The sequence below is a fragment of the Elaeis guineensis genome, chromosome 4 (assembly GCF_000442705.2).
Source record: "Elaeis guineensis isolate ETL-2024a chromosome 4, EG11, whole genome shotgun sequence".
NCBI classification, from domain to species: domain Eukaryota; kingdom Viridiplantae; phylum Streptophyta; class Magnoliopsida; order Arecales; family Arecaceae; genus Elaeis; species Elaeis guineensis.
Window position 1 is genome coordinate 25,366,388 of NC_025996.2, and position 72,089 is coordinate 25,438,476.

Consider the following 72,089-nt stretch of genomic DNA (forward strand, 5'->3'; position numbering starts at 1 on the left):
TTTTGTGCAAATAGAATCGGTTATCATATCCATCGAGGCATGCAAGTGCATCTCTCAAGTAATAATAAAGAAAGAATTGGAATAGACTAAAAAAAGAATTTACCAACGCGGTAGACTAAAATGCAGTTTAGGCAGCAATTCACGGCTTGGGGGTTCGGGACCTTCTAGTTTATTATTGCATTTGTCATATTGGAGTGGTTTCACCATAAAACTGTATAAAAAGTGCGTCCGGTAATTGTGGGTACGTGGCCCTTTTTTTCTAAGGAAGACAGAAGTTGAGTTGAGTAACCGAGCGTTTCTTCTGGGTGGTTGTATGCTGAGTAACCGAACCAACCAACCATATTTTTCTTCTGGTTGGTCACACGAGAAAGCTTGGTTAAGCCAAATTGGGAATATTACGGCAACTTCAACAATTAAATAGTGCAAGTTTGCTGATCAAGTCATCAACCTTGTCTCAGCACTTATTGGTGATCAACAATATATATATATATATATATATATATATATATATATATATATATATATATATATATATGGGATTAGTTACAATGAATACTATAAGTTGAGGATAATATTATCGGAATTTTGAGTTTAAGAAATTAATGTAACTCTTGTCATAGAAGAAGCAGAGGACGGGAAGGCTAGAGAGCCAGGGGCATAATAATCTTAAGATTTCCATTTTTCGACGAACTTCACATTCTCTTTTCAATAACTCCATCCGTTTAGGAAACACCACGAGAATGGGAGCTTCGGGCATCCAACTAGGGCCTAAATTTCATTTGATCATAATTGCACCATTACTAATTGAGTATTTTAATCTTCGGATATAACTGGCCAATTTGGATCATTACTTGAAAGTCCGATATTACAAACACTATTGTCGATTATAAAACCAGAACATGCAATGACTGGAAGAAATCTTTTAGACTTGTGGACAATTCAGAGAACCTTAGAGAAATCTTGCAAGTAGAGAAATTTAAGAAGTGGAAGAGAAATTATTCAATTATTTTTTCCTCCAGTCTGCTATATTTTTCTCTCTGAACCAGTCATCTAGCACTCTTTGTATGTGCTTGGGAAACACGAAATCATAAAAGAATATATGAGTAAAGACGTATATTTGAAGGATAGAAAGGTTTAAATCCTAAATAATATCCCAGCAAACTCCATGGGTGGCTAAGACCAAGAAAAATTAGATCTTGATTTATCTCTATTGACATGGAAGGCTGGGAAGATCTTAAAAGAATGGAGACAACTGCTTGAGATCTCAGTAGATATATTAGGAATCTAGATTTTGAAGCATGAACAGGTATACTTACCACACCATTATACTTTTAAAAATGTACCATTTTGCATCCAATATATGTTCAAAAACAAAAAAACTAAAAAATGCATAATATTTTACTTCTAACTAACTGAGATGTTAAAAACCATAATCAACTGTGGATTTTTATTTTGAGAGAGCTATCATTGATTTTTCTTAAGAAGCATTTAGGATCCGTACCTTGAAAAATATTATATATACCGCCACAATTTTTAGCATATAATTATACTCAACTTACTATGTCTTATACTTAAAATAGGAAGTAAAATAATAGAACTTTGATGCATCAATATCTTGACAAAAAAGAAAAAAACAGAGCTGTTATTTTGGTGAGAAAAAATAACAGAGTTGTTGAAGGAGAAACTCATTGAACATATGATTGGTCAGTGGAAAAGAAAGAAAGAAACAAATTAAAGAGATTAACAAGTAAAGTAATAAAAAATTGCTTAAAAAAAACGCATTAGGTAATAGTGTAATGTTATTTTAGTAAGTAAATCACTTTCTTTCAATAACTATATGGTCAACGTAAGTTGAAGAGCGTTGTTACTTCCATATGCACAAGTAGGATCGAATTCTTTGCCCGCCAAAAATGACCTTGCGCCAATAATTGTGTTGACCCTAAAAGCTATCAATGCTAGTGAAAACCTATAAATAGTTACAGTGGATCTGGTGCGGACTACATTTTTAAATTGGTAGGATATCAACTTGTCGGCTAACTAATGTCATGTTAATCTAAAAGTTAACGAACAGTTACTAAAAAATTAATAATACATCAATCATCTCCTAAATCTATCCTATTTTTAGATTTATCAAACATTTTTTTTTTTTTGAAGTTTTGATGTAAAAGTAATGTAATACTAGCTGTTGCATCATTCATCTGTCAATAATTTTTCTGTGAAAAGGTTTAAACTTTAAACTTTAGACCACAAGAAATTATAAAATTGGATAGTCAATGGCAGAGAAAAAAAATCTGGTTTGGTTGTAGGAATAGAAGAATTTGAATATCGTGGAGATCTCAGACTTACATCAGGCCATCCACATCCAGTGAATAATATTCAAAGGGAAATGCGGTTTCTCCCGTAAAGCTTCCAAAGAGGACTGCTTTACATACCGCTGGCGTTTTACACCAACCTTCATCTCCAAAGTTTCCAGGTTTGCACCCATTCCAGGAAGGTTCTTTGAAAATATAGCATTACTTACATGGACTCGCATTGGGATTCTTTGTTAGTTTGAAAAGTATGAACCTTATGCGGTGTGCCATTTGCACCGTAGAGTGCTGTGGAGCTCACAATGATCACTACCAGGAGATGGACGGCTATCAATTAATAGAGATGTGCGGTGTATATGGTTGATAAGTATCTATGTCTTGATAGTGGCTACCGTGTGTTGCACAGCATTCTAGGATACAATTAAACCGTGCAAAAAATCAAAGAGGATCTTGTTTGAAGAGGAGATGTAGTCATTAAAGCAATCATGTGAGGGACGCAAGCCAGCACGACCGTCTCGAAGGTAAATAGCCCAGCCTAATTCATGATTTGGGAAAAGGTTGGGTTAATAAATACTAATTTGGATATGACTTGGAATCAAAAAAGAAAAGGAAAAAGGAAAAAGAAAAGACTATCCAATGTGAACCTAGGAAGATGTTATCTGGTTGAGAGCTTAAATAATCGACCAAATAGGTTATTTAACTCGATCCCATCGGAGGATGACCTTTTAGAGCCCTCGATTCGAACAAATTTAAATCCCACCAGCAACTCAACCTGGCTTTTCAGGAGCACACGTATGCAAAAAGGAAAAGTACGTACTACCGAAATCCTCTGACTTTGTAAGACACGAGATATTTTTTTGGAGTTGTAAATCTACTCATATAGCAAAATCAGAGACAATGTTGTGGTTGCAATCTATAATCAAGACATTAGCTGATCAAAAAGCATTCGTCGAAATCATGTTTAATCTATTTAGTTAATGAAGATGGCTATTTCTTACTCGATCTACTGTCGTAGTTCACCTGTCAAATGACACTGTGAATTCAATCTCTTTATTGTAGTCCTTTCAGTATCATGCCTTGCTTTTTCGCACCCGGCTAGTGGACTAATGTAAGTGGGATCAAAGGTCTCAGTCAAACGAAGGGGAGTCGGGAGCCAAATTGGACTCCATTTTGGCCGCCCATGCAGCAACTGCAGGCATTTGACTGTCTTTCTGTGGTCTGTACTCAAGCATATCTCCAAACCAAATCAAAATGGTAAACAAAGACATTGAGGAAGAAAATTTTGTCGCTTAGATCAACTTATTGGAGGCTTTGTGACGTGGTGATTGCTCTGCTGCACCTAAACTTCTCTGCCAGCGTGTCCTGCAAACGAGAACCATATCATTCAGGTAGAAATAAAACACTGCTCGGTCTGTGTGATTCATATGTGCATGCTTTCCCGTTGTAATTGGTGACTCCTTCAACCACCGTCCCCTCCTCTTGATTCATGTGCGACCAAGCTTAGATGGTTATACTATGGGAAAGTTGGTATCTGTGATCTCATCTCCAACGTATTCACTTTAGAGTTGAATAAATTCCTATGTATGTTTATTGGAGGGGGGGGTGTTTAAAAAAGAACAAAAAAAGAAAAAAGAAAAAAAAACTTGGGCCATACATATTATCTGGGAGTTGGTGAAGGTTCAGAATAATTTATATTAGTAGAGATAACACACACACACGCACATAAAAGCATGCAGTCCCAAAGCATAATTCTACTAGAACACGCAACATGGCTTGAAACAACAGCCAGTTTGACTTTGCGACCCCAACCACCGACCTACAAGTTATATGATAACCATGTACAACCCACAGGCATTCTAGAACATGCCATGTGTTGACAATACCATGGACTAACCGTAATTTAGCTCTGAGGCAAGAGTAATAACCTTGGAGATTATGACAAAGATTTCATGGGTTGTTCTAATATGTATAAAAAGAACAAGCATTTGACAATGCCTTAATTTGCTTTTTCTTTTTATTTTTTAAGAAATAGAACAGTTCTAGCGGCGAATCAGTCTGCAGGTTGGTTGGCCTACCGAAAATGGGGGGATAGGATCTTCCAAGCTAAACTCAACGGACTGGCTTTTTATCGATGGACAGACGGATAACAAGTGTTCCTTGAGAGGAAACACTGGTGGCATCCCCCTGAGGCTTCCTGTTAGAAGGATGGATAACGAGAACACTTTTAAAACAACACCGCCACCCTTTTGGAAAAATGGCAAATAGATCGATACAGTCGGGGAAAACAAAGAAGTGATTTTAGAGTTCATTGGAGCCATTATCACAATCTCCACCATATCGAGTTCATTATAAATTACAAAAGCATACGACAGAGTGGGATTTGGTTCAAGAAGAAATTCCATGGATCCTTCTCCAGCTATCACGTTTCTTTTATTTATTTTTCAAGGGAAATTCAGCTATGATTTACCGACAAAAAAATGTTCGTTTACAACACATTACTCTGTATATACATAATTAGACTGGAATTAGACTGATATACCATCCAAAACATGTTTGCCAAAAGATTGTAGAAAAAGGGGAAGAAAAGGAGACAATTCCCCGGACTGTAAAGCATGTAACCAAACATGGATAACCTAAACATGGTCATTTTAGATGGGCCTCCATCGACATAAACATCAACCCATTTAAATGACAATAATATGCTCCTTACCATTACCAAAATATGTGGATATAAAATACTACATGAACAATAACGACAACGCATCATTTCAATTCTGTGAACGTGCAAAATAACCCTCAAGTTTCATGAATGAATGGCATATCAGGCATGCATGTAACGTTGCAAACAAATCTTTGAATGTTTATTTCGGTCGATTTAGCACTAGATATGCATCATCCAACAATTCAAAATTTTCATTAATAAAAATCAAAATTTAATTGATACCATATGCATGATTGTTAACAAGCATAATTTTGCAATGAATCCAGGATGAATGCTAGCAACATCAAATGCAACTGCAGCCAATAGTCATGGACTTGGCTACTACAATATGTCTAGATGGACTGCTATTAATCTTGAATCCTGATCTCATAATGTTTTAACATTGATCTCATTGTATCTCCAGAGTAATGTTTCATGAGTCAAATAAACGAGTGCTCCTTCGTCATGAATCAAGGAAAATACAATGAAACAGACATGCTTTGTTTTAGAGAATAACATCTATCCTAATGTTCTGCCTATTTTAGAATAACGTTACAACTTGGATTCTAAGAACAAGCTTTTAATCTAGGTCTTTGGCAAGCTGTGCACAATGGATGGTTTTGCCAATTCTGATCTAAAATCACATCGAAGAATTTATTATCAACATGAGCATGTCACTTTCCCAATCGTAGTCTTCTTCCAACTGCCTTGCAACCACCACAAAGCCTTGATGCCATTGGACTTGAAAATCTACAGGTTGTCACAACAGGCTTTCAGACATAAAAAGGGGCATTTTCATAGTCAAGAAGGAAATCATTGAGATTTCAGAAAATATAGCAAAGAGATCATAAATTTCATATAGATAGGGTATGATAAACAGATATCACTTATTTTAAAATTGAAATGGATTCTAGCAAACATCAGTCCTACAATAGACAATGTTGTTACCACTAACGCCCAAGCAATAGACCAGCTTGGCTATAAACAGGCCTCAAGATACCTAAGCAACATCATCTGGGTCATTATATACATAAATGTCTACAATCCACATGATGTGTAACCACTTGTTCCCTTGCTTGCACATGAACGTAACTGTATATATCGATATATGCACATGCGTATGTCACACAAACAAACACACAAATGATATATTTAAACAAATAATATATTTGAAATGCAGTTTTGACATGTATGTATGTGTATAAAGACAAGCATGCATATATTGGTATTATGGGTACATAAGAATATGCCGTTAGAAACCAAAAGGCAGAACTTCAATAGGTTCAGAGTGACAGAATTTGGAATGAAATAAGATCAGCTAGAGAAATCAGTGAGGTAAAGAAATTGACTGTTATTTCTCTAACATTTGCACTAAAATGCTATTGAAATATATTTTTTTTAAATAAGTATTTGAGGATCAGCTAGCGAAATCAGTGAGGTAAAGAAATTGACTGTTATTTCTCTAACATTTGCAGTAAAATGCTATTGAAATATATTTTTTTAAATAAATATTTTTCTTGAAATTGTAATGGTTATTTTAGTAGAAAAGTTGAAGGACTCACGGGCTCAATTTACCCCATTTGATGCAGACATGTAGTATAAACTATCTATATATTCCACATTCTTCTATTTCTTTTTTATAAATGGCACATGGATGTTGAAAAGATGTGAGATATATCAGAACGAATCTCAAAAAATCAAACATTGTCAGAAAGTAACTTCAAAAAAAAAAAAAATCATCACTAAAAAAATGGCCACAAAAACATGATTTTGTATCAAAATCTGTTGCTGGGTGATCGCCTGGACATTTAGGCAACTGCTTGAGCTACATGCTAGGTTTATCACTTGGAGTTGCCTGGGCTATTTAAAAAACTACGACTATAGATGACAAGCAGTCAAGTGAAACTGCATATAAAACAATACAGAAACAAATAATTATTCTGTTAATGTGCATCTAAAAAGTAAGCCCAATAACTCCTTATGCATAAATGATTGGGTCATCTAACAATTTTCTGGTACTTGCTTCAGCCTATCTATGATAAGGATGTGATGCAAGACCTGATATATAATGTAAGCCATCTCCATAAGTCCAAAAGAACTCAGATATGTCACATAATTTGTTCCCCTTTTCTTTAACTCTAAAAGACAACTAGAACCACATTGTATTTATCTTCAGAAGGATATGCCATCAGCCAGTCTTATGGCACAAATGCTGGGATGAAAAAGGAATAGCAAGCTGGTCCTGCAACAACCATTCCCACCAATTTCTTAAATGGACCCTGTTTTTCTCAAGGAACATAGCATTGAGGAGACCCTTGTAGATTAAGACATCAAACCTCTTTCTTTTTTTCGCAATTTGAGACTGTCTTACAAATCTGAGATGACAGCAATATATCCAATTTTAAAAGGTCTAAATTAAGCAAGATAAAACAAATTATGCAATGCCAGAAGAATTTTGGTTAAGAGGAGCCGTTGGAATATGTTGAAGCATGAACTAATTGAAGTATGAAAAGAAGTCCTCATTCTTTGTTGGTGAATAAGCCCACATTAGAAGAAACAGCTGCAAGGAAATCCACCTTTCATCACTTAGTTTCAGAAGTATCAGAGTTTTGATCAGTTTTGACCAATCCCAGCAAAACTGATTCCCAGCCTCTTTCAAAAACCTGCTGCATAGGTTCTGGTACTACTTTTTGGTATTTGTCCTCTCATTTTTCTCATCCTCCAGTGGTTTTTCATTTTGCAGGATGGATAATGCAATTAGCTGCTGAAATCTCAATTGATTTAATTCATTGAGCGTTTTGAGCTTGATGTTACGAAATCGAACTATTGGGTTCACCCAAGCAACACAGCAAGTAAATATTTTCACTAGGAACAATTCTTTAATGCGAGATCTAGATGAAATAAGCAACATCCTGCAAGGTTTGCATCAAATACAGAGTAACTGGGTCAATTTCATGCATCAAAAAAATTTAGAATTTTTTTTTAATATATCTAGATAAAACCTTAATGTGATCTTGTATGATGGGACTACAATCTAACAAATTCAATTTCCAAAATTAACTAGTAGTATTTCTAAAACTTTAGTGCTCCATAAAATTCAAAGAACTGAAATAAGTTCTTCTTTAGAAAAGAAATCAAAATTGTGGTATGCTCATATTATCATTCCCATCCTAACAAAAAGGACTACATGAAATTTTCAAGGTTTTATGGCTTCCCAATTTTTAAACTTAATTTAGAAAAATGAAAAAGGGAAACCACATATTCAATAAAGTTTATCTACAACAACAAAAACCCAAAATTTGGAGCATATGCCAATTAGGAAGTTTTTTTTAAAATGTTTTTATTTCTCCAAATCAAAATCTTCATTTGAACATGTGTTGACTAGTTATCAGCTAATATACTCTTACAGAAAAACATTCAACATATACTACAGCCAGATTATATTAAAAAACTATAAAATGATACATACAAGAGATGATCAAGTAACATGTATGGACTGAGACATGTTAGGGCTTATGAGGTTAATTCATGATATTATAAATACAAGGACATAAAACTCCAAATAAAGTTTTTGTTCAACAATATGGGACTACTTTCTTTCAGCAATTGTGGAGACATACAGTCAGGATGGAAATCCTGCTAAAAAGAGGCATACCAGAGTCAAAACTTTGGTTCATGTTATTACCTACTAGATACATCTCGATTCACCTAACTTATGCATGTTTGACCATGGAATCTGAATAAGACTACAGTAATTATGGTCACACATAGCCTAGTTGTTTCTTTCACCACTGATGTAACTTATTAAACTGATTCATTCCATGCTTCATTTGCCTCCATATGCTGTATACTTAATTAGGAAGAAGTAGATATTAACCAGTTAAAAAGGGAAAGGGTGTGTAAGTGGGTCGAATAGACCTGGATCTAGCAAGACAAAATATTTTATATGTCTAGTTTTTTCCATGTCTAGAAAGAACTGGACATATGATAAAACTATATCAAAACAAAACCCACTTATAATAGCAAAATAAGTTAGGTTTAGTGATGCAACACCAATTGAACAATGACCTATGATACAAAAGGGCAATCAAAATGGAAGAAAGGAGCAGCACAATGTTCTCATGCCAACTCAACTGCTTATAGGAGCACAAGGAGCAGGCAACAAAGTATTTTTGTTCAATGTGTTAGCCTATGAACACTCCCAATTAAAAAGCTAACCAAGCAGGAATTTCATTGTCATTTCTATGATATAGAGGCTAGATTACGCACAACTTGAAGGCTCAGTTGCAATACTTTTGCCCAAATTAGTTGCCGTCTGGAAATTTCCAGCAGACCAAGTCATCAGAGCATGTCTTAGTGAAGTTCTCAGAAAGCACTAGAGAGATTTCAAGGTCTGCTTAAGACTAGGTTTTTCCAATAGCGTGTTTTTTTTTTAATAACTTTTTCCTTTTTCGGTTGTCTTGTTAAGTTGCCTATGGTGGGCAAGCAGGATTGGGGGGGATGGCTTGTTAGTCTACCTAAGGAGGGTTACAGCCAGCTGGTTTAGGTCACCTTTGTGACCCTCATTATGGCACAAAGGAGATCAAATTAAGCCAGATCTGGACACTCTTTCAATCTTTGGATTTCTCTCTTTCTTTAATTTCTCCATTTGTTGTTGTTTAAGATTTTCTGATATCATCTTCTTCTGCTGTCTTACTTCTATTGTTCTGGACTTTGCTTAGACCAAACTGACTTGGTCTTGGCTGATCACATGTACTTGGAGGCCTTAAGACACTTGAAGTCATTAAGATCAATTTGGATCTCAGAAAACCCTAATGTGGATTATTCCCACATTATCACCCAAATCTGAATAAGTATATATGTAGGTGCAGAAAGATCATAACCCCTTGGAGAACCTGTCAAGGAATTCTTCTATGGCATCCTAATTCTAGATCGTACTTTCAATTAACACTTCCAAGATCTACTCCTAAAAATCCTGGAAAAGTTATCCACCATGTCCCTTTTCCCTCAAGTGAGAAATCTATGCAGACTGTCCTATTTTCCCTTTTCCCTCAATTGTTCATTAGATCAATTGAACAATGATACTTTTTGTCCCTTTCAGCCAGTGCTAACCATCACTAGGACATCAACAGCACCTTAGGATCCTGTTCGTCTGGTCCATAAATTTTCGATCTAACTATAAACTATTCTGAAAGTACTTGCCCCACAACTCAAAGGATGCATTAGGATTTCGTACAAATACTGGATACTGGTCAGCACATAACTTCTCCATTTCATCCAAATATTCATTTGTTTATTGAAACCAAACTTGGTGTCACTCCATCCCTAATGCTCCACGTCATACATCACTGCAACTTCACTAATAACTACAACCATCTCAAATAAATATATAATGCTAGTAGTTCATTTCTCACTTTGAGGGAGAGAGAAGAAAAGAGATCCTGGTGTTTTCCAGATTAGCCATATATTTATCAAATTACATGAACAAGAAAAAATATTCAGCTTGGGAATCACAAATTATCTGTTCCATTTATATAACCAAAACTCTGGATGGCTCCATTCATGAGGTTCTTAGAGGTCTCCATTCCTCTTCCAACCCCATAACACTATAACCACTTCCCTCTTGAAATTGATATCTCCTATTTCTAATCTCTTACCTTGAGGGAAGATAAATTAGGAGTACATCTATCTAATAACAAAGATAAGAAAAAAAAATAATTGGATTGGGGGAACACAACAATCTGAGAGAATATCACATGCGAAGGACATCATCTAATCAAACTCATAGAATGTCCCTGGATCTAGTGTTATATACTAATTCCAGTTGCCCAAGATGTAGCATATAGCAACCTCAAGCACATGACCAACCAAGCTGATTATCAGAATCTAAAAACCGTATCTATTCAGCAACTTCATGCGGTTACATTTACACATTTTTGTCACAAAGTTATACCTATGGTGTTCTGTTGCCCTTAATATCATCATTCACAAGTTGATAAAGGCATACGGTCCACTGGGAGCAAGCAGGTTTATTTTTTATAATATGTAATTAAGTCATCCACTCACCATTATTATCTTGATCATGTTAATATTAAAAAAAAAATTCTGAGGAACATTTTTCTTTATTAATGCAACCAAGATAATCATGCATTCATGGCAAAGAGTGGGGTTTGTTTAAAAGAAAGCCTTTAGGTTCAGTGTCTACTTGCAGTCTTCTGGCAGTAGATCAGGCATTTCATTCTTCCTTCAATTTTGGTACTTAATTTTCTGTATTTTGATGGGAAAAACAGTACCTATTTTAAATCATGCTTGTGGTGCGAAAGATTTAAGTCATCAAGAGTAAGTTTTAGAATGATGTTACAGTTTTTCTATTTTAAGTTTCAGAGAATGACCACATGCTGTTTTCAGAAAGCATTTGAGGTTCCCTTTTTTGTCTAGGGAAGTGCAGCGAAGAGTTTTTCTCCTCTTATGGTTCCTATCTTGAAAACATTAGTGCTTCTATGATCACAAAACAGAAAGAAATCTGTGGTAAATTAATTTCAGATTTGCAAGGAACTTTATAAATTTCTCCTCCCATCCTCATTTCTTTTTCGTCTGGATCTTTGACAACTCGGGGTTGATCTATTGCCTCCTAATAATGATTTTGTTCATTACTTTTGGTTCAGCAAAACATCCAGAAAATTATATCTAACTTTTTTTGTTTTTAGGATCCATATCGTCTATAGAACATCTGAACTTGAACATTACTGCACTATCATACCTCAAGTTAAGGTTCTTCAAGAATTCTTAAGAACACATCTCATAAAGATGACCACATATGGTGCATCCCTTGCTCCTTTCGCTTTGCTAGTTACAACTAGCAATCAACACAAGCATTCATTTTCCAACATTATCCTGATTAACGGGATGAATTGCATCAGAATTTTGCATGTCGGTGTGATATATGGATAGAAATACCAAACGCACTTACAGTCAAGAATTAAAGTACTGTATTGCTAGTTGTGTGCTGACCAGGCACTGGAACTATGCATACTATTGCTGCTCAAATCGATCGAGGTCAGAAGACGGATATTTGAGGTCAGAAATCATATGCCTGATCCTAATGCAGGGATGCTAGCGTTGGAGAGACCTACAAAACAAGTCCCAAATCGGAGGTTGTAGTTCCGACGAGATCCTTCGACGCTTAAGTCAGAAAAACAGAGAACAAGAAAGCAGCAACGAGTTCTCTGAGAAGGATTTGATTGAACTTATCTGGGTCCTTAGGGCTCTAGTTGTTTATATAGAAGGACATCGGATAGCTGGTTGCATAGCTGTGTGATCGTGCGATCTTGAGATTGTCGGATCGTTGAAATTGCCATAATGGGTGAGATAATTTAGCCCTTGATGGCTCTCGCGAGATCAGGAGAGACTGTTACGTCATATTTTTATCTGTTCAGGACGGACAGCTGTCACACACAATGAAGGGATAAGTCGGCTGAGGCAGCTCATACACAGATCAGACTTCGCAGACGCCTCAGCTCAACAAGAAGACTGACTCCTTAGCTCATACGACAATCAGCGATTGTGTTGACGATCTGAGAGACTGAAATGCTTTATGATGCAATGCCAATCCGAGGTGCTCACAGTATCCCCCGTAACACTACCCCCTATTTTCGTGTCTGAGAATCAAACGAAGAGAGTACTCCAAAAGTGCCTCGGATCCGGTGCCGGGCATTTCTGCATGAAATAGAGAGATATAGCTACCACGGAGTCTAACTTTGCGCCGCTGGGCTTCCAGTCAAAAATTACAGAGCAAGACATAATTATGCTGCATGAGCAGTACCAAATACCCCCCGTGTTTCAGCTTAAAGTCTAGGGACCGGATGATCGAGTTTACTGTCTGCCTCCGGGACGTATGGGCTTCTATAAGGAATGCTTTCGAGCTGGGCTGAGGCTTCCTCTCCATCCTTTTTTCGTGACGCTCCTCCAATACTTCGAAATATCGCCGTGCACGATGGTCCTGAATGCATAGCGGCATATCTGCGGATTCACCGCGATATATGTGCTAGCTGGAGTCATGCCAAACGACACATTCTTTCGCTTTCTCTTCAGCCTCAAGCGGCATCCTAACTCGCGTGGATGGTGATATGTGACTCCATGGAGAAAAAAGGACAACTTTCGCTTGATGTTTTCGGGTATGCCATCCGCTGTGCACGATTGAAAACCAAGATCCCTCTTCGTCTCGCAAACGTCAGACAAAGATTGAAACTTTACTGCCTGGGGCGAACCCCAAGAGGCTTCGTTAAAGGAGCCTTCAATGAACAAGACTCTGGAGCAGGAGATGGCAGCTCTGCGGGGTTTCAAGATTTTAGAGTTGAAGGTGCTGTTGTCGGCTCAGACGTTGTTTAATACCGGTATCAACCAAGTTGCTCCTCAAGTAATACGAGTAAGCTGTTCTAGTCTTAATTCTTCTGATTTTGTTCGTCTTACAATTGGATCTCCATGATGGTTGCAGAACTGGAAGCCGAGAAGAGCTCGAACCCATCAAAGAGAGAGAAAAATTCTGTGGAAAAGAGATGCCAAGCCTACTGCTGGACGGAACCTCCAAGTTAAAGTTAGAGATCCTGCACAACTGACCTTGGAGATCAGGGAGTCTGAACCCTCCCCTCCAAAGGGTCATGAGATTGCGCAAGTGAGAGAGGATTTAACCACCATCTCTGACACTGCAGGTTACTGGGTGGGTCACGCAAAGCAAGACCTAGAGGAGGTGATTCTGAGCTTATCCGCTCCTTCCAGTTCTCCGACCTGACAAGCTTCACCAGCAGTCAAGCCTTCCTCAGACAGGGCTCCTGTCGAGGTTGCCAGTGTGTCCAAAACTACACCACCTGGGTTGAAGCTTGAGGCTTCGATGCTGAGAGATCCCACGCTGGCGAGCAAGCTACTCTCCGAACTGCTCTCTGCCGATTGCCAACGAGCTACTGGGCATCCCTCGAAAGGAGATGAGGAGAGGAGCTATAGATTACTTTATCCGGATATGTTGAGATTTTCTCACTTAGCACCAACAGTATGCTCATTTTTTATTTATGAATTTTTTCTCTACTTATATTGAGAGTTCCCATGAATTGGCCAAAGAGGCAAAGAATTTTAGGCTTGAAGCCGAGATGCTGAAAAGAGCGAGAGAGGAGATCGAGAAGAAGATCGGTGAAGTCTCCATGAAAGCCGACACACCGAAAGGAGAGCCGAAGATGCCAAGGTGGTGTTGAGGAAGGCTGTCGTGGAGAATTCTCGGCTGCTTGAAAAAATAAAAGAGCTGAAAGCCCGTCTGGAGGCTGAAGAGAAGCGAATAGCCGAGGCTGCTTCTCAGGCTGTGGACTTCCGGACCTCTGAAAAATATGAGAAAGAAAGGACTGAATACTCCATCGATGCTTAGGACGCTAGTAAAAAGTCTATTCGAGCCCGAGTTGCCGCCAAATATCTGAATTTGGACTTGAATTTTCTTGACGAAATTTGGGATCCTATCGCTGCAGATGTCTCAGCGACCGGCACCTCAGATCCAAGCACCGCCTCGTAATTTCTGTATTTTTTTTATCCCTTTGGAATTATTTGTAAGAAAACTTGAAATGAATAAAATACCTCGGCTAGTGGATTTACTTATGCTAATTTGAGGCAATTCAACTCGAGATTATTCAATTTTGAATGATAACTTCATTTTGCTCCCTTAAATGTGGATGATTATGGAAAATGACGGTTGATAACTTCGTCCGAAAAGATTATGCCTGGAAAACGGCACAGGGCCTGAGAAAACATGCCACGTGGGTCCATTTTGTTTTGCAAAACATCGCAAGAATTTATTCTCATTCTGGAGGGAGTGCATCATTAACAGCTTGGGCATTAACTTCTGAAAAGCGTCAATTGACGATTGATGCGGTTGCTAGCGCCTATAAATAAGAAACCAAAGAGCAAAGGGATCTCCACTTCTCCTTCTGTAACAAGGAGTCATTTTCTTCGACTGCTGTCATATCTTTGCCTTCGAATCTGCCATCCTTGGAGCAAATCAAACGATTGAGACAGCGGAATATCTTTGCAAGGAATGCCCGTCGGAGGTATCTAGCTCACGAAAGGAAAAAAGCTAAACAGGCTAGCGCATCCTTCTCCTGCGGGGCTCCCCCTCCTTTGCCTCCTACGGTTATGCTTCCCCCTCCACCCGAGCACCTCCCGTCTGCAATCTAAGAGCACTGCATTGCAGAGTTCGAAATTCTGCGGCATTCAGAAGGAAGATGCTCGACGTCACCGCTGCCATCTTTATCCAGAGCTTCGATGATTGCAGGGCCCGTCTGCAGAAAATAATGTTGTATCTAGAACTTCATAGCATAGAAGCTGACGGCACCGATGAAAAGGTGGAGGCCTCGATGGATGAAGATTGAATCAGCTCACTTGGACGGTGTGGAGACGAGGTCTCTGATGGACAAAGATCGAACCAACTCACCTGGCCGGTTTGATGTTCCGTCGATTGCAATGGGACATCCCTCCTCATCCTCCTTTTTTTTATCTTCCTCTCCATCTTCTCCCGTCCCCCTTTTCTTCTTCTTACCTTCCTCATTGTCTTCTCTTGTTCGTAAGATTTGCCTGGAGCAATTATCCTCTCTTTGTAAAGTATGTATCAGCTTTTTCTTTATAAAGACTTTGATAAAATGAATTGCTTTGCTTTTGTCTTTAAATTTGAATTTATGAATTCTGTATGAATCTTGCTCGGCTCGTAGAGAACAGTGCAGCGCGCGCTTTGCTCGGCTCGTAGAAATTAGCACAGTCAAATGCTTTGATCAGCATTGTTCAGCTTAACATAAGTGAAGTTCTAGGTAGCTCAGCTTTAACATAACTGAGGCATTACAATAGTCATCTCAACACTACCCCTTATTCCTGAGTCTGAGACAATGTTTCAGGCGGAAGAAATGCTGTTGAGATGATTACTCTGGCCATATGTTGTCTTTTTTTTTATTCTTCCTCTAGCGCCCGATTAGTTATTTCTTACGAGTGATATTGTGTGCCTGCAGCGATCTTGTGCCTACGACATTTAGCTCTTCTCATCTTCGTGTGAGAGGCAATGTGTGCCATCGGCGAGCTTGTGCCTGCGACATCTTGCTCTTCTCGTTTTTACATGAGAGGCAATGTATGTCAGTGGCGAGCTTGTGCCTGCAGCATCTTGCTCTTCTCATCTTCGCATGAGAGGCAATGTGTGCCAGCGACGAGCTTGTGCCTGCGGTATCTTGCACTCTTAACGATCTTCTGAGAGTCTGATTAGTTATTCCTCCGGAGGTTTCCTAAGGATCTCCCTCTGCTTCTCGAATGACTCAGGCTCTGCAGGGGTCTTGTAAGTTAGCCCCACCTTGGAGTCATCAAGATCTTCTCGACGGTCTGATAAGAGCCTTGACGAGTGGCTTTATGTGCCTGTGGTGATCTTGTACCTGCGGCATCTAGCACTTCTCATCTTCGTGCGAGAGACATTATGTACCGATGGCGAGCTTGTGCCAGTGGTATACACTCTCAGCGGCCTTCTGAGAGTCTGATTAGTTATCCCTCCGAAGATTTTCTAAGGATCTCCCTTCGCTTCTCGAATGACTCGAGCTCTGCAGGGGTCTTGTAAATTAGCCCCACCTCGAAGTCGCGAGGTCTTCTCGAGGATCTGATAAGAGCCTTCATGAGTGACTTTATGTGCTTGCAGCGATCTTGTACCTGCGGCATCTAGCACTTCTCGTCTTCGTGTGAGAGGCATTATGTGCCGGCAGCGAGCTTGTGCTAATGGCATGCACTCTCGACGATCTTCTAAGGGTCTGATTAGTTATCTTTCACGAGTAGCTTTGTATGTCTGCGGCATCTAGCACTTCTCGTCTTCACGCGAGAGGCATTATATGCCATTGGCGAGCTTGTGCCTGTGGCTGCACTCTCGACGGTCTTTTGAGGATCTGATTAGTTATCTCTCACGAGTGGCTCTGTGTGCCTGTGACGATATTGTGCCTATGGCATCTAGCACTTCTCGTCTTCACGCGAGAGGTATTATATGCCGGCGGCGAGCTTGTGCCTATGGTATACACTCTCGACGGCCTTCTAAGGATCTAATTAGTTATCCCTCATGAGCGACTCTGTGTGCCTGCGGCATTTAGCACTCTCGATGGCCTTCTGAGGATCTGATTAGTTATTCTTTCGGAGGTTCCCTAAGGGTCCTCTTCCGCTTCCGCTTCTCGAATGACTCGGGCTCTGCAGGGGTCTTGTAAGTTAGCCCCACCTCGAAGTCGTCGAGATCTTCTCGAGAGTCTGATAAGAGCCTTCACGAGTGATTTTATGTGCCTGTAGCGATCTTGTGCCTGCGGCATCTAGCACTTCTCGTCTTCACACGAGAGGCAATATGTGCCAACGACGAGCTTGTGCTAATGGCATGCACTCTTGGCAGCCTTCTGAAGGTCTGATTAGTTATCCTTCATGAGTGCCTTTGTGTACCTGCGGCGATCTTGTGCCTGCGGCATCTAACACTTCTCGTCTTCGCACGAAAGGCATTATGTGCCGACAGCGAGCTTGTGCCTGTGGCATGCACTCTCGGCGGTCTCTGAGAGTTTAATTAGTTATCCCTCACGTTAGTTAACTGTCATTATGGTTTAGGATCTCAAGTAGGAGGAGGAAGCAACTCTTGGAGAACTCAGACGCCCATCATAAACTAGTGGCCCTACAAGTTTTATTTCCATAGAAAGCGTTATTATATCATTAGTAATACATGCAGAGGTTTGCGGAATTTAAATTGAAGTTCCGCCAAGCTGCTTTAGCTTGCTCAGTTATAGCCTCTTGACGTTCCGGGGCGAGACTTCGCCTCTTCTGCTTTTTTGGTCATAAGTTGGGTCTGCCTTTAGGTGATGAGATATCGCTTCAGTGTTGATGCCGGGCATGTTTGCAGCAGTCCAAGCGAAAAGATCCGCATTCTCCTGCAAAAGATAAATTAGTCGGCATTTAGTTACCTCACATAGACGTGAGCCAAGTTTCACCATCCGGCTCAGATTCTCCTCAGTTGGTTGGGGGCTCCCGTCAACTAGGCCTTCTCTAAAATCTAGGCCCATCAGGGGCCCCAGACGACCCTCCAGTAATTATGTGGATTTCTTCTTGGACGGGTCGCTCTTCTTCTACCACCTGCTCTCCGATCTGGTGCCGCTCCTACAGAGCTGGCACTTGCTGTGGCTGAGGCAGAGAGAAAGACTGTTGAGGCATAAGAGGTACATATGGAGCTCTCGAAGCTCGTCGTTGAGGAGCCCCTCTTCGGACAAAATGATTCAGCCATCCCTGCCTAATGAGGCTCTCGATCTTGTTGTGAAGCTGATGGCAATCTTCAATATCGTGGCCATGGTCACGATGATAAAAGCAATATTTAGTTGGGTCCCGACGACGTTCCGACCTCGTTCTCATCAGTTGAGGCGTAGGTAACTCAGGCCCCACTTGTAAAAATACCTCACTCTGAGGACAGTAAGGGGCGTGTAGCTATCATACTGTCCAGACGGTGATAGATGCCGAACCCTTCTCAGGAAACTCAGAGATCGACGACCTCGACTCCCATTATTTCGCCTCGGAGGCAGAGATCGGGAGCGCAGGCGGCTTTTCTCTATTCACGTCGGATGGTGCTCCTTAGTGGGTCCTGCTGCGGCTGAATTGACAGGAGTATCATCAGCAAAGGCCTCTTTCATGCGAGCATACTTCTTCGCACGGACAAGCATATCCGTGAGATCTCCGAAAAAATTTTTATTAACGATTTTTTCAAGTCGTTCTTCAGCAGACCACTCATCATTGCGGCCATCACGGTCGACTGAACCAAGCTTTGGACCTCTAAAGTCGCTAAGTTGAATCTATTCATGAAGGAGCTGATCGACTCGTCCTCCTTTTGCTTGATGGTGTGGAGATAGTCGGACCGCTTCTACCATCGTCGGTTGCTGATAAAATGGCCGATGAAAGATCGACACAGATTTTCAAAGGAATGAATTGATACCGACCTCAGACTCGAGTACCACTGTCGAGCGACTCCTTTGAGGGTTGAAGGAAACACTCGATAGAGTATTGCGTCTGATGCCCCTTGAAAGAGCATTGCTGCCTTAAAGATCTCCACATGATCGACGGGATCGGTGGTCCCATCGTAGACCTCTAGTTGAGGCAACTTAAAGTGTAGGAGGAGCGGTTCTTGCACAATCCACAGAATGAAGGATGGCTGGCTATTATGCCCTTCGTAGGGCAGCACCGAGGAACCATTATTGTTGAGGATTTTTTTTTATTTTTGGTCTAATTGCTGGTCGAACTCCTGGAATCGTCTTTCCAAGTCGGCCTTATGGATGGTACCAACCTCGAAAAGCAAAGGAGATCGACGTCCGGGAGTTGAGTCATGGCCCAATTATGGACTTGGATATCGCCGTCGGACCGACTGCTGGGCTCTAGGATGACTCTGATGAGTCAGCCTCCTCTCCAGACTTCGAGAAGGCGCTTGCGGCTCTAATTGAGGTGGTGGTTGCGGAGCCATAATTGAAGCAGGATTTTGCGGAGGCACCGCTGTGGAAGGCACAGGCGGCACCACCGAGGAAACCGTGTGACGCACCGCCGTGGGGGGTGCAGGGACAGTCTGGGGAGGCTATGGCACCGCTTAGAAGGGTGCGAGAAAGGTCTGGACTGTCTGAATTGCAATCGTCAGATGTTGAATTTGCTGAGAGAGCTGACCAAATTGGTCAGTCGTGACTGGTGCTGAGAGGATCGGTTAAGTCGGTGGAGGGACTTCCGATGCCAGTGGTTGAACTTGATTATCAGCTTGGCTGACCGTTTGTCGGAAAGCGATGGCATTGGAAAGCCAAAAAGATGTCCGTCTTAGAGCCATGAATGCAAATGTAGACCCTACCTCTATTTGTTACTGCTCAAATCGGTCGAGGCCGGAAGATGGACGTCTGAGGTCGGAAATCAAATGTCTGGTCCTAAGGCAAGGATGCTGGTGCTAAAGAGACCTGCAAAATAAGTCTCAAACTGAAAGTTGTGACTCCGACGAAGATCCTTCAACATTCAAATCAAAAAAATAGAGAACAAAAAAACAGCAACGAGTTCTCTGAGAGAGATTTGATTGAACTTACTTGGATCCTCGAGGCTCTGGTTGTTTATATAGAAGAATATCAAACAGCTGGTTGCATAGCTGTGTGATCGTGCGATTCCGAGATTGTCGGATCGTTGAAATTGCCATAGCGGGTGAGATAATTCAATCTTTAGTGGCTCTTGCGAGATCAGGGGAGACTGTTACGCCGTATTTTTATCTGTTCAGGATGGACGACTGTCGTAAACAATGAAAGAATAAATCGGCTGAGGTAGCTCATACACAAGTCGGACTTCGCGGATGCCTCAGCCCAGCAGAGAGACTGACTTCTCAGCTCATACGACAATCAACGATTGTATTGACAACCCGAGAGACTGAAATATCTTCTGATGCAATGCCGATCCGAAGTGCTCACGGTATCCCCCGTAACACATACCAAGTCCTTTTGTTACAAAGTGCCTACTTAAAATACATCCTACATGTATTTGATTAGGTAAACATTTCTGATAATTTTGAAACAGGGTGCTGCAGATAATTCAAATAAAAATACTTCTAACCAGAGACAGGTTTCAACCGTTCCAAAGTTCTCTCATAACAACCTTAATATAATAAGTTCCCTGATGTGCTCTGGAGATCACATTGAGTTCCCTGGTCACTACGCTTGCTTATTCTCTCCCAACTAGTAAAATCCATCATATATTATATAAAAAGGAAAGAGAAACAAAGGGCGAATGGATGTTTCCTACCTCGTTCATAAAAACTCCTCAGACCCTCAGCAGCTGCACCTTGTTGGCGAACGCTATCCCGATCCAGTCCGGGTGCACTGCCGACCACTGCAGCTGGTTGATCTCCGCCCCCGCGGTGTAACACAGTGCCGGATCAATCCCGTCCGGCGCCACCGTAGCCCCGGCGGCCGGCACTTCCCATATGAGCGCCTGCCCGTCGTCCCCCGCGGAGCAGATGTGCCTGGCTGCCTGCGGCGCCCAAGCGACCGCATTGACGCTGGCGCGGTGGCGCTGCAGCTCGGCGACGGGCGCCGCGGGGGATCGGATGTCGATGATGACGACGCGGTTGCTGTCCATAAGGATGGTAGCCATGTAGCGGAAGTCAGCCTTGTTCCAGGCGAGGCGGAGGAGCGGGGTGTCCGGGCGGGGGCTCTCGTAGACGATGGTGGAGTGCTCCTTGTCGCGGAGGTCGAAGATTCGGACGGAGCCGTCGGCGGAGACGGAGGCGAAGACGCCGGCCTCGCCCCAGGCGATGTCATAGACCTCCTTGTCATGGGCGATGAGCTGGGTCTCGATGACGCCGCGCTCGATGTCCCAGACAGTGCAGGTGGTGTCAATCGAGGAGGTGACGATGCGGCGGGGCTCCGCGTCGTTCCAGTCGAAGGAGGTGAGCGGGGCGCAGAAGTCGCTCGACTTGCTGTTGCTGAGGATGCTGCGGACGACGACCGACGACGAGTTGACCTGCCAGAGGCGGAGGAATTCGGCGGAAGAGGCGAGGAGGGAGGTGGAGGAGTTGGGGAGGGGCCTGGGATGGAACATGAGCTTGGTGGGGGGGTAGGGGTGGTCGAAGGAGAGGGAGGGTTCGGGGCGCAAGGAGCGGGCGTCCTCGTCGAGGGTGACGACATCGACGCGGTTGGCGTAGCCCTCGATGAAGGAGCCGAGGGCGAGGAGCGGGGGGGTGGGGGCCGGGAGGGAGGAGAAGGCCATGGCGTATACCGGGTGGGGGGAATCGAAGGTGTACGTGTTCGCCGTCGCCGTCGCCGTCGCCGTCGCAGGGGATTCTTGGGTCGAGTCCTCCATTCCGATCCGATTTGATTCGATTCGCAGTGTCTCAAAAGAAGATAGATGTCTTCAGGAGTCGACCCTGTTTTCAGTTACCAGGGGTTTGTTGATGGTTTAATTTTACCTAATAAAAAGGAGGGAGAGAATAGGAGATTAGGCGGGCCGCGGTGCTGAAGACCGGAGCAGGTCGGTGGGGTGGGAGACTGGTCTAACGGACGGCCAGCGCTGGTGGGGAGATGAGAAAGGGAACCAGTTCAACTCCTCGGGGACTCATTTTTAGTTGGACCGGACCACCTCATCGATAGACCGGACCGATCAGAAAGCACAATTTATTATATTTTAAGGAAAAGATACATCAGCAGCCAATCTCCCCATTCCTTTGTCAGCGTTCCTTCGTGTGTCGCCCTCCTCTCCACCCGATCCCGAGCGGATCTATCGGCATCCTCCGCCCCCCCTCTCCTCTCTTTCTCATAGTCCGAAAAGGCATCCTCCTTTGTCATCCTCTCCGCCGCCGCCCACCACCAGCTCGCCACCGCCACCACGCCTCCTCTGCCCTCCTCTCCCTCCTTCCCTCACTTCCCTATGCCCAGATAGCTCCCTCCTCTCCTTCCTTCCTTCCGCCTCTGCCTCTGGGACCAACACCCTCTCCTCTACCAAGGACAACCTCACCCTGTTCACCACCTTTCAGACTCAGATCCTCGAGGCCGTCGCCAAGCTTTAGGAGACCTAGACGCCCGCCTCATGCTTGCCGGAGGATCCACACCAAGAGAGCGGCCGGTCGTCGAGGAGACCTAGACGGGCTGATGAGCTAACGGAGGCACCGCTTACCGCCTAGAGAGGAGCGGCCGATCATCGAGAGAGGTGGTGGCGGCAGTGGCTGCGTGGTGGCGGGCAGCGGCGGAGGAGGAAGAGATAGAAGGGCGGGTTTAGGGTTAAGGTTCGGGCTAGTGTTGGGGCTGAGTTTTCGGGAAAGGGAGGGAGAATGGACATTGACCGGAGAAATCATTGCGTGGACCACGCCCAGGTGGATGATATGGCAGTCAATTATTGGTCCGATCTACCACTAAGGTGGTAGACTCGGTCCAATCAATAATTTGTCACTAAAAAGAGGTCGGCTAAGCTGAACTGACAGGTATTCGAAGCCATTCACTTTGGCAAGCTACTAATTTATATGTTTATGACCACAACTCTCGTGGCAGTGGCAATGTGATATTAAAATAGCATTAAGGGCATGTTTGATTCGGAATCAAAATGAAACAGTTGCATCCTTCATTGACTGAATTGTGTGTTAAAACTTTAAAAGATGTTGTGTGAAAATGATATATGTCTGCCAATAGGCAACTTCTGCACAAAAAATTTGCCTGACCACAAAGAGAGCCCTCTCAAGCTTGATTGCTCCTCAGCGGTTCTTTTTCTTGACTTGCCAGGGTTTTGTGAGATTTAATGACCAAGCACCCTCATTCTATACTTCAGCAACTGTCTCCTGAATATGCCTCTTCAAACTTCCACAAATTTTTTACAGAGACTTGACACAGCATGATAATGTAGTCAACTGAGGAGCAGAATTCTTGTAAGCAATTCTTTGCTAGAGGTGCCTTTTTCAAATTTGTATCATCAAACTTACAGCTAAATGTGAAAAGCCAAAGGAAACTCTGAAATTTTTCATCAAACATTTCATGCTGGATGTAGCAAGATTGTCAAGCAGTAATGCCACATTAAGGTTTTAAGCTTGGCCGCAATAAAGTTTTCAAGCTTTAATCGGACCAAAATTGGGGAAGCAAAACAAAATAGAAAATCAATATAAGAACAGAACGAACCTGTTGATTTGTGATCCATCATCTGCACCATGTCTTGGTAACCAATGAATGCACCCTGTGCGAGATAGAATTAATGATCCAGAAATGTGATAGTTACATCCAAACTGTGTGAAAGATTTTACAATTATTTTATGATTACAATACACTCTATGTAATCCTCAAAATGAACTAACCATCTTTGTCAATTATCTTTTATTGTAATGGTACTGCCCGGTGGTGGAGCCGATTTCAGGAAGGGCCAAACAATATTTTTATTAAATAAATAAAAAAAAAACTATTATGATTGTATAAAAAAGAACCAGTACCAACAATTAAATCCTTGCTCATCTAATTATGAAACAGTCCCAAAGAACTAACGAATATGAAAAGTAAGAAAAAGTCCAAAATTTTATTTCAAAATGAGCTAACCATAAGACTGACTGTAGATAATATAAGTTTCAAGCTGATTATCAAGAGTCGCTAGTAATGCTTGTGAAAACTCTTGGGGATAAAACTGGATAAAACTGAGAAAGCCTGAGGAACTTCTTCTTAGCATAGAGGAGAATGAATTACCAGGATTTAAACATGCCATGCAAAGCAATAACTCAGTATTGACCTCTATAAAACAGTTGTTTAACTGCATATCCATGACAGAATAAAATAGCTTCAGTTGATATGATGCAGATTTGTAAATGCTGGAACCTTTCTTAGCGATCAATCTTGAGGCATAAATATATCATCCATATTCAGGACATTGATCACTATCATAGATGATCAAAAATAAATCTAACTCAAACTATATAGATAGGATGAGTCGAAATCGTATCCACGGGGATAATGTTAGTTATGTTTGAGAGATTTGGATTTAAGTTAGAGTTTTAGTTAAATTGCAAAACTAAAAATATGAGAGAACGAGAATATGAGTTAAATTAAAAATAAGAATTCAAATTAAATTAAAACTAGTAAGCAAGAGGTTAAGATGTCTCAAGGTTTCGATTCTGTTTTTAATATAATATAAAATATTTTTTCAATGCAACTATTTAAATTATGATTGATCTCTGCAACGGCATCAAAATTTGATCACTGTCGTAGACGGTCAAAAATAAATCTAATTTAAATTATATATATAGGATAAGTTGGGATTGTATCTACAGAAATCGTGTTAGTTATGCTTGAAAGATGTGAATTTAAGTTAGAATTTTAGTTAAATTGTAAAACTAAAAATATGAGAGAACGAGAATATGAGCGAAACTGGAAATAAGAATTCAAACTAAAATAAAACTAGTAAGCAAGAAATTAAGATGTCTCAAGATTTCGATTCAATTTTTAGTATAATATAAAATGTTTTTTCAATCTACAATTATTAAAATTATGATTGATCTTGAGCACAATCTATCTTGCTAGATATAGATCGTAGTACCTTGATCCGTCCCTACATAATCATAGGCTGTTCAAAACTCAATTCATAAAAATAAACTAATCTATAATTAGATTCCGAGCATAACCTATCTCACTGAGCATGAATCGTATTCTTAGATCACGACTCGTTTTTACATAGTCATAAATTATTCAAAAATCTAAATTATAGTCTAAACAAAAAAGACAATAGTTAAAGCAATGGAAAAAAATTTAATTTATGAAAAAAATCATTACAATCAAACTTTAATTATATAAAAAAATATAAAATATAAATATTAAAAATCTTATTTACTCTCCGAAGACGATCCTGAGCCATGCATGATCCCTCCCTCCTCCTTGCAAAGGTTTTTGAAGATTTTTTTGACTTTGAGGATTTATCCGATGGATTTTAGATAAAGATATGGAGGTTTTTATAGGTATTAATAGACAGAAAATTTTTATGATTTACTAATAAAAAAAACAGATATTTATTTTATTTTAAAATTTTAAAAATATCTCTTCTATTCCATCGCGCACGTCTCAGGCTCCAATCACACGTCCACAGCCATGCGTACGTTCCACGTGATTTTCTTTCGCGTGTCCACTGCTTTCCGCGTGAAACTCCCGCACGCGCTCTCAGCTCCCGCACTCGCCCAGGCGCCTACTCGCGCCCTCCTTTCCGCGTAAACCAGCCAGCGCGTGGAACGCGCACAGCGCCCCATGGGTCCCAGCATGCCGTGTCACCACATAGCCCCTCCACGTGCACTGCGTTCACCTTCCGCGTTCACGCCTGCTCTCAGCCCAGCGCCTTGCCAAGCTCCCACGCAAAGCCACTTCCTCCGCGTGCGTGCAAGGCCGACACCCGCTTGCACCAGCTCCCGCGTCAAAGCCAATCAGCCACGCCAGCCTCCACCTCACATGCATGGATCCCATTTCCTTGCATTTGGGTCTTTACTTTGAGCTTGGATGTGCACCTAATCGTCTTGATTTCGAGCTCAACCTTGACCTTGCAATTAGTTTGTAATTAAACCTTTATACGTGACAATTCCTTAAAAAAGATATAAGAAATTTCAAATATAAAATAATAAAAATTAAATAGCACAGATTATAATATTTTTTATATCATATTTAATATATTCATCAGACATCAATCTCATGTTTTTCACAAAAAAGTGGGAATCCTACCCATTATCCCTCATCTCCTGTTAATGCTGTTTTGACACCTTAACAGGATTCATGGCAATGAAAATTCATTTGAAATCTCCAATATAGTTTTTACCAAGGGCAAGATGAATGCAAAATCGAAAATAGTCAATGAATCCAATAGAATACTCGCTTCAGCACCTTGTTCCGAGTTCAAGCTATCCTCCATGGCTGTATTAATAACACTGATCATGGAAGGAAACATGAGTATTAGATTTACCAGTTAACAATAGTGAGAGCCCCAACGCATGTCACGAGGCCGTTTCAGACTAGTTTACTTGAAACCTCACCGTTATTAAGAACTTCCATAACTTCAGCTGCTTGGTGTTCACGAAGCTTATCACAGTGCTTACAGGATGCCCTGGCAACAATAAATACACTGGCAATCAAGCTTAAAAACACGAATTTTGAGATGTTTGCAACAGCAACAACTGTCAGCTGAAGTTTATTTGCAAAACAACTCACATAGTTGGCAGATTCATTTTCCATTAAAATGGGAATTTTGAGACCATCTAATTCGCCACACATATTACTTGATCCATCGTAGCCATGTGCCATGCCCCGACCCACAATATAAATTAAAAAAAAAATTTAGAAGACGTGAGCAGCCGCCGCATACCTATAGAAAACTCTGACAAAATTTTAATATAATATAAAACATAACATACATATTACATAGGCAGCGATATAACAGAACAACTACTATCTATTTCACAGATCAATTTAAAACTTTAAGTTCACAGAATTTACATCAGATCAATACAACCATCAATATACACTTACTACCCCAGGAACCAACCACCTTTTGCAGGCTTGCCTCACCTTTTATATATAAACCCCAAAACGCTAATGTTTGATCTCCAAAAATGATTCCTGAATCTGAAAACCACAGGTGAAAATTTATGAGCTTCACAGCTCAGTAAATAACCAAAACATAATCAAAAAATCAAACTACTGAGACAAATAGGTCTTTGATTTAAGAATTAGAATATCAACACACTATACATATAGTTAGAGTCAAACTTATAGCTCCACAATATAGATATAACCATACAAACCAGAACTCATGTATAAAGTAAAAGTATTCTAGAATTCACGTAAAAAATCAAAAAATTATCTTCAAACTCGAAATACTGGTAATTCTACAAATCACAGAGATCTCATAAATAAACTAAGGTATTTCACAATCCACATAAAATCAGATAATTACTTCCAAATTCTAATGATATTATAAGATCATTCTTTTCAAAAGCATTATAATAACTCATTAATCTAAACAACTACGGCCATATATAATCCCTATGACAGAGCCCAAAGTACCGCATTGAACCCCTGCAAAGTAGGTCCAGAGTACCGCATTTAACCCTTGCGGAGTAGGTCCAAAGTTTCAAGTTTCAGAACAATCCATATCAATTACTAACATACAACCCCCGTGTGGCAGGGTCCAGAACGTAGGTAGACTGAGAGTTCAGTACATATATACAAACTTAATTCAACAATGATTACCATAACATAGGTAAGTTGCAATATATAAAAATTCTGAATCCATACATGAAATTCATAAAGATGACTAATCATCAAACTTTCAATAATCTAAATGCAATATGGTTTTCCAAATTAATATATTCATATTTGCTAACATAAATTCCATAAATTCATGCCAAGTGTTTTCAAATTTTATTAATTAGAAATCGATCTAATAAATCTGTACATATTGGTTTGCAAATCATCATGAGCATTCGAAACTTGAAATACTGATAATTTTATAATTCATGCTTGGATCAATATAATTAATATAGCCAGCAAGTGTCATAATTTTCCAAGATTGTGGTGGCAATTAAATCAATGAACATTGTCAAGTAATAGTCATTTATCACTTTATGCAATTATCTTGATTAAGTAAAGGTTACTTACCTGACAGAAATCCTCAATCAAATTATTTAAAACTTCACTGATACTCCTCGAAACCTAATAATCCAAACACATATATAATCTGAAATCAGTATCATATTATTCCTTTGAAACAAACTATAAACTCCATAAAAGTTCTAAAACCTGAATTTCTGGTTTACTATTTTTTCCTGCACAACAGTCCTAATCCGAGATTTATTTATCCTATCATTTAATATTCAAAAATTTTCAAACTTTGCAAATTGATTGAATAATCAGTTGACAAGTCTCGGTTAAATTTCAGATTCAAATACTTAACCATTAATTAATTAAAAATCTCAAATTATTATAGGCAGATTCAATGCATCCCAAAAATCAGCAATAATCTTTTCTTAATATTCATCCATTATCCCCCAATCCATATAGCAATTACATCCAGATTTAAATCAGATTAAAGACTAAGAGAGGTTAGGGTTTACTTACAATGATGGGAGAGACAGAACCTCAGGTGAGCACTTTTTTTTTTCTTCTTCTTCTTTTTCTTCTTTTCCTCTTCTCCTTTTCTTTCTCTGTTTTCCTTCACTGTTTCCGACTCCAAACACACAGAATAGAGAGAGGGAAAGAGAGGGAACGCGGAAGATTCACATACACAAACACGCACACACAGACACTCACACATAGGGGAGACGGGAAGAGGGAAGAGACCAAGAAAGAGGAAGAAGGAGAGAGAAAGAGATATGGGAGAGGGAAAAAAAGAGAGGGGCTGGGAAGGGAAAACCTGGAAGAAAGAGGGAGAAATGGAGAGAGTGAGCGCGGGAGAGAGTGCAGAAGAAAGAGAGGAGGAGGTGGGTTTCTGGTCCCACCGAACAAGGGAGGGATTTTTTTTTTTTTTTCTTCTTCTTCTCTTCCGCCGTGGCGAACGCGCGGCTTCCTTCGCGGAGGGCCACGGGCCTGCGACACGCGGACCCGCATGTGGCACTGACCCCGGACCGGGTCGAACCGGACTTCACAATTTTTGCCCTCTTAAATAAATTTCATTCTCAAATTTTATATATTAAAATTAAAAAAAAAATAATTCAAATATACCGTATCTTTTTTTAGTTTTATAGCTTTTAAGAACGGTCACATTATAAAACTTACATTTAGCTAATATATTTCATTATTGATGTATGATTGTAGTTGCTAACCATTTTCCCTTCTTATTATCCATCTAAATATTATTTTAACTTAGAAATTACCTCAAATATGCAATATCCACTAAAGATATCTGCCCATCCGTTAAACTTTTAAATTACCATTATAGCTTTAAACATTCTTCAAACATAAATCATCATCTAGCATATAATTTTTATTGCTAAATTCATATTACTAATTGCAAGCTCTATCAATAATTTTCATCATCATTGCTATCGATAATTGCAAGCATTCTTCAAACATAATTCTTACTAACGAAAATACTTCTAAAATCTATAATCTTCAAATTTATTATAATCCTTAGGAATTTTCAAATACCTTTACAAATAGTTGGTTTCCAATTGTTTCTGACTACATACATGTTTCACATATTTTATTCATCAAGGAATTATCACCCACATAAATAATAGACTCTGATCATAAGAAACTTTCCAATATTGCAATTCTTACTATTATACTATCAATATTCATAAAATCATTGATATCATCTTCAATTTATTGCTAAAATATTATCAAAAATTTATTTCAGAATTCCAATAGATCGAAAGATATGGCCAATAACTATGTCTAAAATAATAAGGATATATTTTTATATCTCATCACCCTATAGCTACCCCACTTACACTAAACGCATGCCTTGACTCTAACATTTTCCTATATCCTAAACCTAGGCTCCGATACCACTTTAACTGTCATGCCCAGACATAATATAAATTAAAATAAAATTCGAGGGATGTGAGCAGCCACCACAAATCTACAGAGTACCCTCCTATAGCATGCAAGGCATTCAACCTGGCAAAACATTAATATAATATGAAAGATAACATATACATTGCATAGGTAGCGGTATAACAAAACAACTACTATCCATTTCACAGATCAATTTAAAACTTTAAGTTTACAGAATTTACATCAGATCAGTACCACCATCAAATACGTTACTACCCCATGAACCAACCACTTTTGCAAATCGGCCTCACCTTCTATATACAAACCCAAAACATCAAGATCTGATCCCAAAAATGATTTCTGAATCTGAAAATCACATGTAAAAGTTTATGAGTTCATGGCTCAGTAAATAACTAAAACATAATCAAAAATCAAACTACTGAAGATAAATAGGCCTTGATTTAAGAATTAGAATATCAGCATACTATATATATAGTTAGGTCAAACTTATAGCTCCACAGTATAGATATAACCATACAAACCAGAACTCATGTATAAAGTAAAAGTATTCCAAATTCACATAAAAAATCTGATAATTACCTTCAAACTGAAATACCGATAATTCTACAAATCATAAAGATCTCATATATAAACTCAGATATTTCACAATCCACATAAAACCAGATAATTACTTCCAAGTTCCGATGATATCATAAGATCATACTTTTCAAAGGCATTATAATAACTCATTAGTCTAAACAACACTGCCACATATAATCCTGTGATAGGATCCAAAGTACCATATTTAACCCTACAGAATAGGTCAAAGTGCCGCATTTAACCTCTGCAGAGTAGGTCTAAAGTGCCAAGTTTCAGAACAATCTATATCAATTGCCAATATACAACTCCCATGTGGCAGGGTCTAGAACGTAGATAGACTGAGAGTTAGTACATATGCACAAACTTAATTCAACAATCATTACCATAATATAGGTAAATTGCAATATATAAAAATTTGAATCCATACATAAAATACATAAAGATGACTAATCATCAAACTTTCAATGATCTAAATGCAACATGATTTTTCAAATTAATATTTCATATTTCTAACATAAATTCTATAAATTCATGCCAAGTGTGTTCAAATTCTATCAATTAGAAATCGATCTAATAAATCTGTACATATTGGTTTGCAAATCATCACGAGCATTCGAAATTTGAAATACTGATAATTTTACAATTCATGCTTGGATCAGTATAATTAATATAGCCAGCAAGTGTCATAATTTTTAAAGTATGTGGTAGCAAGTAAATCAATGAGCATTGTCAAGTAAGAGTCATTTATCACTTTATGCAATTACCTTGAGTAAGTAAATGTTGCTTACCTGGCAGAAATCCTCAACAAGTTATCTAAAACTTCACCGATACTCCTTAGAATCTAATAATCCAAACACATATATAATTTGAAATTAGTATCGTATTATTCTCTTGAAACAATCTGTTAGAATTTGATGCCTCGAGATTCAGCCCACAGCGAGGTTCGCGGCGAAAAACGGAGTCCAACGAGATCAAGATCACCCCAAACGGAGCTCGGATAGACGAGATACGAGCTTTTGAAGTCGGCACGAGATCTTCCACCGGCGGCCGGCGGCGGGCCGGCGGAGCGGTGGTGGTGCGGCCGCAGGCGGTGGTGCGCGGCCCAAGCAGGGGCCAACGTGCGGCCCAGCCCATGTGCGGGCCTGCACATGGGCGCGGCCCAGGCCCGCATGCACGGGCCGGCCCAGGCCCAGGCGCCTTGCCTGGGCCTGTACCCCGGTCCACCATGGATCGGACGGTCCACAGCTGGGCCTGTGGACCGCATGGGCATTTTCCATGCATTTCTCGCGGTTCACGATATTATTCCATGGACCGATCATGATCGGACGGCCCAGGAAGTTTTTGATGATGATCCAACGATTTGGGGCCTTAATTGGGTTTGATTAGGACTCTTAAACCTAATCTAATTAAGTTTTAGCCCTATAAAAGAGTCTGAACAGTGAAGAAGGATGTCCGTGGTCTGATTTTGCCGGAGGACGCACTGTATGGAGCTGTACGGAACCCGAAAGAAGAAAGAGAGGCTGAAGCGCTGAGAAGGAAGGAGCAGGAGGCTCCTGGACAGCGGACGCCGGTCACTTCAGGGTTCAAGGGGTCTTCCAAGAGAAGAGAGCTTTTGTGAGGGAAACTTCTAGTGAGAGAGAATTGGGTGTACAAGGGTTGAGGGTGAGATCTCCTCTTGTAAAATTTCTTTTTCATAGTGAAGTTTGCATGCCCCGTGGAGATGAGCCTTTTTGTAGTTGATCCACGTATTTTGATTGTTTTGTTTTGTTTCTTCTTTCTTCCTGCTGCATTGCGTGGTACTGAAAAGATCCTGGAGGTGGTGTTTTGGCCACACATCCACCCAACAAGTGGTATCAGAGCAAGGCAGTACAAAGATGCAGATTGCAGCGATGGTGAGCAAGACTGAAGATGGAGAAGACAGGATCAATCAAGATAGAGATTAACAAGTTTGATGGTAAGAGCAATTTCTTCTTGTGCAGGCAAAGGTGAAGACGTGCTCATCCAACAGGGGTTGATCGATGCTCTCTTGTGCGATGAGAAGCCAACCATCATGGAGGTGTGGGATTGGAAACGGCTACAGATACAGGCGGTGAGTACCATCCGTATGTACCTGACGGATGAGGTGGTGATCCATGTGCTGAGCGAGACTTCTCCGACGGTGCTGTGGTCGAAGCTTGAGGAGTTGTACATGGCGAAGTCTCTACCAACACTCTTTTTCTCTGGAGACAGTTTTACTAACTGCGGATGGTCGAGGGACAGAGCGTGTAGAAGCGTCTAAGTCACTTCCAGAAGATCTCACGACCTCCTCAGTGTTGGCGAAATGTTGAGGAGAAGATCGGGGTACTGGTTTTGCTGGCGTCACTTCCCCCTTCGTACGAGTCTTTGGTGACTGCTCTTCTAGTGGGGAAGAGCACTATCAAGATGGACGAGGTCACCGCGGTAATACTCCAGAATGAGGTTCTCAGGAGGGAGAATCCAGCTTCAAGCTCAGGTGGCGGTAGCTCAGCTTTGATGGCTTCTGGAGGAGCAGGAGGCGGTAGACGGAAGCGATAGGAATCGCAACGAGGGCGGTCTAAGTCCAAAGGGACTTGAGTAAAATCAAGTATTACCGATATGAGGAGTTGGGGCATCTAGCTAAAGATTGCCCTCAACTCAAAAATCGGATGGTGGTGCTGTAGCAATGGCCGGCAGCGATTCAGATGGAGATGTCCTGAAGATATCTGACGAGGTATCTACTTCTTCCCTGCAGTGGATATTAGATTCTATATGCTCCTATCATGTATGTGCAGAAGGAGCAGTTTGACTCCTGGAGAACAGTGAGGGCACTGTATATCTGTCGGATGGATCGAGCTGTGCGATCAGAGCATTGGGATGATCAACTGAAGGACACATGATGGTGCATGAGGAGATTGGGGAGATCCAATACATACCCGATTTCAGGTGAAATCTTATCTCACTTAGCAGACTGGATTCGAGAGGTTACAGGACGGTAGCTGGTGGAGGAATCCTGAGGTGCTAGCGGCGATAGGATTGTGCTGGAGGGGAAGAAGGGAGCAGAGGACATTATTATCTGACGGAGAGCCCATGCGAGGTGGAGCTTCGGGAGCCAGCGGAGTTCAGAGCGAGGTGGAGCTCCAGGTGGAGGCGGATCGGGCACGAGACAAGAGACTCGGAGGAGAGAGGCGAGTCGCAAGGTGAGATTCCTATTGCCGGGACGATACCCCGAGAGTCTCAGGTCAGGAGGAGCACAGCATACGACGGAGATGGATCGAGCAGCCTAGCTCGATTCCCATATTTGCCCTCTATGATCAGCAGGCGATTGCCTAGGCATGGGGGCGAAAATCAGAAGCTCTCAGAGTTTGGAGGAGGCCGAATATCGAATCGAGATGGAGATTGTTAGAATTTGACATCTCGAGATTCAGCCCACATTGAGCCCACAGCGAGGTTTCGACGAAAAAAAAGTCCAACGAGATCAAGATCACCCCAAACGAAGCTCGGATGGAGGAGATACAAGCTTTTGAAATCGGCACGAGATCCGAGTGGGGAGGACCGCCGGCGGGTTGGCGGCGACGGCGGCGGCGGCCAGCGGGCCAACGGCGGCGGTGCGCCGGCCTAGCCGGGGCGGCGGCCCAGCCGGGTGCGGGCCATGCCCGGGCACCAGGCCAGGCACCTTGCCTGGCCTGTACCCCGATCCACCGTGGATCGGCGGTCCACGCTGGGCCTATGGACCGCGTGGGCATTTCATGCATTTCTTACAGTCCACGTACTATTTGTGGACCGATTGCGATCGGACGGCCTAGGAGTTTCCATGATGATCCAACTGTTTGGGGCTTAATTGGATTTGATTAGAACTCTTAACCTAATTAATTGAGTTTTACCCTATAAAAGAGCTTGAACAGTGAAGAGGATGTCCGTGGTCTGGTTTTGCCGGAGGATGCCCGTACGGAGCCGTACGGAACCGAGAGAAGAAAGAGAGGCTGAAGCGCTGAGAGAGAAGGAGCAGAGGCTCTGGACAGCGGATGCGGTCACTTCAGGGGTTCAGGGGTCTTTCAAGAGAGAGAGTTTTGTGAGGGAAACTTTAGTGAGAGAGAATTGGGTGTAAAAGGGTGAAGGTGAGATCTCCTCTTGTAAAATTTCTTTTTCATAGTGAAGTTTGCATGTTCCGTGAAGACCTTTTTGTGGCTAATCCAATATTTTGATTGTTTTGTTTTTTTCTTCTTTTTCTGCTGTATCGCGTGGTATGAAAAGATCTGGAGATGGTATTTTGACCAACATCCACCCAACACAACCTATAAACTTGATAAAAATTTTAAAACTAAATTTTTGATTTACTGTTTTTTCTGCACAACAGCCCAACTTGAGATTTATTTATCCATCATTTAATATTCAAAAATTTTCAAAATTATAAATTGGTTGAGCAATCAGTTGATCAATCTCAGTTAAGTTTTTATATCCAAATACTTAACTATTAATTAATTAAAAATTTTGAATTATTATAGGTAGATTCAATGCACCTCAAAAATCAGCAATAATCTTCTCTTAATATTCATCCATCATTCCCGAAACCATATAGCAATTACATCCAGATTTGAATTAGATCAAAGACTAAGAGGAATTAGGGTTTACTTACAATGATGGGAGAAACAGAACCTCTGGTCAGCACCCTTTTTTTTTTTCTTCTTCTTCTTCTTTTTCTTCTTTTCCTCTTTTCCTTTTCTTTATCTGTTTTCCCTTCACTGTTTCCCACCCACACACACAGAAGAGAGAGAGGTGAGAGATTCACACACACAAACACTCACACACACAGACACACACACAGGGGCGACGGGAAGAGGGAAGAGAGCAAGAGAGAGGAAGAAAGAGAGAGAAAGAGAGACGGGAGAGGGAAAAAGAGAGAGGGGCTGGGGAGGGAAAACCTGGAAGAAAGAGGGAGAAATGGAAAGAGTGAGCGCGGGAGAGAGAGCAGAAGAGAGAGAGAGGAGGAGGGGGGTTTCTGGTTCCACCGAACAGGGGAGGGATTTTTTTTTTTTTTTGCCTTCCTTCCGCGGTGGCGAATGCGCGGCCTCCTTCGCGGACGGCCACGGGTCCGCGACATGCGGACCCCCCACACACCGGCACTTCCGGGCCGGGCCGGGCTTCACACCATGTCCCTGCACCCTTGCCAAGCTTAGCCAATGCTTCAACCGTAGTGATCACACTGCTGTCTTAAATGTTACTGCAGCAGTGTCAGAGACACAATACCTAGAAACATTCAACCACACATCCTTGTTGATCCACATAATGCAGTGTGATAATCATTTTCTCTTGCGTGGATATATCACGAGAATCATCCACTATATACTGAATAGTGCACCTCCAAGCTCCTTTGATGATGGCATTACTTGTTTCATCTGAAACTGCATTAGCTATATCCTTCTGAACCTCAGGTACAGTAAATCTTAAAATTTTCAGAGCATTTTGTAACACAACACAATTGATATCTGAATTGTGATACTTGATTGGTTGAGTCTTCAGATTCATCACGCCCATGAAATGCTAATCCTTGCACTCATAGACAATGAACTCAATCAACAGAGCCATTCAAAAGGGTGCAATAGTCACTCTGTTCATGCTCTATGTGCCTGCTTATAAATGTCCCAATGTGTTGGTTCTGCTTTAATAAATCTCCATATTTTTGCTGGGTTTGGTTATGTGAACTGTTATGGCCCACATCATGAGCATCTTATTCTACTTTTTCCATTTCTTGAAGCCTTCAAGTACAGATGAATCTCCTCCAGCTTAGTCTTGATTATCAGGATTAAAGAGGTAACAGTATAAATTGAATGCAACATCTTTTGTTATGCTTGTATTCCAACAAAACAGCACACTCTTTGAACCTAGAGGGGTTGAATCACCTTGACAATTTGCCAAATTATGTTTGTAGAAATTATGGTTCATTGGCTGACAAGGACCTTTCTCTAAGCTATTGGACTTGATCTTGTTGGTTTGGATAGTAAACTGCTATCCAAATTCTAAGTCGAGGATCCACTTGAAGATTCTTAATATCCGCATCTGCATGAGCTCATTTGATGCAGATTATGCCTCTGCACAATCCTCTCCTTGTTTTTCTCCACCATGTTGGAACTTCTATCCTAAGGTCAAAATAAAAATAACATGAAAATATCAATTTCGTAGAGGTTATGCCAGGTTGCCAGGTAAACTCTACTTACAAATAGGATTAAAATTTTTCATACACATGCTTGACCTAAGTTGCATGATCTCAGTAGCCTAAAAGAACCTAAAGTATAGGCTGGTTAAGTCCAAACAACAATTATTTTCTTATATTCAATATATTATCTAATAAAAGAATGCAATATGATCATAGCATCTATTTTGATTTAAATAACAGCAATTAAAAATCAATAGATTCACAAACAAGCAAAAAAAAAAAAAAAAACAAAAATTATATGGGGAAAGGAAACATAGTTCAGCAGTTGGAAAAGTTAATTTACTTCTTCCTTCTAATTAATGTTGGATTCTTCTTCGTCTTAAATTCTTTCTATCATGCAACAGAATTTAGATTAAATTCTATCGTAGTTTTTTTTTTTTTTTTTTTTTTTAAATCATGCTAATCTGGTTCTTATCTTTAGTGTGATGATACGAAAGTGAGTTGTTGATGGCCTGCTTAGTTGCTTCTACACGTTTTCCCCCTCCTTAACTGAAACTTCAGGGAAAAAGAGCCGTCATCAATTAAGAAAACAACGAAGAAAAATTTAAAAAAAAAGGAAAAAAAAATTCTGCATACCTGTTTTGGTGTTTGGTACCAAAAGAAAGCTTGTTTTTTTCTCTTATGTAGCTATGCTATGAATTAAAAACTAGAATTCCACTTCTTTCACCTCTTTTTCCTTAACTCTACTTAGGAAAAGGTTTTTGTGAGGCGCTCTTTTCTAATACCCGCCACTATTTTCCAACGGAGCTTCAAGATGTTGTGAATGGGATGGAAGGTTTTGGCTTTGAGAAAAGTTCAATTTGTCGCTGTTGTTATCTTGGCCATCCATCTGCTGGATGGACGGCAAAAATTATTAAATAATATAACATCATATGAAACCATCCATCAAGCGATCAGAATTCTCCAAACATAGTACTTAATTTTAGGAGAATATTAGCCACGTAATTAAGGAGATGGGGCTCGGGAATCTTAATGGACAAGTCCGAGCAGGAAGGGGATCTTCATTGGTGCACACTCGAACCCATGGTCACCAGTTATGTCGGTTTGTGTCAGCCACACTGTTTCGTAACAGTCTACTCTGGTTGGCACAAAATGGATACAACCAAGGTTTGTTGTACCAGGGTGGTATGATACAACTCCATACTAACACATAGTACACTGGTGAAGGTAAGACAGCAGCTGTGTCGTGCACTGGTACGCTGCCATCGTGACCCCCTACACCCTGTACCTTACCCGTATGTTATGGTAAACCTCGGAGCCCATTAAAATCTCATTTAGATCTTTTGGTCGACAAAAATGTTCTCTAATTAAACAGATGATCATGTACTGTTGTTGTAATGCCGTGAAATTTTAGCTTCAGGCATGCTGTTATCGTCTATGAATAATTGAATCAAGCTAGTTTGTATGGTAACTTGAGAGTATTACATGTTAGATAGCAATCATAGATATATAGATTCATACATCATGCTAGATAATTATGTATTAGGTTAAACCATACATATATGTTTATGCACCAGTTAAAGTGATTAAAATTAGTAATTATATAGCACACTAGACACAATTTTATCATTTGGACACCATGCAAGTGTCACCTGAATGAACCACTTCTCTTGTGATCTACTATTTATATGGTAGTAAATCCTTCATACATGTGCAGAATCTTGCCTTGAAATATTTTAGCATTCCTTTGTATTGCGTAAATATATCTATTTTATGTGTTTACAGGGATAAGTTGCTTGGAGTAAGCATTGAACATGAGATATAGCAATCAGAAAATAAATGTTAGGATTATGATTGAGAACTATAGTTATTTGTTCAGATATGTTTAAACATATCAAGAAAGAATCAAGAAATATTTGCTAACACAAATCTCAAACAAAAAAGTTACACAGCTGACATGTAACTCTACAAGAAGCGAGCTTCACAGGTTGTCGAAACCATCAAATAGCTAGAACTTAACCAAAATTATGTAGAAATGTAAGACAAGGTTCATGAACCTTAGTCTGTAGAAGCTTTATGAAAGATGGCATCTATCATGAAGAAATATTAATGGCCTTTTTTCCTGTAAAATTTGACCATCTCTCCTTGCTTACTATTTAGTCATTGAAGATTCAAAACAGACTCACAGAAATGGGTCATTTAATTTCCATTCCTCCATTAAAGTGCAGTATTAATTATGTTACAAAGAAAAGGAAGGAAAAACCTAGTTCGTCTTTAGAAAAAATTGTAAAACTTTAAAAAGGAAAAAAGAAAAGAGAGGAAAAAACATATGCAAAACTTAATGACTTACTCCAACCTTTAAATCATTAGCAAACTGAATTGGTCAACCACAATAGAAAAGAGAAACAATATTTCTTCATGTTATGATGGATTTAACACAAAGCTTCCGTGCGCTAATGAGCTGTATATTTAATGTCATAATGCCAGAGAGAGGATCAGAGGGCGGGGGGGGGGGGGGGTGTGTGGCGCGTGCTGGAAGGTGGGGTGGAGAGACCTACCGGTGCTATAATTACTTGGATCCAGATTTTTGCCATGCACCACCCAACAACTGAACCCAGAAACTCTGGTTGCTAACCAGAGTGGCATGACCACCCCAGTCTAAGTGACCTTAGTTCATTAGACAGCAAAGAAATTAGCTACCAAAGATGCTTTCCGAATCAAATGCGGAAAGAAAAAATGAATCCCAGTCTAATCACTTCATTCAATACCCAAAAGTCTCTAAACATCACAAATAGCAGTCCAGAATCCAATGAAAATCCTCACAGGCAACACCGCAAACATTCTAGGACTTATTAGTTTTCTAGCACAGGTTGGTTTGAAGCTCAATTTGAGTCTGGAGTGATTTAAATCAATTTCTAAAGTTCAAATCAAAACCAAACCGATCCTATATTAAGACCGCTTGAAATCGAATCGAAAATTTTGATTTAGTTCATTGCAGTTCATCATATTGATATTTTATTTTATATATAACAAATATAAAAAAAAAATTAAAATAATATATATATATATATATATATATATATATATATATATAGAGAGAGAGAGAGAGAGAGAGAGAGAGAGATTGGACCGGTTTGAATATATATATTTGTAAATATACAAATGGTTCGAGTTAGGTTAAATCGGAACTGTTTGAATCAGTTTTTTAAAAATTCAAATCAAATGCAAACCAATTTTTTTTTAATTTTATGCTTCTCAAACTGAAATCAAACTGAATTTTAAAAAACCGACATAAACTGAATCAAATAGACTGGTTTGGATCGGATTTGTGGTTTGGCTAATTTTTTTGCACACCCCTGTGGCTTTTCTTATATACAATACCAATCCTTCTCCTTCCTCATCATGAAAAAGAAAAAGAACTAACCATCAACAGCCATGACAAACCAAAACATATCAGAAAACAAGAAAGATCTCATGGTACAAAAGAAAGAAACAGAAATATTGAGAGAAGGATGAGTATTGACGTGAAGAGCAGAAAGTTGAATTGACGAAGGATGGCCTTGCAGACCTTGCGAGACTTGGATCCAACTTGGAGATCATTAATCCCTCCACCGAATCTTGGTGGACAAAGCCCACTGGTAGCTAGGATTTCACAAGTTGTTTGCGATGCAAAACTCTAGATAAACCCTCCGAATTGTAATGATACTCTTCAGGTTTGAATCCCATTGAACTACATAGCTTCCGCATTTTTAGAGATTCCTACCTGGTCTTAGATTTTTTTATACATGAGCCCCCCGTTGTCACATATTGGCATTTGCTAGGGTGCTCCAAATAGTAGAAATGTTATTTAACGAAGAAAAAATATTGGTTATCCAATTCAACATGGATGCTCAAAATCTATTTATCAACAACCATCTGTAGCTAGCCATGTGTGTGGCCAATGTGGGTAATTTTGTAAAACTTCAGGGCTATTTCATACTGACATGAATCATTGGTGAGGCGATTTTTTTTTTGAAGCTTAGGTACTCTTTGGGAAGTTTGTTCTTGCCTTTCTTCCTTCCCCTTCTTCTCCCCTTCTCTATCCATCCTTCTCTTTCTCTAATGCTTTATTTGGATTGAGGGATTTAGAGGGAAAAGAAAGAGAGGGATTCTCTTTTCTTTGTTGGGATATTAATTTTTGAGGAAGGGGAAGAGAAAGGGAGGATATACCTCTCCCTCTCTTTTCTTCCGTTGAACTAGTTTTCCAATTCTCCCAATTTGGAGAAATTCGGAGGGAAAGAAATATGTGACAGCTTAAAAGACAAAAATGCCCACATATCTTAAAATAAAATTAGGATATAATGATTTTTTTGATTCATTTCCTTTTTTTATGAAGGCTATCCAAACAAAGATGTTGTTCCCCTTCTCCTTCCCTCCCTTCTTTTCATTTTCCTTATGAAAGGCCATCCAAACAAAGCGATGCCTCCCCATCGCCTTTGCCCTTCATCCTCCGCCTTCCTCTCCACCGCCTTAGCCCTTTGCACTTTCATCTTATTCATCACAAACAATGACCTTGAGAAGACTCCCGAACTTCAAAACCCATAAGTTTGGCACCCTGATTCTACCTTCGCCGTCGATGAAGTTGCAACCCATAGCTCTTGGCACCTCATCCTCGAGCCCTCCTATTCATCCAACTCCTTCAATGACCTCTATAAGGGCCTTTATCTCTCTAGTGTGCACATTATGATCTCAATCGCCCTCTTCCACGACCCCATCACTATGGACTCTGCTGCCTTCGATATCAATGTCGCTGCTTTCGCTGGTCATCTCAACATCAGATCCATCCTTTCTTCCTCTTCAACACCAGACTCGTCCATCTATAAAGCCACCCCAAGTTCATAGAGCTGCACTTATCTTCCTTCCTCTACCATCATTTTGCCGCCTAGTCGGCAATATGCAGTCCAAGAAAGAAAATTTATAAAGAGCTCACTTGAAAAGGCTTTGAAGATGATTTAGCGAAGGAAAGATCGAAAAAATAATAATTTTTTTTTCAAAAAGTGTTAAAAATAGAGGCTGATAACTAATAAAAATAATAAAATATATTTTTTTCTTAGAAAAATGATAAAAAGATGAAAAGATTGGTAACATGTTAATGATAAGGTATCTTAAATACCATGTTCTATTGGACAGTCAAGATAACTCTAATATTTTATACAATAATATAAAGGAATACCATAGCTAAACCCTTGCAAATAAAGATCTTTCCTTCTCACATAGATAAGTTAAAAAACGCATTATGTTAATATTTGTATTTTCCAATGAATTCATTTCTTAAATATGTTTGCATTCTTGAAAATTTTGTGATATTATTATAAATTGTTGCCTTTACATAACGGAGCTATTGTTCATTCTATTGATGTTTTTAGTTGTTTCAATAACATGTGAAAAAGGGAAGGGAGGATGACAGTCTCGAGTGCGGACAGGGGAGAATTAGATGTGATTGGATTAAAATTCCATTCACCCATATAAATGGTTAAGTCCCACAATTTCCAATAATTTTACATAATGAGGAGGGGTGGGGGTGTTTATTGGAAAAGAATCTGTTATAATGTGAAAGTGAAAATCTAATTTGCAAATAAAGTATGATAGTAGGTGTCAGTTAGTTGCAAAAAAACGTTTGAAGTTTATTGGGCTGGGATGGTATGCACGTGGTTAATTGGGCCTCGATAGTTCTACTGGTGATCCACTAGCCTGTAATTTATTGGGCCCGTTAGGATCGGGAGGGTTTCCAAAGTGTCAATCCAAGACTTGCTGGTCATAATTGGTGCTACCAAATAAAATCAATTGAGATGGGAGTCTTACTGTTTTCTTTTTATATGTACGAGTTTTATAGTTCTTCTTATAGGCCACTGCTTTGCTATATAAATTGCGATGTGGTAATAATCTTCTCCAAGAGGTATCTACATCTCCCAACTAATTATCATATATCAATTTGATGCTTTACAAATGCTCAAAATATGCCTCTAATTAAACAAGGACCTATTTCAATTTAAGGAAGTCATTCCTAATGGGGGAGGTTTGAAAGGTTTTGCACTCCATCAGATGACAAGGAAGCCTGGTTAAAACCCACCATCATCCATTACCTTTCACCGACGAAAGCATTCCTGATCACTTCCAAAATTTTAAAAACCCCGAGGACTTCATTAAATGGTGACGTTGTAAGCTGACGTCCTTCTAAATATAAAACTTTAAACGCATAATTAACTCATCGTGAGCTCAATCATCTGTGTAGTGCCCGATTGTGTCATTCACGCTCTTAATTGTTTATTTGTTCTTCTGAAACCAAGGGAAGGAGAAGTGCACCGCACGAACTCAACCTGTCTGTGGACTACTCTCTTCCCTCGAAATAAAATATATAAATTAATAAAAAATCTTACCTGGTCATTTTAAACTTGCAGATTGCATGATTAACGGCACTAGAGTTCGCGAAATTTCCCAAAAACTACTTTCCCCTCTACTCGTCCAATGAATAGAATCTACAATATAGTAAGGTCATGTCGCACCGTGACCCAAGATCCGAGCCGATCACATGGCACAGGCTGCACATCTCGAGGGTTTAACACCTTAAGACATACAACATCTGCCTTCACATTCAATATACCATATCAATTCATATACAGACATTGCTAACAAAAGTAAATTTTTTTTTTATTGATTCAAATAAAATATAGTTCATCAATAATTTATAAAATAATTTAATATAAATTAAAATTAATATTTATTAAAAAATAAATATCTTTCATGATCCTAACCTCATCACTACTCGGTAACAGTTCTCATGTACTCTTCTAGATCTGAAAAAAAAAAAGAAAGAATGAGTTTGTCGAGCTCCGAAGTTATCAATATATCTAAGAGATCACATAGTTAATTTTTTTTTCAAAAATAGCAATTGATAATAATAGATGCATAAGCTAATATAATTTAAATTTTCATAACATGCCATATATAATAATAAAATTTTAAAATCCTCCCTAATTTTTAATGACTACAGCTATGATCAATTTCGTGATAAGGCACAGAAGAGACTAATCTTGAATACAGAACATGTGATCCATCAACGTATATTAGTGATCAGTTCCACTGGTTAGATCTAGAAGGAAACTAGCTCTGATTCACACGACTATGATTAGCCTCATGATAGGACAAAAAGATTAATTCTGAAAATAAACATGCGATGCATCAGTGTGTGCTAGTAATCAGTTTCGACTATCTAAGCCCAGGAGGATTAAATCTATCAGTGATCAACCCCGATTGGCTAGATCTAGGAGAAATTAGTTTCTAATCATGCGATCAATTTTGTTAGCTAAACCCAAATTATAGTCTAATTAGAGAATTATTCTTATAATTTTACTATAACTATTTTTTCATAAATAATTATATTTATTTTTATAATAATATCAAATTTAAATTTTTCATATATCATTTTTAGAAATAAAAAAATAATTTTATTCAAAATTTATACAAGGATAAATATGTATAATCTTGTTTCTAAAGATCATGTAATATTAAAATAAAAAAATCATCTCATTTCAAATTTTATAATCATGTTAAGATAACTTTATATCTGATTCGAAATTTTGAATTACTTTTAATACATAAGATATGTACTTGTTAAACCTTCTGATTTTTAGATATTTTAATAATTTTATATATAAAATTTAATTTTTAAATATATGAATATGTACTAAAAATCTAGAGATAAAATGGAACTTATAATTGGTTATATACAAAAATCACGATCTTCAATTTACGGCTCGATCTCTAAATCTAATATTTCTCTAGCATTGAAGGCTTTGATCAGACAATTTTAAAAAATATTCTTAGCCTTTCATCGGAAGAGATTTAGAACAAAAAAAGAGAATTCTGATTCAAATCATGATTTGGATCAAAATACGAGATAAATCTAAACATCTTGGATTGATTTAGATCCAATCAATTTGGACATGATCAATGAGCAATTTCACAAAAGGTTGGTTTTTTTCTCTATGTACCTTTCTTCTTCTTCTTCTTTCTTTTTTTTTTCTTCTTTTTTTTTTTTTTTTCTCCTTTTCTTTTTGTTTTTTTTCCCCTCTCTCTCTCTCTCATTCTCTCCTCAAAAGCAATCGGCACCCAAAAGAAACCAAGATAAGGGGGGGGCAAAAGTTGGATGGTCTGATGGTGGCCAAGGTGGTCGGATGATGTGGCATAGCTCGAGCCACCATGGTTGATGGTGGTGGTCGACCGAAAATGGAGGAGAGAAGAGAAAAGGGGCATCACCCCCTAGCTATCTTTTTGACGGCTCCAAGATTAAAAATAAACAAAGGAGAAAAAAAAACTCATGAAAATGAAAAAGGCGATGGGACTGGCAAGAGTGCCGGATTCCGATAGCCACAGTGAGTCCAATCTCCGAAAATCAAGAGGAAAAAAAAAATGAAAGAAAAGAAATGATGGCTGTAGTGATCTTCGGTAAGGGAGATCAGGGATTGGGAGCATTAAGAGTAACGGAGGCTAGGGTTTTCGCCTCTGATGAGATTGAGTTGGAGGAGGATTCTTCCTGCTCCATCGCATAAAAATAGGGCTCCCCCGTTTCCAATTTGGTCAGATGCATTGGCTTTTTTTTTTTTTTTTTTGAAATTAAGCTGGTCTATAGCCCAAACCAATGATTTTCACAAATCATCCATACTAACACAATGACAATATCCACGGCTAAGCAAAACTATCAGCTAGAGCATAGGTATGAATTTTCTACGGTGCACAAAAGACACCATAGGGTGCTGCATAATTTTGCACGACTACCATCAAAAGATAGATAATCATTAAAATATAATATGTATATATGATATATATTATTTAATAGCCGTTCATATTTTGATAGCAGTCATTCAAAAATAAATAATATTCTACGACATGGCCTACATGGAAGATCGTGGTTCTATGGCACTACTCCAAGGGGGCATGTTTGGTGCCACACATGGAAATCATTTGATTTGCCGACTTACAGAGCCAGGGAAAAATAGGTGTCTCTCGTTATCCATATGTTGTAAATGCACCCACTTGCGCTTTTCGACATTTTGCCTTTGCCATCGTGGCACGCATACTTATCCATCTGTGCGTTTCTTCTCCTCACGGCTCTCCACTCCTTGTTGCTATCGCAATACAAGTCAAAAATCTGACGTGCCGATGACTTACGACACTTGACTTGGTGGGTCTCTTGACTTTGTCTAGAGAAATGGCAAGATGAGATTAATACAGCCGCTATTGCACCTCCACATTAGTCTGGATAAAAGAGATAAGGGATGGATGGATGCGTTCCAGGCCACGCCCGCTGAAAGAACTAACTAAACGATGAGAAATTCCAGAGGCCATGAGGTGATTGAAAAATTTGCAATGGCTTTTCAAGCCGTCTCCCGTACGGCCCCCATTCGATTGAGACGTGCTTGAACGCCTTGCATGCTGGGCATCCCCACTGTTTCCAAGTACGATCGGTATTAATAGTAATATATACTGTTGGTGTAGAATTTTAATGATGCCAGAGAAGCTGAAGTCGAAGGGATCGCGTCCGCTGTCGGGACTGCAAGGAAAGTCTAAATCGGAGTTGGATTGCTCCGGCAAATCCTCCGATGCTCAAGTCAATACTCTGTCTCAACAGAAATGGAGTGCTCGAATGAAAATTTAGTAGAGTTTGAGATAGAGTTTTGAGCTTAGAGAAGAACGTATCTGGGATCCCTTTTATAGACGAAGAGTGCAGCTGATTGACAGCGACGCCGTAACTGCCTAGTAGTGGCCGTTCGGAGCCACGCGGAGTTTGTTACGGAAAGTAGTGGCGTTAGAGGGCCGTTCAGGGCCACGTGAAGTTTGTTATGGAGAGTGGAGTGGTGTCCGTTGTCACGATTTGCCAGAGAGTAGTGGAGTCACGTAGAATCTGTTACAGAGAGTGGAGCAGAGTAGCGGCCATTATCGTGACTTGCCAGAGAGTTCGGACCTGATGGCTGAAGCTCGGCTGGGGCGTCTGATGGAGCAGAATGGCTCTCTGTTTCAGCAATCCAGGAGAAGCTCGAATATTTTCGAGGTTGCTGACGACTCCACTGTTGTCGGATACCTTGGGCGCTGATGCTGCAGGCGGAAGTCATCTGCTGTAGAAGCTCGGATGGGGACTTTCTATTGGAGAAGTCCGATTTCATGAGAAATTCGATAGAGGGTCGACCGACAGCGTAATTCGGAAGGCGTTGTGGAAGTTCGTCCGCTGGAGGAGACCGGATGGATCTGTGGAAGGTCGACTGGCGCTATCGAAGGTTGATGGCCGGAGAGGTACGGAAGACACCAGAGACAGTCAGTCATTGTAGAAATCCGACTGCTGGAGCACGTCCGTTGTAGAAGTTCGTCCGGAATCCAACCGCTGTAGAAGTTCGGACGGAGTCCGATTCCTGTAGGAGTTCGGAAGGAGGCCGCTTACCGTAGAAGCCCGGATGGAGACCGGTTGCCATAGAAGTTCGGAATAGATCGCTTACTGTAAAAGTCCCGCTGCTGGAGAAGCTCGGTCCTTGATGAAGTCCGGAAAAGGTTCGGAGTAGAGATCCTGCTGGTGGAGCCTATTCGTTGTAGAAGCTCGTCTATAATCCACCCACTGTAGAAGTTCGAATGGAGCCCGGCCCTGGTAGGAGTTCGGATGAAGTCCACCTGCAATAGAAGTTCGAGATAGAGATCCGACTTTTGTAGGAATTCGGATGAAATCCGGAAGGCGGTCGACCACCGTAGAAATTTGGATGGAGTCTGGTTACTGTAGAAGCCCTACCGTTAGAGAAGCTCGGATATTGATGAAGTCCGAAAGAAGTTCGGAGTAAAGTTGCTCGTGGCAGGAGAAAGTCTGGAAGAGATTCAGAGGGTAGCAATCACTGTAGAAAGTCGGTTGATAATGAAGCACAAAGAGCATTTGAAGCAGTCCGATAGATGAATGGGGGAGCTCATTATTGGAGAAGTTTGGATGGTATTATGGAAGCTCGGACGATCGAGCGAGTTCGAAAAGATGCCATACAAAGTCGGAAGCCGGAAGAGCTCTGGTAGGGTCGGCCTTTTACAAACTTCGACTGGGAGTATTTTATACCCAACACGTACTAAAACAGCTTAATGTTAATGCTCGAAATGATGCTATTTATAGCTGTCATTAGGGAGCAAAAAAGCTTAGCCAAGCTGGATAATAGGTTGCCCAAGGTCGATCCACTCATTTTATAAAATGGATGATCCAGCTTAAAATAAGTTTGATGAGCTATATTCATTATTATTTTTTTCTTTTGAGGAGAAATAAACATGGGTTGTCCCATGGTTGATTTCATGGGATAAGAAATGACTACAAGAAAAAGCATAAAAGTATAAATTTTTAAAATGCATCGGCTTTTGAAGCTTTAGAAGAGGTAGTGATTAGAATGCCGATGGAAGCAGCATTGGACAATTTCTCTGGAAATTAATTATCTGATCTTCATTCTTCATGATCATGTTCTGAAAAATTCTTTTATTTCGTACTAACCAAATTCTCCACCACACAACCATATAGCTAGCAAGATCCAACTCGTCTAGAGAGTAGATGGAACATGGACCTCTAACCCTTGAGGTCCCAAAGGATGAAATATATTCAAGTTTATCTGTGATGCCCAATTTCCTCTTGAACTAGTCCCACATATGTCAAGTGGGCAATCTAAAAGAAGATGAGAACAAAGTCCACTCAGCAAAGAAAGGACAGGAATCCAGCAGAAAATTTCCATTCTTTTAGGTGTATTGAGGTAATTGCCTTAATTTCTAAACTTCAAATATATATACCATATATCAGGCTTAGCTTCTTGTTACATGAACCAAGTTTATACAAGCTACGCGTCAACTGAGCTGAGCTCCTATTCATTCTGTAAGACTAAGTTCTTCAAACATGACATTTTTATTTAAAAAATGTGCAACAAACTTGTACCTTATACCATGTTGATTAACTAATTAATCCCAAAAAGACGATAACTGAGATAATTAAATAAATAATTGGTATGGCAATGTATATCACACTTAAGAAAATTGATTCATTACTAAGCGGAGCTCTAGCTAGCTGTTGCAGTGCTTGCTAGCCATGAAACTTCTCACGGTTGCGGTGTTCAAGAATGGTTATATTGGATCTTGACAAACTAATTTGGGACCACGTAGACTTTATATATATATATTTTCGAAAGTTGAGTTGTCTTGGGAGTCTGTATCAATGCCTATCTTGTTTACAAGATAAGCTTGGCGTACGTTGAAGCAACGCTGAGGGGACCGTGACTGCAGGGATAGAATTCGATGTAATCGAAAAAGTCTCTTATCATCCCATCACAAAAGCGAAAAAGATAATATACTAGTTTATCTTAAAAATATTTTACTTCATTAATGATTTTTCTAGGCTATGTATCCTGATAACAGGTTAAGCCAGACGAAGAAGATATCCAGCAGAAAGCCTAGAGACCATCGAAAACAGCCCCTGAATGACTAGCTTGGGATGGTGTTGTTGACTGGTCTGTATGATCATGATTATTTTGTATCAAATGATCTAAGAATATATAAATTAAGTATTGACTTATTTAGAAAAGCAGGTAATAGTTGTTCAGAATTATGAGTCGAAGTACATCAGATAAATGCCCACAACATAGTATACTTATGTCGATCTTCCGGTTCTAGAGCTTTATCACCTATCATTAATTTCTACCTATCTGCTTTATTTCCTATCCTCATATATACAAGATTCATGGTTTTGATTCTCAGCCTTCTTTTTTTTTTTTAGATAAATTGGATGCATTAAATTAAGCTAAACTTGAATAGATACCTTCCTGATAATCTGAAAATAAAATATTTAAAAACTGAATAGAAAAATCAGCCAAAAAGATCCATAATGTTGCTCCTGTATGGTTAGCCATGTAAAATATTATCTAGTTAGTGACACTATTAGCTTTTTTGTAAGCATATGAGACATCAATAGCGAGCAATCAGCATATCATTTTCCAACCTTATAACATGGATGTAAACTAATCCTATAATAATTGATGTAAACTACTATCGATAAGAGATGAATTAGAAGACGATCTAACAAACTAATTTACCATTATACCTGCCATTCTGAGTATTATCCCATAGCATATCTAATCTTGCACCACGTTGCACTATGATTGACCAACGTGTTTTACTGGGGCTGAGTGTCTGATCAAAAGTATATACCAGTACTGGAACTTGGAATCCTAACTGGTCGCGCCACGTTAGCTAACTATTTGGCATGTCTCATATAATCTCGCGCACTATCACCTAGAGCTAGCTAGCTAGCTTTTGTTGTACATAACTCATAACATGGTTGATAATCATACTAGGGCAACGTACCTAATTATAATATAACCTCCGTAGTTAACGAAGGGACTCCTTTTAAGGCCTGTGGATGCACGTTCCTCTATGGACTCGTGAGTGTCGTGACTAGTGTCGAGCCAAGTCTTCATGACTTGAGGTCAAGCGGACGGTGGCTTTTATTATTTGGCGTGTCATGGTTCATGGAGAGTTCCCAGATGCTAAAAGGGACCAGACCGCCGACATGAACGTGATATGTGGGTTGCTGCCATGTTGCTTGCCCATGACTTGTGGCGTGGCCCGGACGGCGCGGGCAACGTATCGATTGGACTCATCTTGTCACATGCACTGTCTACATGATTCGTATATTCTCGTTGTCCGTAACTATACTTTCTTGTTTTAATTCTAAAACTTTGAAGAAGTTTGATATGTACATCATTTAATATAGAGGATGTATTGTAAAATTACATAAGGAATAATTAAAAGATCATTAATTAGTTAGGCATCACCATCAGTGATGTTTCCTCTAACACGCACCTACACATGCATAACATTAGCTAGGCACGACGGTGGTTTGCTTAAGAGCCACTTGCCTATAGAAACAATGCTTCATTTAGCTCCTTTTCACAATGAAAATTTTATTAGAATACAGCCAGAAGTTTCATAAACAAAGATATTATGGGAGGAATGGTATTATTAGTTTCACATCGATTGTGAGTCAAGAGAAAGTGTGGCCTACATAGAATGGAACATTCTCTCTCTTATGAGACATCTTTTAAAGAATAAAACTGTAAGACCCTTGTGCCATGGGCGAAAGGCCGAAACGAACAATACCTCATGCATGCAGAGTGGAGATCAACCCATCTAAGCCACGAATCCTTGGCCATAATAAAAGATTTAAAAGGTTTGTGAACCTTATTGTCACTCTACCATGAGGGATTGTCTCACAGACGCCATATACAAAACACAAATCTTCAAGCTTATAATTTTTCAGGGGAAATATTTCATCTTTCCCAAACCATCCCGAAAATCTCTCCAATTCATGATTTTCTTTTTTTTTTTCTAAACCTCAGAGGCAAAATTGGCATTTCAATCTTATTAAATCATAGATCCATATATATGTTAGATACTGAAAATGTCGAATTTTTACCCCATTTCAAAAAAAAAAAAAAATGGTAAATATAACAGCATCCATTTATAATATCTTCATTGAAAAAAAAATATGGTACATGATTACCTTTTTTTTTGCCGCATACTTAATGGCATTGATCTTAAAGCTGAAGCTGAAGAGGTAAGGTAGAACTGGGCTATTCTTACTAATGGATCCGTATGTCCTATGACTTCCCCATCTAGAAAGAAAAAAAAAAAAATACATGAAGCGTTCTCATGTTATCCATTTTGTAGTTCTTCCATCCATTCGAGATGCCATTCATCTTGTAGCTTTTCTTCTTTATGAAGCCATCCATCTCTCTCCATCCATCCATGTGATCTTCCTCTTAAATCTATTTTTCCTCCTCTTTTTTGCATGATTTGTTTATCAAGTGTGTATCACACAGCCATGATTTATATATTGATGAACATCATATATATCACTATGCTTACAAGTGTATATTGTATAGTTAGATGATTTATTTATGAATTATATTTTGCATCTTTATTAACTATTTACTGATTAACATCATGTTTTGAAAATTGTGTACTAATTTTTCTAGAGATGAATATTAGATCATTAGATGACTTATTTATCCAGTATATATCATATAGTTATATACCATATATTAATAAATATTATGTGTTTGAAAAGAATGTACCAATTGAGGTAATTGTTTATTAGGTTGCTCGATAATTTTTCTTTAAAAAAATTTGTATCATATATGTTAGTAATTTTTTTAATCTATTATGCTTAGATCATGCTCCAATATTCATGCAAAATCAAAATCGTAGAAGATCATACCTTATATCATCATCTATCTAATGCAACGATCACATAAACCATGGGGTGTTTAGTTTTCTCTCTCCTCACTCTCCTCCTTAATGTGGACAATCGATGAAGAATTATTCATATTTTTTTGAGAGTTAGAGAAAGAAACTAGACCATCTCTATATTTATATCTACACTTGTCTCTCCCATCATGAGATAAATCTTAATTAGAGTTGACTCCAGTCTAGTCTAATTAGGAATAGACCACTTTAATTAATTGGACTCACTGTAATTGATTCAGAACATGTAGTTGACCTAATGAGTTACACCTGACTCAAAAATAATTAAACCACATTAAGAGTCAAATTCAACATTCTCCCACTTGACCTACATTATCACTTAAAAATAACTCTTTATTTTTTTAAAATATTTTATTTTAAAAGAAAAAATATTTCAATTTTCAAAACAACAATCTTGAATCAAATTTTTTGAAAACGATCCAATGTGTGTGCACTCATTTAAAAAAAAATTATTTAATTATCTATTCCTTGAAAGATCCTTTATACTTGATTAAGCAAAAAATATCAATGCAAATCATGATGGTTATACATCTCAATTGACATACTCCCTTCCATGTATGATAATATTAATAATTTTCGCTTAACTCAATCTTATATACTAGAGTATATAGGCTATTAAAAATCATAATACCTATGATAATGGTCTCTCTATTATGTCATATAAATGATACTTTTGTTTACTTCAATTTTGACAAAGATCAACCATAATGTATACAAATAATAATTAAACAGAAGTAATAGTAGTCATTAAGCTATTAAAATATCTCAAAATAAGTATCTATTACAAACTAAATATCCTAATAATGAATGCCCATAATTTTTATATGCTCTTTGAAAACTTCGAGCGCTAAATTCTTCGTCAAAGGATCAACTATCATACAAGCAGTACCAATAAAATCAATAGACATCAGATGACTACTAATTCTCTCATTCACAGCAAGATATGTAACATCAACGTACTTATTTGCATTGATGATCTTATTACTATTGGAGAAAAAAACTGCAGCAGAAATATTATAACAAATTCAGAGCAATTTGAAAATAGAATCCATAACCCCAAATCCTGAGATGAATTTTCTCAACTATAGAGCATATGAGGAAGCCTCGTAACAGCTTATATATTCAATTTCTATAGTAGAGTAGGAAATAATGCGCTGCTTTGCACTCTTCCATGAAATTATTCCACCAACCAGCAGAAAAATATAACATGTTATGGACTTCCTAGTATTAAAGCAACTGACATAATCTATATCTGAATAACCGATCATATTTAACTGATCAGTTATCCTATAAATGAGCATGTAGTCTTTAGTCCCTCAAAAATAATGCATCACCTTTTTGATAGCTTTTCAGTGATCCATACTTGGATCACTTTGATATCTACTAAGTATTCTCAAGATAAAACTAATATTAGGATGAGTATATACTTGAACATACATCAGATTATCCACTGCAGACGTATAGGGTATTTTCCTCATATGATTTCTCACAATTTCATTTCTAGGATACTGAAATTTACTGAATTTATCATCCTTAATAATTGACACTTTACTTGATAAATAACTCGATATTCCAAACATTTTTAGGATCCTAGTAATGTAAGTTCTTTGAGATAAATCAAGCCACCTCTTTCTCCTATCACGATGGATATCTATATCAAGAACATAAGAAGCATCTTTCATATCTTTCATATCAAAATATTTAAAAAAAATTTTAGTTTTATGCAAGAGATCTAAATCACTGCTGGTTAGTATGATATCATCCATATATAGAATCAAAAATATAAACTAACTCTCACTCATCTTTAGATATATATATTAATCAATAATATTTTTTTAAAATCTGAAAAAAATAATGATATGATTAAACTTTAAGTATCATTGCTTAGAAGCTTGTTTAAGATCATATATAAATTTTTTTAATTTATATACTAGCCTTTTATTTTTTTGCACTAAAAATTCTTTAGATTATTCCATATACATCTTTTTCTTTAAATTTTTATTTAAGAACACAGTCTTGACATCCATTTGGTGTAGCTCTAAGTCAAAATAAGCTACTGCTACCATAGTAATTTTGAATAAATTTTTTCCAAAAATTGAAGAAAATATTTTATAATAATCGATGCTCTCTTTTTGAGTGAATCTCCTTACTATAAATCTAGCCTTATATCTTTTGATTTTGCCTTTGGAGTCCTGTTTGGTTTTAAAAATCTACTTACAACCAACAGGCTTAGATCGTTTAGATAATTTGATAAGTTTTTAGATATGATTTTTACTCATAGATTTCATCTCATCTTTCACAGCATCTAACTAGAGTTTAAAATCATCGCTATCCATGGTATCCTTAAATAAAATTGGATCATCCTTCATCCCAATATCATAATCATATTTTTGTAAGTAAACAATATAATTATTTGAAATAGTCAATCTTCTAATTCTAGTAAATCTCCATAATACTCCTGGTTCAGTATCATTATTGTGATTATTTTCAATCAGATCAAATGCATTGATAGATTATTCGAAAAGTAGTGTATCAACCACCTGTTGATGTTCCACAATCTCATATTGAACAGGTTCATATGGAACATCTCTAGGTATTACTATAATAAAAAAGATTCTCTTATTTTTTCTAACACTGTATTACATAGTCCACCACTTTTACTATTTTTACCATCCTCAATGAACCTAGTAGTTCCAGTTTCAGCAATTCTAATGGTGTGCAATGGACAATAAAATTTAAAACCCTTGATCTTTTTGGATATCCAATAAAATAATAACTAACAGATCTGGGATCTAAATTTTTTTCTTATGAATTATATAATCAAACCTCTACAGGACAATTCCAAACATGTAAATATGCTAAACATGATTTTCTATCCGTCTATAACTCAAAAGAAGTTTTAGAAATGATTTTACTAGGTATTCGATTTAGGATATACATAGCAGTTTTTAAGATTTCTCTTCATAAATTCAAGAATAATGAGAAATTACTAATCATATTTCTCATCATGTCTATCAATATGCGATTACACCTTTCAGCTACACCATTTTGTTGAAAATTTTCTGACATAATATATTATGCTACAATGCCATGCTGTTCAAAAAATTTGACAAAAGATCTAAGATTACAATCAGATTCATCATATCTACCGTAATATTCATCACCCCTATCAGATCTAGATCTTAATTTTTTTATTTAATTAATTTTTTATTTCAGCTTTGTACACCTTCAACACTTCCAAAGCTTCAGACTTTTTATGTAACAAAAAAACATAATCATAACATGAGAAATCATCAATAAAGATGATAAAATATCTTTATGCTTCAAAACAAGGTGAAAAAATAGCCACAAAAATCAGTATGTATCAATTCTAAGAGTCCTTAACTTCTAATGACATGCTTTTCATGCTTTTTGATTTATTTTTCTTTAATGTAATCAATACATATATCAAAATTACTAAAATCTAGATTTGGTAAACCTTTCTTAACTAATTTAGTCATTTTTTCTTTTGATATGTGACCTAATCGCTTATATAATAATATTGAAGAACTCTCATTTGTAACACCACATTTTATTCTAATATTTACATTTAAATAAGTAAAGATTGTGTAAAAGAAGAATCTAAATTTATTTTATATAATCTATTACACAATGTTTCAGTACCAATCAAAATAAAATTTTTTATCAATCCAAAATTTGAATTCACAAAAGTAAATGAAAAACCTTCTAAATCAAGCTTAAATAAAGAAACTAAATTTCTAGATACTAAAAAAATATAAAAAATATTATGTAGATCTAATTTGAATCTAGTATCAATAATAAATCTACAGGTCCCAACTGAAATAATTTTGAACTTCATCCAGTTCTATATAATGATCCACCACTCTCTGTCATTTACCTTCCAGCTTGAAAGGATCTTTGTAATGAATTAGAAACATGAATAACAACACCTGAATCAATCCACCAAATATTAGAAGAAACGTCAATAAAATTGATTTTGAAATAAATAAGTGATCAGGGGATATCCTTCTTTTTGAACCACTTCCTTCTTTTCTCACAATCCTTGTTGATATATTCTTCCTTATTATAGAAGAAATATTTCAATTTGTAAGAACTTTTCTTTGGTAGATTGTTTGATCCTTTATTTTTTTTCGTCTTCTTTTTTTAGGATGCTCCTTTGAAATCACGTGAACAACTAGGATTCCTTCATATTTCAATCTCTTTTTCTCTTACATACACTGTAAGATGAGTTTATTCATTGACTATGATTCTTTGTGTGTGTTATAGTAAATTTTAAATTGGGTAAACTAGGATGGAAGAGAAATGAGAAAAAATTGAATAAAAAAAATTTTAGATACTATCATTCTCAAGTCATTTAATTTTTCAACTATATCACATATTTTCATAATATGCTTTCACACTTCAAAAAGTTCATCATATTTCATAGATGTTAACTTGTTCATTAGAGTACCAGTTAAAGCTTTATTTGATTTGATAAACTATTTTTCTACAGAGAAAATATATCCAGAGATCAATTCGTTATTAGAAATAGATCCCTAATATCTCTCGCTGTAGAGCTTTTAATAATCATGAGAAACAATCTATTAGAATGCTTCCATCTTTTATATAATTTTTTCTGATCTAGAAACTAGTGAGAGTAAGTGAATCAGGCTGAAGCTTACGAAGAGCCAAATCTAAATCTAGACATTCTAGAATAATAAGAAGATGCTCATACCAATTAGGATAATTAGATCTATTAAATGTGGGAATGTTAGATAGATGCGATGAGAGTGAAGCAGGGGTCAAAGCTATAAATAAAAGAACAGGTTTACAATTACGATCATAATGCAGATTTTAAAATATAATTCTGCTAATAACACTTATTATACAACTATAAAATACTTTGGATAAGAATCATAGCATATGATAAGTATCACAACTAATTTAATCACAAATCTAAACATAATAATCAATGCCAAATCATACATTATATAAATCACTAATATAAAAATTTTCATTACCAACAATAATATGAAATATGTAAGCAAGAATTATTATTATGGTATGAATATATAATTTATATTTAAACTGTGACCTATCATATTCATTACACTTTCAGTGGTTTAACTAACTACGATTACAAAAATTCGAGGTTATTCCTATATTGGGATGTAGAATTCTTCATTTTTATGCAATTCAAGTTAGTCAACCTACAATTATCAATTTTTATATCTAATTATAGTCATCTTTGGATCAACTGTCACAGATATATCTTTATACAATTTTAAATTATAATAAAAAAAATTATTAGCCCTCAATGATTCAGCTATCCAAGATCCATAGAATGCTCCGGACCCTTTGGGGCTATGTGAAAATACACTTGAACAATGCAATAGTAAATAAAATTATCAAATAAATAATCTATAAATTATTTAAATATTTTATCGTGCATGTTGAATTCAACAAAAAATATTTTTCAAACTATTATGAATCCAACAGTTCAAAAATCACTCAAATCAGATGAAAAATGAGCAAATTACCGTGATTTTACCAAAAATTTTAACAGCAAAAGTCTTAACTATAAATAACGGACAAAAAAGGAATTTTTCTATAATATAGTTGCTTTAAAATAAGATCTGTCAAAAAAATGATAGGGACCTTAATGTAAAAAATATTCTTCAGGATGTTATTTGCAAAATAGTTCAACTAATCTCAAGTTTGGATCGGATTCGGATACGATTCGAAGTCTTAATGCATCAAACCCAAAAGCTCGAAATCAGAATGCTCGAAATAGGTGGAACCCAAATAAGAACTGGTATCAGATCTGGATCCATTAGGATCCGAAACCTGATACCCTTCTTTTAGCCTTGATCGTGAGAAACCCTAATTAGGGTCTCTCATGCATCGCACGGGCGACCGAACGATCGCCCCTATCCAATCTGGCCATCAAAGAAGAAAGTAGGGAGGGTGGCGGACTACCGTCATCGCCAAAGCGACGGTAGAAGATCCGCCACCTCCCTTTGAAGCGGCAGAAGTCGTGATTTTCGTGACTGCACGAGAACGCCGCAGGTGATGGTGGATCCCCACCATCATCATCGGCAAGCAGCAGCTGTCGTAACCTGAAATGCCATCGGCATGGCAGCAGCCATGGCTGGTGCCTCATTCGTTGGACGATGCAGATCATCCTGCATGGTCGACCCCAAAAACTCCTTATTTTTTTAAATTTTATTTTTAAAAAATTAATGAAACTATGATTTAATTTCCTAAGCCTTGATTAATTAATTCGAAAAATACAAAATCTTGATTTTAACATTTCAAAAATAAATAAAAATTTGTCAAAAATTTATATGAACACGTAGTATAAAATCATGACTCTGATACTATATGTTAGTAATTTTTTTAATCTATTTTGTCTGTATCGTGCTCATATGTTCATGAAAAATCAAAATCATAGAAGATCATACCTTGCATCATCATCTATCCAATGCAATGATTGCATAAACCGTGGGATGTCTGGTCGTCTCTTTTTTTATTATTTTCTTTAATATAGGCAATCGATGAAAAATTATTTATATTTTTTTAAAAATTAAAAAAAAAATAAATCACCTCTATATTTATATTTATACTTATCTCTTCCATCATAAGATAAATCTTAATTATAGTTGACTCTAATCTAATTTAACTACGAATAGACCACTTTCATATAGCCAAGACGGATGAAATGACGAGGAAAAGGGATTCAAGGAGGAGGAAAATCTTAAGATCGTATCTAAAAAAAAAAAAAAATCTCAAGGACAGAGGGTGTCCGGTTCACGACGAAAAAGAGTTATGGGAAGGATGATGTACGAAGGCTTCGCGTCTTTTTTTTTTCCGGAAAACACGGGAAAGAGGGATTCTGTTAGTAAAAAATGTTCCATCTCATCTTCTTTTAGTACATCAGAGAATTTTTCATTATAAAGAAATAAATAAAAAAAAAAAAAAATCTCAAGGATAGAGGGTGTCCGTTTCACGACGAAAAAGAGTTATGGGAGGGATGATGTACGAAGGCTTCGCGCTTTTTTTTTTTCGGAAAACACGGGAAAGAGGGATTCCGTTAGTAAAAAATGTCCCATCTCATCTTCTTTTGGTACATCAGAGAATTTTTCATTATAAAGAAACCTTTTTCACTTTTATCCGACCGGTGGAGATGCCTATGTGATGGATCCCGAAAAAAAAAAAAAAACAAGGAACCCCGGATAATCATAAAAAAATATTGCATCAATGATTATTACACCGATAATTAGCAGATGATGACAACTAACATTCCCATCTGCCTAATTGAAATGATATAGTATTTTTAATTTCAAGCTTTTGGCAGATTTGAAATGATGCTAAAAAAATGACACATTCAATTGATCTTATTATTTTACTGAAACAAAAATCATGTGTGATGAATATTGTGGATCATTATATGGGATGAGTCTAATTTCATATCATATTTTTTTTATATTTTAAAAAAATTTAAAAATTAAATAGAAATTTAATTTTTTTACTAATAAAATCTATTAGTTTGATAACTGAAACAATTAAAAAGAAAAATGCAACCTAAGGAAGATTCTACGTGATCATATATATCTTCTTTCTTTCTCGTCACCTCTCTATCCATTATCTTTCTCATCAAGTTATTTCTTCCATCTATGAGATCTTCCTCTCGAGTCTCCTTCTCCTCTTCCAAACCCGCACGCCATCTCTCCCATCTATGAGATCTTCCTCCAATCTCTTTCTCCTCTTCTAAATCTATCTTTTTTTCTAAGATCTTTACATTTAAAGTTAATAAAAACTATGTATCATTTTATCTAAAGATATATATTGAGACGTCGGATAAATATTTTACTATCTATATATCAACTGACCATATACTATATACTGATGAATAATAAGTTTGGTAAGCTATATATCAATTTATTTGTAAATATATATTGGATCTTTGCTAGATATATATCAAAAAAATTTACAGTACGTATCAATAAGTTATCTAATATGTATCATTTGATCATATACTGTGTACTGATAAGTATTATATTTCGATATTGATATATCTAAGGATATGTATTGAGACGTCGGATGCATAGTTTGCTAGATGTATATTAACTAACTATATATTATATACTAGTGAATATTAAATTCTGTAAACTATACATCTATTTATCTGTAGGTATGTATTGGATCATTACTGTATGTGTATTAAAACACTTATGGTGTCACGCCCCGAACCCAACACCCGGGTCGAATACGTGATGGCCGCACACTCCTTAAAGCAAGCCCTAAAGAATATGCAAGGCCAAAATAAATATTATAATCTTAACATCCATAACAATTAATTTCAAATATAATTCATAAAATCTTGCATAATTATAATTTAAATTTCTTTAATTCTCTGATCAGATACTATGACACTCTATTTATCCTTCTGCTCACCCGTAAATCCAAGCCATAGCCAATCTAAGTCATCCTGTAACTCTGAGAAGAAAAAGAAAGATGAAGGGGTGTGAACTTTACAGCCCAGTAAGAATTCTCATATCACACTGATATAGTAATATAGTCTGAAAATAAGGATAAGCAATAAAATATAAAATCTCATGTTCAATGTCCAGAATAATGCAAACATTCATAAATTTTCTGTCTTGTCAAAATAGATGCATCATCATATGTTAACAGGTAAAACACTTTTGTTCAACAATTATTTCATGTCTTATCTTTCATTTCTCTTTTCATAATCACATGATTTTTAACCTTTTCTTTCTGGCTCTGGACTATCCAAGTCTATACCTCAGTCATCATCCGGATCGAATCCACTTAAAAAGTCTTTCAAGACTGTCCCAGGATGAGCTCCTGGCCGGCTGTCCCACGTACGAAAGCCCGTGAGAGGCTGTCCCAGGCATAAGCTCCTGGCGGGCTGTCCCAGGCATGAGCTCCTAGCCGGCTGATCCACCTGTAAGCCAGTGGGGGCTGTCCCAGGCATAAGCTCCTGGCGGGCTGTCCCAGGAATAAACTCCTGGCCGGCTGTTCCACATGACAAGGTTAGTCCATACCATATATCTCTTTCTTTTCATTTAATCATTATGTGTTGATTTCATCAATCAATTCTGTCTTGCATTATGATCAATTCAGATATGTCATATCCATATAATCATGCCATCAATCTCTGATACATATATATTGACATAACATACTCATGCTCAAAATCAAATAACAGTATCTCAAGTATAATAAATTCATCGATCTCAAATCCGACGATGCAAAGCCAACGATGCAAGACCAACAGCAAAATAGCATATATATAATAGTGATCATGTACAGGGATTCTTACCTTTATCGGTGACTGATCCAAGCACAAAAATCAATGTTCTTCTTTGATTTATGAATTCTTTAACAAAATATTTCACTCGATATCATTTGCAGACAATCATCTCTTCATAACCCTGATCAAATATAAAGATCATATATGGAGAAAATTACCGATAATCGATCCTAATAACACAGATCGAGGACCTTTCTTAGGATTAATCAAAATTAGGATTTATCTAAGTATTAGGATCCTCCACTGATCCATAAGAATTTTTAGAGAGAGAAAATCCATGAAGAGAGAGAAAATTCTAGAGAGAGAAAGTAGAGAGAGAAAGTGGAGAGAGAAATCTTCGTATCCTTTCGATGAGGCACTCATGATCGAGATCATCAGAGGTCCTATCAGGGTGACTCAATATGAATCAAGTGTTACAAATTTCGAATAGGATCGGACTGGGATCAGACCTACTGTACGAATTTCGGAGCAATCTCAATTCATCATATTTTTAATTCAAATATATCCTAGGGTCTGTGTGATGCAATCAGAGAGAGAGTAGAAAGATTCTAGAGAGATAAAATCCACAAAAAGAGAGAAAAATCTAGAGAGAGAAAATAGAGAGAGAATCTAGAGAGAGAAACTGGAGAGAGAAGGTAGAGAGAGGAGAGAGAGAAAATTTTTTTTTCTTCTTCTTCTTATTTTATTTTATTTTATTTTTATTTTTATTTTTTTCTTTTTTTTTTCTTTTTCTTTTCTTTTTCTTTTTCCTTTTTCTTTTTCTTTTTCCTTTTTCTTTTCTTTTCTTTTCTTCTTCTTCTTCTTCCTTCTTTTCCCGTGGTTTCCTTTGGGGCAAAACAGGGCATCGTGCCCCTCCATCTCCTCTCACCCTCAAGCGGCCAAAGAGGGCCAACTCCGGCCACCCTCCGACAGCCGCCGACGGCGATGCATCCACAGCCCCAACGGTGGCTGTTGCCGGCGGCACACGGGGAGAAGAAAAAAAAATAAAACGTAAACAGGGGTGTCCCTGTTTAAGCCCGAACTGGCACCTCACCGGCTTCCAAGCACCCCATGGCCGGAGAGACTAAACCGAAAGGGAGGAAGAAGGAACATACCTTGTTCCGACGGCCAAAAACAGCTCCGGCGACCCCTTTTTTTTCGATCAACCACCACGGTAAATCTTGAGAAAAATCTCTCAAATCCGTCGATTTACTTCAAAATTTTGTTGTAAATTCCTAAGAGAGGACGGGAGAATCTTTATAGTGGATGTTTCCTACCCTAGCCGGACTCTTTGAGTCCGATTTTGCCGGAAACGAGAAGGAAGAAGACTCCGGCTAGGAGTCTTCCTCCTCCTTTATTTTTTTTTTTTTTAATTCTGAGTTATTACATATGGTATGCAACATCTGACTATATATCATACATTGATAAACTCTATATCTTAAAAATTACGTATTGATTTATTTGTATATGTATATTGACTTATTTGATGATTAATTTATTGAATGTATATTTTTAAAAAATATATATTAAAAATAAAAAAAATATATTTTTTAAAATCATGAGATTAATAAGGTTGTTAGTAGAAAAAAATTTTAATTTTTAAATTTATTTTTTAAAATTAATATCAAATGAAATATGATAAATTATAAAATCCTTCTCATATTATATTTTATAATAGCCGCCCCATATGATTTTTGCTCGTTTTACTGCCATGGTCCGCTGCTTGTTCTCGGGGTGGCTCATAAGTAATAATATCTTTATGACGACCATGAAGAACGTTATCTCTGTCATAATGGCAATCGATGGTTACAGATCTGGGCCATCATAATGCGGCAAGGAATTTATTAAAGCCTCAGTATACGGGGTTCGATCTTTGAAGTTATGGGAGTCGTCCGATCAACAGAGGATTTATTGTCACACCATAACGGGTTGGTGGGTGGGAAACATCAGCTGATCTAACCTTGTGTGTGTGTGTGAGAGAGAGAGAGATGGATAGGGGTCGCAATTTATGGTCCAATGCGATTCTCTTTAAGTAAATTCGATTTTGATATAAATGTGCTGGGATCACTGACCCATCTAACAATATTTATCAAACAGATTTTTTCTGCTTCAAAGCTCTTTTTAATCTTTTTATTATTGATTGTTTTCAGCCAATATTAAGATGAATAGCTACCAGCAACCAGTTAATTGATTATGTGCATGATCAATACGATAAATAATTCAAATTACAAATATAATTTGAAAATAAAAAAAAAAAATTGATGTTGTAAATAATTAAAAATTTAAAGATATTTTGAAAGTTGCACCTCCCCATTTTTTTTGCCCCTCTTTTCTCAATAGGGCACGACTCCTTTCCACCTCTATTACCATTAATAATTGAGGAGAAGAAAAAAAGAGAGTAGCATGCAGCAGAAGATCTAAATGGTGGAGAGATTGGCGAAGGAGGAAGGGATAATGTGTGGCAGTGGAAAGATGAGCAGTAGAGAGATAGATAAAGAAAGAAGAAGGGGGTGATTTGCAGTAACGAATTTAAGCGTTAGAAAAGTGGGCGGAAGAAGAGAAACATAAATTTGTAGCGTTGGGGAGGCAAATGGTGAGTCCAAGTATTGGAGAGATGGGCGGAGGAAGATGAGGAAGGGGGCGGCATGTGGTGATGGAAAAGTGAGCGACAAAGAGATGGATGGAGAAGGAGAAGGAAGGGATGGTATGTAGTAGCGTGAAGGTAAGCAAGAGAGAGGTGGGGTGAAGGAGGAGGAAGGGGGACGGCATGTGGTGGGGTGGAAGCATGTGGCGAGCACAAGCGGCAGAGAGGCGAGGGAAGAGGAAGAGGGCAACATGTGGTGATGAGGATGTAAAGGCAAAAAGATGGATAGAAGACGAAGAGAAAGAGAGGCGGTATGCACGACGGAGAGGCAGATGGTGAGAAGAAGTTATAGAAGAAGAGAATTAAAAAATAATAAAAATTATAAAATATAAAAAAAATCTGATATTATAGTCATATCTTAAATATTCTTTATAATATAATATTATAAAGCAGCACGGTAATAAAATCATTATTAAACAGATTGGATTCAAGTCTAGATCTTTAATCCGTTTAATTCGAACCTGTTTAATAATTGAGTTGAATTATAATACGATCTATTTAATCTATTTAAAATCTATTTAATTTATTTAAAATCTAATTGACTTGTTTGTATTCTATTTAACCCAACCTATTTTATCTATTTAACTTGTTTGAACTGTTTAATCTATTAAAAATTCATCTAACTTATTTATCCTATTTTGATGTATTTAATAAATAAATTATCTATTTAATAAATAAATTAGATTCAAATATAAATTTTTATTTTATTTAATAAATAAATTAAATTTAAATTGATAAATTTTTTATTCGAGTTACATCACAACCGAACTGATTGCGTATGCGCCATTAGATATGGCTGGAGGATGCGTATCCATCATGGAACGATATGCTGCTTGTGTCGGCACCGAATTTCATTATCGAATGATATGCCGGTCGGTGTCGGCACCCCATTCCAATATAGACTGATATGCCGGTTGGTGTCGGCAGTCGACACCGAGTGGGAGCGACGGCAAAACGAGGACACGCCCTGGCAGATTCCCGCGTAATGGAATGCGGCTGGGATCTTAACGCGTTTCTCCATGTTCCGCGTGAAACAATCTTACAGAGGTGTATAAAATGTCTACCGACATTGTTTTGACTGCTAAATTGGAGTGACGTTGTATTCACTACTCAGCATTTGGACAAGCACATATCTTTATGACAAGGACATAATAGAGTTTAAATGAGCGATCTTTGCCCGAATCTCTAATCAAAAGATTTTCTCAACAGCTGGCATTTGATTTTAGATGGGTGCGGTTCCATTCGAAAGAGTTCGATCGCAACCTATTTTAATTGCTGTCAATTCGTTTATGGCAGACGGATGGGATGGTTGAATATCTGAACCTTCCGAATATTGCACCGACATCCAATTTTGATTTATTTTTCTATTTAGTATTAATCGTTGTCGTTAAGCTCCAACCAGGGTCTCAAGCAATTTAAAATTATTTCTTACATCTTTCGTGAACGCATGCTGACCGGGTAGATCCTTTTCATTTGGCCGACTACCAAATTTTCTCGGATCTGACTAAAAGATCTACATCGATTAGACTATTGCGACTCAACATGATTCGAATTAACGAATCCTGTCCGTTTTTATCTGCACCGACTACTATCATTGACACTCAGCCGAGTAAGAACAGCTTACTCCTAGTCAGCATCAGGCTGACTAGGCTTAACACACCACCACAGCCACCAATAATCAACAACGCTCGGCTTGTAACTAACTTTTTACTTGGTGTATAGTTGACTACGCCAGTTAACAACAGGGTATCACCCCTTGAGGGCCTCATTTTGCCGACTCCGACTGTACGTGTCTCTACCGACTAGCTAAGCACCAAATATGGCTGCTACATCATTCTAACAGGCCATATCAAGGTCACATCAATCAGATGTCATACTCTGGACGACTAGCTGCACACCATGATGAGATGCTATGAATTCATTAAATGTGCCCACAGGGTTGTTATTATACCCCATGCATGGTAGCGTTCGCTATCTTAGCACACCGAATAGAAAGCACGCCCGCAGTTATTATTTAAAGATGCCCATGCAGCACCATGCGGCACTGTACAATGGAATATAATTGACATGATCATCTGTTCTCTCACCATCCATTTTGCTTCCTCTATAAATAGAGATAAGCGGGAACTCCTTGATAAACACTTAATTTAAGTCATTTAAAGCAGAAAATTATATTTAATTTATTTTATTTATTAAGAATTTGATACTTCTTTTTATGTTTTACGGGAAAAGTGATCGCTGATATAAAGAGTCCGATTCGTAGATAAAAAAGACTCAAGTTTAAAGAAAATTGGACTTAAAATAAAATTAAAATAAAAAAAGGATGCATATGGTATTATAAAAAATGAAGATACTATGCAAAGAATCTAAAAAGGATATTGGCGTTATTTTAAAGAAATAAAAGTTTCTTTTTGGTAATCAAAAAGAAACAAAAGCTTCCTGGGCGCGCGGGCGAGCGCGGGCACAGGCATGGCATCGTGAGCGGGCATGCGCAGACGCGGCATCGCGGGGGCGCGGGTGCGGGTGCGCGGTAGGCGGACGCGAACAGACGAACAGATGCTCATTAAAGAAAAAAAATAATATTTGAAAATATTTTAAGAGGAAAGATTTGTATTTTCTTTATCTGTTTGTGATCTTTTAGTCCTTAGTATTTTTTTTAGTCCCACATCGAAAAACCATGTAAAACTCCTCCCTCCTAACACCTATAAAAAGGCTTTTGTACTCCCATTGGAAGGGGAGCCCAGAAATTCTTCTAGAGCCTTGCATAGAGGAATAGAAAGGGACTACTTCATAAGCAGCTAGGATAAGCAGTCTCGGGAGTAGAGAAGAAATTTTGTAACGACACAGAGATGGTTTATTGTTCTAAACTTTCTTGTATTTCTTTATATGCAATAAAAATTATGATTTTTATTTAAATCGTCATGAGTTCTTTATTTGCTCTCTTTTATATGCTTTTATTTATGCTTTCCTGTTAGATTAATATTAGGAACAACTTTTACTTTCTGGAGACGCGCCGTGATCTACGGATATGGGACGCGTCGAGGAAAGAAGAGTTGTTTACCTAGTACTTTTCGGAGATGCGCCGTGATCTACGGATACGGGGCGTGCCGAGGAAAGATAGGTATTTTTCTTAAGATTAATCGCATCTATTTAATTAAAAGAAAAGAGATACAACTCTACTAATGCAAGATTAATTCAAAACTCCCGAGCTCTTTATTTTCTAATTACATCAATTTTAAGATAATTTATTTTCTAAATCAAAACAATACTTTTTTTTTTTATTTTGCAATCTCAACTTAGCCCAAGGTCCCTGAGGATACGATCTCGACTCATCCTACCTACGTAGTGAGTAGAGTTATTTTTGATGCTATCAACGACTACGCATCAAATTTTGGCGCTGTTGCCGGGGACCTTGGCACGGTTGAATTAAAAAAAAAAAGCCACTGATATTTCATAACACTTAACTAAAATAGCGTAACCTCAAATATAAAAATTTTTAAATTGATTGGACACTTTGTTTCTTTGCATCTCATCTCCATAATTAATCTTAAGGGCAATAACCCATTAATCAGTTAAGGTGGGGATTTGATCACCCTTTCTTGGCCCAAAAATCATAACCTTCATTCTGCATTAAACCAAGCCTTAATTTTAAAATCAACTAGACGTCAGCCCTAGGAATTTCGAGCTCAATAGGATAAGAAAGCTCTAGAATTGAACCGAGTGCGGATTGGTTAATTGCTCGGTGTCTAAGGTAAGTGGTTAAAGAAAGTGGTTTTCAATTGGTTCCGTTGACTGACCTGGCCAACTCAGTTGGTGTCTAAGGAAAGCAACGAGCGGGAACCTCCCACATCTTACGCTTACCTGACCGAGTCAGTTAGTCAGTCTTGAGCTTGGAGTGCTCAAAGGCGGTCTTGAAAGTTAGGAGCTGTCTAGATCTAAGTTAACCTTAGGATAGAGAGTCTATGCTTGTTTAAGTTGATTGCAATTAACATCTAAACATTAACTAATTTCTCCCTTTTCATAGATTTAAGATTCTTAGGTTCTTCTCTTTAAATTTTCTTCACTCTTTTCTCACTTTATTATAAATATATATATATATATATATATTATAAAAACTAAAATTTTTTATGTTTACTCTAAAGTATAATTGTAAGGTGTATGCTTGGCCGTAGATCGTTACGATCAGAAATCCAACCTTTTGATCCAGAAATAGAAAGAACCTTTAGAGCCAACAGACGTAAAAATATGGACCGAAATCAGGAGAATGATCCACCCAGATAATTGAAGGAGTGCTTTACTCCTTCCACATATACCTACTCTCCTTGTATTCAAGTGCCCCCTGTGGAGGCCACTCAATATGAAATTAAGTCCAGTATAATCCAAATGTTACCTTCATTTTATAGACTTAGTAATGAGGACCCTTATAAATATCTTGAAGAATTTTTTGAGATATGCTCAACTGTCAAAATTCATAACTTCTCCGATGATGCTCTTAGGTTAAAATTATTCTCTTTCTCACTTAAGGATAAAGCCAAATACTGGCTACATACTTTGGATTCCATGACTATATCAACATGGGACCAGCTGCAAGGAAAGTTTCTCAAGAAATATTTTTCCATAGGAAAAACTAATCAAATAAGGAAAGCCATAACTAGTTTTTTCTAATTAGATGGAGAAATGTTTCATGAAACATGGGAGAGATTAAAGGATCTTATTAGAAAATATCCCCATCATGCTGTACCCAAGTGGCAGTTAATCCAATATTTTTATGATGGGCTATCTGAAAGACATCGATAAATGGTCGATGCATCATGCGGTGGGACATTCATGCTGAAAAATGAGGATGAGGCATGGCAACTGTTTGAAATTTTAAGTAAAAATTCATTACATCATATGTCTGCCTCTATTAGAGATAAACCCATGTTAAACCCAAAGAGAGGTGGAATATATGAAGTAGAAAATACCATAGATATCCATCATAAGGTAGATGAACTGTCCCAAAAATTAGATCGTCTTCTAAATACTGGACAATCTCCGATTCCACCTAACCCAATCCAAGAAGTTTGTGCATTGTGTGCAAGTCCGAACCATTTTGTTAGTGAATGCCCAGCCGCACCTCAATTTTCTGAGTTTGTGCACGAGCAGGTTCAGCAAGCTCAAGTCCAACAAGCTCGCAGATCAGGAAACGATCCATATTCGAACACATATAACCCCGACTGGAGAAAACATCCAAATTTCTCTTGGAGACCACAACCAGTGGTTGGTCCTGCCACACCTCGACCTCAATATCAGGACTCAACATATAAGCATGGACCATACCATCAATTTCAAAATATTCCTCAACCGTCTACTACTGGTCACAGTTCAGCTTTTGAGAAAAAAATTCTGAAAGCACTAGAACGATTAGAAGTCAACACTCAGACCCTTAACTCCCACACACAATCCATTGTTAAGCTAGAGATCCAAATAGGTCAACTAGCGACTGCATTCAGTAGGAGGGAAGGAGAAAAATTACCTAGCCAACCCGAGAGCAACCCAAGAGGGCAATTTGTGATTGAGAGCTCTAATACCCCAGAAGTATTTTCTGAACATGCCAAATCAATCATGACTCTGAGAAGTGGGAAGGTCATTGAACACACTAGTAAAACCAATGAGACCGACCCTAAACCTCTAACCGAAGCCAAATCACCCAAGAATAAGGAGGACCTGAAAATAGAGAAGGAACCAACTGCACCGGAATCATCTTACTTGCCTAAAGCCCCATTTTCGGATGCCCTGAAAGCCCCTATTCCTGCAGATAAGAAGGGAGGAAAACTCGATGAGATGTTGGAATTATTTAAGCAAGTCCAAATTAATCTTCTCCTTCTAGACGCAATCAAACAGGTCTCTGCTTATGTCAAATTTTTGAAGGATTTGTGCATCTAAAAACATAAATCTAGATCACAAATCTCAAAGAAAGTACGCCTCACTGAACAGGCTAGTTCTGTCTTCCAGCATGCCACTCCTCCAAAGCTTAAGGACCCAGGAGCCCCCATCATTTCTTGTGTTATAGAAGATTATCACATTGAAAAAGCTCTTCTGGATTTAGGAGCAAGTGTGAATCTTTTACCTAGTTCGGTGTATGAACTTTTTGGATTTGGAGAACTGAAACCCACATCAGTCACACTGCAATTAGCCGACAGATCAATTAAGGAACCACGTGGAATGCTTGAGGATGTCTTGGTCAAGGTAGATGAATTTTACTTTTCAGTTAATTTTCTGGTTCTCGATATGGAACTAAGTGGCAATCCCAGATAAATTTCCATTATCTTAGGACGACCCTTCCTAGCTACGGCAAATGTATGCATTAATTGTAGGACAGGAGTCATGGACGTATCGTTTGGGAATAAGAAACTAAGACTGAATGTGTTTGGTGCTTCCCAAGGTCCATCAATGGATAGTTGCTTCGAAGTAGATACACTAAAAGACATTATAGAAGATGCAACACCCACAATTCTAGCACCAGACCCCTTAGATACTTGCTTCGCTCACTTTGGAGTGTATGACTTTGAGGAATATATGAAAGAAGTTAACATCTTGTTGGATACACCACACAATAAAACCACTCCTTCATGGACAATCAAGTATGAGCCATTGCCCACATTAGCCAGTACACCAATAGTCCCATCTTTAAAATCACCACCTACGTTAGAATTGAAACCCCTTCCTGCTACGCTCAAGTATGTATTTCTAGGACTCAATGACACCCTCCCAACAATCATTGCATCAGACTTGACCCCTAATCAAGAAGCACAATTGGTTGGTATTCTGAAGGAACACAAAGAGGCTATCGGTTGGTCCATTGCCGATTTAAAAGGAATTGACCCCTCCATTTGCATGCACCATATTCATTTTGAGGCAAATGCCAAACCCCATCAAGATATGAAGAGGAGATTGAATCCAAACATGCGTGAAGTAGTAAAGAAAGAGGTGGTAAAGTGGTTAGATGCTGGAATCATCTATCCCATATCCGATAGTAAATGGATCAGTCCCACTCAAGTAATACCTAAAAAATCAGGTATTACTGTAGTTGAGAACGAAGAAGGTGAACAGCTTCCCACTCGCATATCATCTGGATGGCGAGTATGCATAGATTATAGAAAACTAAATGTCGTTACTAGGAAGGATCATTTTTCATTGCCCTTCATCGACCAAATCTTAGAACGGTTAGCAGGACAAAGTTTCTTCTGTTTTCTTGATGGTTATTCAGGGTACAATCAAGTACCTGTATTTCTGGATGACCAAGAAAAGACTACCTTCACCTGCCCCTATGGCACCTTCACTTTTCGGCGTATGCCATTCGGGCTCTGTAATGCACCCGCTACATTTCAACGGTGCATACTGGTCATTTTTTCGGATATGGTGGACAAATGTATTGAAATTTTTATGGATGATTTTTCTGTGTTTGGAACCACCTTTGAGGATTGTCTCCATAATCTTTCCAAAGTTCTTAAATGGTGTATGGAGACAAATCTTGTCCTAAGTTGGGAAAAGAGCCATTTCATGGTGCGAAAAAAAATTGTATTAGGACATATTATTTCTGAAAGAGGGATCGAGGTAGATAAAGCCAAAGTTGAGGTCATTTCAAAACTACCACCCCCTACTTCGGTCCGACAAATATGATCCTTCTTAGGTCATGCCGGATTTTATAGATGCTTCATCAAAAACTTTAGCAAGATTTCAAGACCCTTGTGCAATCTGTTGGCCAAGGATACACCATTTGTCTTTGACGAAGACTGTTTGAAAGTGTTCAACACATTACGAACAGCCCTGACAACAGCACCTATAATAAAATCCCCTGACTGGTCCATTCCATTTGAGATTATATATGATGCCTCTGACTTTCCAATAGGTACTGTTTTAGGCCAAAAAATTAATAAGGAGCCACATGTGATCTATTATGCTAGCAAGACTCTTTCCGATGCCCAATTAAACTACACTACAACAGAAAAAGAGCTACTAGCAGTA

General features: G+C 38.2%; 1 protein-coding gene and 1 non-coding gene across 16 annotated transcripts; both read right to left on the minus strand.

Moving 5' to 3' along the window:
• Positions 1-5,378: 5,378 nt before the first annotated feature.
• LOC105043285 (protein TRANSPARENT TESTA GLABRA 1) lies at positions 5,379-29,246 on the minus strand. 15 transcript variants are annotated; one of them, XR_012140793.1, is made up of 9 exons: positions 28,638-29,246; positions 28,179-28,232; positions 27,087-27,143; positions 26,730-26,883; positions 26,555-26,643; positions 26,247-26,449; positions 25,375-26,067; positions 23,685-23,739; positions 5,379-5,760 (listed from the first exon to the last, which is right to left on the minus strand). XR_012140793.1 is itself a non-coding variant. In XM_010920773.4 (2 exons), exon 1 carries the CDS (start codon positions 21,883-21,885, stop codon positions 20,845-20,847), a length of 1,041 nt encoding a protein of 346 aa, XP_010919075.1. In that variant the 5' UTR covers positions 21,886-23,081; the 3' UTR covers positions 5,379-5,760; positions 20,827-20,844. The 15 variants fall into 15 exon arrangements, 3 of the variants coding, with proteins under 3 accessions (XP_010919075.1, XP_029119874.1, XP_010919077.1); XR_012140794.1 differs by having other exon boundaries at positions 26,730-26,796; positions 28,638-29,243; XR_012140789.1 differs by having other exon boundaries at positions 26,555-26,625; positions 26,730-26,796; positions 28,638-29,234.
• Positions 29,247-68,714: 39,468 nt separating this feature from the next.
• Positions 68,715-68,820, minus strand: LOC140857700 (small nucleolar RNA R71). The gene has a single exon (XR_012141192.1). It is a non-coding gene; the product is annotated as a small nucleolar RNA R71 (small nucleolar RNA).
• Positions 68,821-72,089: the final 3,269 nt, after the last annotated feature.

What these genes read in the sequence shown, in the direction of transcription:
- LOC105043285 (XM_010920773.4), bottom strand. Translation starts at nt 21,885, where the DNA reads ATGGAGGACTCGACCCAAGAATCCCCTGCGACGGCGACGGCGACGGCG.